Genomic DNA, 72089 nt, shown 5'->3' on the forward strand with positions numbered 1-72089 from the left:
TATCATTATGAATATACAAACCAAAACTGTGAAAGCCTATAAATATACATGCCCAGTTGATGTGATATGATTGCATCGCGATGCCTAAGAACACGATCTAATAGATCGTTGTATCGAGTAGTTGGATCATAGTCTCTTACCATAAAAATGGTTGCATGCGCACCAACACCAACTATGAGAAATCCACCAATCCACATATGATGTGTGAACAATGACAGTTGTGTACCATAGTTAGTAGCTAGATATGGATAAGGGGACATGACATACATATGGTGAGTTGTTGAAGATATAAAAAATTAAACAACCGATACACCAAATCTTGGGAAAATGACATAAAAGCCCTTAAGTTTTCACAAAAATGTCGGTTTTACCCTTGGACGTGTTTTATGTCCATCAAAGCCCGAAGTTTTGTTTAATTTGTTCATTTTTACCCTTGTAGCCGGTTTCCAGGTAACTTACCAGTTACCTAATGCCATTAAAGCCCTTGAATTTTCAAAAATGTTTGGATTTACCCTTAAGTTTTTCAAAAATGTTCGGATTTATCCTTACATTGATTGTTGTTGTTGTTATTATTATTATTACCTTTTTAATTGTATAAAAATATTTTATACATACATTTTTAAATGTATAAAAATATTTTATACGTTTTTAATACATTTTTAAATGTATAAAAATATTTTATACACACATTTTTAAATGTATAAAAATATTTTTACTAATATAAATATATTTTTAAAAATATATGTACTTGTATTTGGTATTTGTATACATTTAAAAACCCTAAATCTTCATCTATAATTGTTGAATCGAACAGAAAAAGCTTGATAAAGTAAAAAATGTCGTCAATGACTGATTTTGCAAAAACAAATGCTTCAGATCAATATAAAAATTGATGCATTTCGTGATCTTTTTGTGAACTTACAACAATCATAAATGAAGTTTACACTCGTATTTGACATTTCGTTATCAATTTTTGAGATAAAAATAGTTAATGAATGATTTTAAGTTGATAATATTTAATTGTTACAGTGATCAAGTCTTTTTGTCGAGGTTTTTTTGAATTATATTCTGTATATTTTTCATTTACGAGTGTTATTTGTTGATCATTTATTGTTATCTACTCACTATTAACCTAATATAGTTGAATAATAGAGGTTTTTTCAAATTTTATACTAAATCTTATCTGTAATCGAGTGTTTTTATTGAGGTTTTCTAATTAGGAGGGTTTTATAATTGTTACGCTATGTTTTTAATTAATGAATATATATTTTGCTTATCTATGTAGTATGATGTTTGATAATAAATACATATTTATACTTGGTAATATATACAAATACATATAATTATATCTTTTATATAATATAAACCATATAAATACATATTTTTATATTTATATGTATATAATATACTTTTATATAAAATAAATATATATTTTTACTTATACCAACTAAATACAAATAAATACATTTTAAATATATAAATACCTTTCTATAGGAATACATGGGCTTTCAAATGTATATATAAATATTAAATACAAGTATATATATTTTTAAAAATATATTTATATTAGTAAAAATATTTTTATACATTTAAAAATATGTGTATAAAATATTTTTATACATTTAAAAATATATTAAGAACCATAATAATAATAATAATAATAATAATAATAATAATAATATGTATTAAAATGTATTAAAAACGTATGAAATATTTATATATATTTAAAAATGTATGTATAAAATATTTTTATACAATTAATAATAATAATAATAATAATAATAATAATAATAATAATAATAATAATAATAATCAAGGTAAGGGTAAATTCGAATATTTTTGAAAAACTTAAGGGTAAATCCGAACATTTTTGAAAATTCAAGGGCTTTACTGGCATTAGGTAACCTAGGTAACCAATAGGTTACCTGGAAACCGGCTACAAGGGTAACAATGAACAAATTAAACAAAACTTCGGGCTTTACTGGACATAAAACACGTCCAAGGGTAAAACCGACATTTTTGTGAAAACTTAAAGGCTTTTATGTCATTTTCCCCAAATCTTTCCAAAATTAAATAACAATGCATCAAACTTTTTTTTGGAACAAAACCTTATATTTTTTAACAACCACTTTTTTAAATTTATGCAATGTTTTAAAAACCGGTTTGAACCGGCTAGTCGAACCGGGGGATAGAGCGGTTCAATTATCACCGATTGTACGTCGATTTCTGAACCGGATTGAACCACCCGGTTTTTAGAAGAACCCGATTAAACCAGTCAACATAAACCGGTTGAACCGGCGAATAAAAACACATGGAAAATAACCATTTGTATAATAATTTTTAGTGAATTTTTTCAAATCTATGTAGTTTTCTCTAAATAAAAACAATTGATAAATATTATAGAGTTTTTTTGATTTATTTGTATTCATCTAAAATTATATTTTGTTTCGGTATTATATTTTATTTTCTTTTTGATATATATGGATTGATATAAAACATTAAAACTTATGATTATGTGTTGTTTTAATGTATTTGGAGTGATCTACAACTTATTTTTATGTATATTTTTAATGTTTGAACTATAAAAATCAAATTCATAATATATATATATATATATATATATATATATATATATATAATTAAGTTCATTTGAGAACAGTATTTATTGTGAGAACGTGTGTAACATCCAAAATTTCAAAACAATTAAAACTTTTCAAAATCACCCATTTTATTAACGTTGTTACAAAAAGGTTTTCAATACATTATTAAACAGAGTAATTTCCCAGGTTCATATCATAAAACACCAATGCGAGGAACGGTACGATCACGCCTTTGCCTTGCCACAGACTCTTGAGAACCTGAAACATAAAACCACAACTGTAAGCCCGAAAGCTTAGTGAGATACCCCCAGAATACCAACCACATATACGCCTTTCCAGGCCCTGACCTTCCGGTCCATGTGTCTCAGGGGACTTCCGTCCCTGCTGGGTAAACCTTCCGGTCCTACCCACGCCGACCTTCCGGTCCATCACACAACATAATCGCCTTCCGGCCCATAACATATTGCCTTCCGGCCCATAACATATCGCCTTCCGGCCCATAAGCATATAATGCATATATAACATAACAACAATCATATAGCAGTTCATAGACAACAATCGATCAACAGATCACATATCATAGCATTACTCTAACAAGATACCGGTCTAGCCGGTCACTATCATAACATTACCCTATGAATCAGTCAACATACTAAATGCATACATACGCCTTTCCAGGCCATGACCTTCCGGTCCACATAGTAATGCCTTCCGGCCCATAACATATAACAACTGACAACTACCCGGATTTCCATCCGATAAAAGGGTTGGCATTGGTGCCATAAACCCTAGCGATATAGTGAGGATAACTCACCTCGAAACTGCCGACTGAACAGATAGCTCAAGCTGCTCCGATCACTGATACGATCTCCACCTCTGGATAGTCACCAATGCACTGAACTCAAACAATAACAACAATTACCAAAATACCCCTGGAACCACTGGTCAATCCTTGGTCAAAGACAAGGTCAAAGTCAACCCCTGACTGACCCTACTCGCCGAGTCAACCCTATGACTCGCCGAGTCCCCATACTCAGAACTTCACTTAACCCGCGACCTAACTCGCCGAGTCACCCCAAGACTCGCCGAGTTCAACGACTCTGAGTCCACTCGCCCTTGACTCACCGATTCCTTAAGATTCCTTTTCTACACGTCGAGTATCCCCTTTTTGCTCGACGAGTTCCTCCTGGAAGAATCGCGGGGCCACCCCGCCTCAACTCGCCGAGTCTGAAGAACAACTCGACGAGTCCCAGTTATTCTTCAAGCTACTCGCCGAGTCTGCTCATCGGACTCGTCGAGTCCATGCCATGCAGTCGATCAAACTGCTTCCTGAGATAAGTATTGTCCCGAAATACACAAGCATGGGACCTTCTGGACCTCTAAGGTCCTAATACAGGGTTATAGTCGTTTGGGGGACTAGGGTAACATTTAATCTAATCACAAAGGGGTTCCATAAACCCTAATTCCATGACACATCAACATAGCAGAGCATAATTCGAATTCTTACCTGAATAATGTGCCCTCTATGTCCCCAAATCCTCAGAACGTGACTCCCTTGCTGTTCCTTTAGCCAAGCCCTTCTCTTCCTTGCACCACAACCCTTCCAAGATCAACAATGGCCCTTAAACTTTGCTCCAGATGCACCCAATCGATTTAGGGTTCTTCTCAGAAGGCTAAAATGAACAATGACGGCCAATAAGTGCCTCTTATACGTCCCAAACCTAAACGGTTAGGGTTTTCGCCAAACAGCGCAGACTCGCCGAGTCCATATCTGGACTCGTCGAGTCCAGTCGCGAACCCGCGACCCGGTCTGCGATCCTACTCGGCGAGTCTAGGCGCCAACTCGCCGAGTCCCCTCTTAAAACACCCCCAAAATCATAATTATATCAACATTTGAAATTCCGGGCTGTTACAACTCTCCCCCACTAGAACTAGACTTCGCCCTCGAAGTCTCACTCTGAAAATAGCTCCGGATGCTGCCACCGAACTAACACTAGAGGTATCTCCTTATACCTCATAGCCTCGATCTTCCGATTTCTGATGACCACTGATCTCTCAGCATAATTCAGGCCCGCATCCACCTGAATGTCTTCTAATGGGACCACTGCCGACTCATCAGCTAAGCACTTCCTCAATTGCGACACATGAAAGGTGTCGTGGATCTGTCCCCACTCCGCTGGCAACTCCAATCGATAGGCTACCCGGCCTATCCTTGCAATCACCCGAAATGGCCCAATGTACCGGGGGCCCAACTTGCCCCTCTTCTTGAATCGAATCACTCCTCTCCAAAGAGAGGCCTTCGGGAGTACGAAGTCGCCGACCTGAAACTCAAGCTCGGATCGGTGGCTGTCTGCATAACTTTTCCTGTCGGCTCTGGGCGGTCAATAACCTCTGTCTCATCTGCTGAATCTGCTCTGTCGACTGAAGCCCGATCTCTGTACTGTCCATCGCTCTCTGTAACCGAAAATTACCCAAGATGTAACTCTGCTCTAAATCTCAACAATCACTCGACCCATAAGGGTTAGGAAACCATGAACCACCGGATCCCCAATCCAAAGCCCACTTTGTCCATCCCGGACCGACTGAGAGATCCATTCTCACTCTCAGAGCAACTCTCACAAGTTCTCCTCTTGCCATCACATACACCTACTGAACTAGTCCCAACACCCGCAGGTTGGAAGACCCGATACACTGATGATATCCTCGAACATCTCCCAAGATGAACCATTACATCCATCCTACACTCTGATCAGAATCACACAGAGAATTTAAGATTCTCTCTCCCCCTGCATCCCTTCTGAGCCTCAACAGACATCTCCAACCCGGATGGGTTCCTACTTCGCTGCCGCGAACACGATGCTCAAAGCCATACTCGACATACTCTAACCATAACTCTGCTCTGCAGCTTTCATTCTTGTGAACTTGCACTCCCCTTCGGAGTTACACACCTTTCCCTTTTCCTTCCAAGGGACCCTCTTGGCCATAATGCCACTCCAACCGGCGCCACGGTGCTTGCCCCAAGCGACACCACCCTTTTGCGTAACCGCTATTCACATACTCTGGTTCTCATTGCAGGGGCTCTCAATCCCATGCACTCTCTCCACTCATCAAAATCACTGCCTCAGCTAAACAAGATCACTAACCCGGGGCCAGACCTTCCAATGCAATCACATTGCAACATACACAATCCGCAATCTCAAACTGATCCATCACTACCAACAGAGTCTCCAGCATGACTGGACCGACTCTCATAACACATATTAGCCACTCGAGGCTATATCTCTGTGGGTCCGTACACCCAAACTCTACGAACCCTCAGGTTCTAACTCTGGGAACCTTCCGGTTCCAGCTCTAGAAACATGCACAACATAACCCCGTGGGATTAATGCAGTACAACCCATCACGTACCTCAAACATACAAATGCTCTGATCGCATAACCCCGGTTACTTACTCAAGCTTGATCCCGGCCTTCTCTCAGGCCTCCACAATCAAATGCCCTAGGTCTGTATCCCGCCCCGCATACCCGACACTCGCTCTCGTCGGCCTATACTCTGAGCTGACAAACACTGCTGAATCCCAACAGCTAAGCACCCTCACATACTCATCGATCCCCCCGGAGAATTCTCCAATTCTCCCCCACTAAAGCACTGACTAACTGCCACCGATCGTCATTAACGACCTCTCAGAACAATCCTGCACAAAGAGAACATTTACACACTGACTGCTTCCCACAAGCATAAGCAACCCTCAGCAAAACACATCTCCTCCCTGATCAACCCACTCAAAAGAATCCGGTCTTTCAATCACCCACTCTACGACTGCAGATGCTACCCGACATTCAACCCAGTGCCGCATCTCCACTAACAACCCTCACGAACGATAACCAACGGAATTTCCAACAACAACCCGCAACCAAACTCACAGCCTGCCAAAGGATGAATACCGCATCGAAAACCGCACAAGGCTACCGGCACCAAAACACCAAACTATAACCATACCAAATCATCAGGGAACAACGAATGCCAAAGCGAAAACCTGAAGCACCAATCCATAACCATGCCCAACCCGCGAAACAACGAATACAGCATCGAAATCCTCACAAGATATCAGCAAGAACAACACGCCACAATCAACGCAAGCCAATCAAGACATCAAGAAAGCCTCATACCCGCAACTGCCTCCGACACTGCTCCGTCTCCCTCTGCCGCAAGCCGATAAGCACGACCCTGAGCCCTTGGGGCTCCGCTCCATTTTGTCCTCCTCCTGAACTCCTCGAGGTGGCCGGTGCTAGAGCCTGCACCGGTCCTGCAGAAAGCTGTGGACAGTTGACCCTCAAATGTCCAACCTGCCGACACTGATAACAAATTCTCAAATCCCGAATTGGCACTGATTGCTGACAATCCCGTGCACCGTGCCCCTCCTTTCCGCACTTGCGGCATGCACCACCGGACCAACAAGCTCCGGTGCCATCCCTCCCACACTTCCCACAAGTGTGGCCGCTCCGATCCCCCCATTCCAACATCTACGGTCCTGGACCGTTTCGGCGCCGACTGCGACTGCATCGGGGCCTGCCTCCGCTCACGCAACTGTAACTCAACCCCTAACTCACGCCGCATGGCGGCCTCCTGCAACACCAACAAGGTCTCGCACCTCTGCGCAGACACGAACTGTCTGATATCCCCCTTGAGCATTCTCAGATATCGGGACATCTGAGCCTGCTCCGAAGCGAACTTAGGGCAAAACATCGCCCTCTCAATAAACATCCTGGTGATCTCAGTCACCGGCTCCAAACCCTGCTTCAGCTCAAGGAACTTCCGAGCCAATCTCTCCTTTTCATCCCGCGGAACATAGCGAGTACTGAACATATCTCTGAATTGATCTCATGAAACCGCAGCCCTCTGCGCATCGGAAAATGACCTCGTGGTCAATCTCCACCAATCCTTCACCCCGAGCCTCAATCGGTTCAGAGCACACCTCACCCTCTGGTCAGCAGGGCATAAACTCGTGGAGAAATACCCCTCCACGTCTGATAACCATCTCATAGCAACAATCAGGTCCTGAACCCTATCGAATGTGGGAGGCTTCTTATAATAGAAGTCCCGATACTGAAAACCCCGACTAGCTCCTCCCCTTGCCGCTGCTACAGCCGTTGTAGCCGCCGCGGCAACCGTCTCTGCGAGAGCCGCATATTGCTCATCGAAATACTCAATCATGGCGGTCTTGATCGACCCAAACAACTCCGGCAACTCAGCCCGGAACAATGCAGCAACCCCATCACGTAGGATCTCATGAATCCTCGCATCCCGCTCGCTCGTGCTCGTCCGATCGATAACCTTCGACGGCACTGATCCACCCGGAACTCGCTCTCCATCTCCCGATCCTGATCCGGATCCGCTATCATCATGCCTCGAGATCTCCATAATGAAGACACCTTACCAATCCCAGGCACTTCCCAAAATCCTGGGATCCAACTCTCGCAACCCTACCCTAGAGACCATGGTTTCCCTGATACGCGTATGGGTCCTGTGCTTTCAGTAGTACGGGCCCATACTACCTTCGACGAGTTCCTCCTGGAAGAATCGCGGGGCCACCCCGCCTCAACTCGCCGAGTCTGAAGAACAACTCGACGAGTCCCAGTTATTCTTCAAGCTACTCGCCGAGTCTGCTCATCGGACTCGTCGAGTCCATGCCATGCAGTCGATCAAACTGCTTCCTGAGATAAGTATTGTCCCGAAATACACAAGCATGGGACCTTCTGGACCTCTAAGGTCCTAATACAGGGTTATAGTCGTTTGGGGGACTAGGGTAACATTTAATCTAATCACAAAGGGGTTCCATAAACCCTAATTCCATGACACATCAACATAGCAGAGCATAATTCGAATTCTTACCTGAATAATGTGCCCTCTGTGTCCCCAAATCCTCAGAACGTGACTCCCTTGCTGTTCCTTTAGCCAAGCCCTTCTCTTCCTTGCACCACAACCCTTCCAAGATCAACAATGGCCCTTAAACTTTGCTCCAGATGCACCCAATCGATTTAGGGTTCTTCTCAGAAGGCTAAAATGAACAATGACGGCCAATAAGTGCCTCTTATACGTCCCAAACCTGAACGGTTAGGGTTTTCGCCAAACAGCGCAGACTCGCCGAGTCCATATCTGGACTCGTCGAGTCCAGTCGCGAACCCGCGACCCGGTCTACGATCCTACTCGGCGAGTCTAGGCGCCAACTCGCCGAGTCCCCTCTTAAAACACCCCCAAAATCATAATTATATCAACATTTGAAATTCCGGGCTGTTACAACGTGAGAACACCATTTGTTTGCTATTATTCTTGTTTGAATTTAATATGTATAGTATTGTAGTAATTACAATATGATTATATTCAATTTTATATTGCCATTCTACTATAAAATTTATATATATATATATATATATATATATATATATATATATATATATATATATATATATATATATGTAGTAATTTTAGTAAATTTTAATGTGAATGTTAAATATGTGACTCTTCATATATTCGATGATGAATAATGTCATAAAGTTGTACATACTAAATTTTAATGTGAATATTTATGTGTGATTGTTCATATATTTGTTGATGAATAATGTCATAACGTTGTATATACAAAATTAATAGCAGAATAGTAACATAAAGTAGTGTTCTCACGTTCTCACAATAAATACTGTTCTCACATGAACCTAACCCTATATATATATATATATATATATATATATATATATATAGATATATATATATATATATATATATATATATATATATATATGGTTAGGTTCATTTGAGACCACCTATATTTTGTGAGACCGTGAGACGTATTTTTTTATTTTTTTTAGTTAATTCAAGTTCAGAAAATAATATTTAAAAAAAGAATTTTTTGATTTTTCCATTTATTTTGCATTTTAAAATTATTTTTATAATATGTACAGTGTAATATTCTATTTAGAATATTTCATGTATTTTAAAAAAAAATAGAATTTTTTTTATTATTTTTATTTTTTTTAGTTAATTCAAGTTCCGAAAATAATATTTAAAAAAAGAATTTTTAGATTTTTCCATTTATTCTGCATTTTAAAATTATTTTTTAGAATATGTCAGTGTAATATTCTATTTAGAATATTTCACGTATTTTTCAAAAAAAAAAAAACGGAATTTTTATTTATTTATTTATATTTATATTTTATTTTTTTTAGTTAATTCAAGTTCCGAAAATAATATTTAAATTTTTTTTTTTTGGATTTTTCCATTTATTTTGCATTTTAAAATTATTTTTAGATTTGGTATCACGGTCTCACAAAATTAGAATGAGTCTTAAATGAACCTGAATATATATATATATATATATATATATATATATATATATATATATATATATATATATATATATATATATATATATATATATATATAGGAAAAATATGAAAATTATAGAAACCGGTTGATCCGGTGGTCGAACTGGAAACCGATCTCCATACCGGTTCAATTAAAAAACCGGTTTTTAAAATATTGATTTGATGTTATTATTATTATTATTATTATTATTATTATTATTATTTGACTATTTTTAGTTGACCAATACAATTTTTGGAGTTTTGGGAACAATAATAAACAAGATTCCAATTTAAAACCCCAAAAGAGGGGTGAGGAATCCTGTTAAACGTTGAGGCGATCGATCGATCCAGGAGGAAAGAAAGGGGGAGAAATGGCTTCCGTGGTGAGGAACGTTCTGAAGAGCATCAGAGAGAAGGGTCTTGTAAGCTTCGCAAGAGAGCTTCGTGAAGAAGGATTTCTGTTCGTTCTTTTCCCCTTCCATCTATCTATATTTATTTTCCTTTCTCTAAAATTAATCGAATTAAAGATCTATCTCGAAAATGAGCTATTGTTCGTTCAATTTGATATTGACCTACTTCTTCTAGTGTGTATTGAGTGTGGTATGTAATAATTTCATGATGCGTATCTGTAGATGAAGAGATGAAGAAAGAGGGGTGGGGATTAGATGATTGTTAGATTTTTGGAAATAGGCTTTTACAGTGTCGTAGATGCATTTCGCTCAAGTTGAGGGTAGTGTTTGTATATGGGATTAGGTTATTTTTGTTGGTATTTCATCTTTTAGGGTTCTCTATTTCGAAATTAGAATGAATTCTCTAATATTATTATAGATTGATGATATTGCGTAGATTAGATTAATTATAGGCATTCGCTTTAGGGTTTGCTAGTGTGGAAGTCATGAAATTGATGGCATTTTTGAAAGAACAAAAGGGTAAGAAGACTGTTTATACGATTCAGATTCAGAAAAACCAAAAGGACTGTTTTTTTGATTATTTGCAAGCAAAATTACCCATGTTGGTTATTAGAAATTTATTGTAATAAAGAGATGATATTGATATTTCATGTGGCAATGTCACTATTGTTTCTTCCAGTTCTAAATTAATCAATAGTAGAATATACATAATACATGCAGATTTATAGACTGTTTTTTTCCTAATATTGATACCAGACACGAGTGATGATGATATTTGTGTAATAATGAAAATGTTGAAAGCCATATCATTTCTATAGTCATAGAAGAAATGGGTTAGTGTAGTTATTGATGTATATATAATCAGATGGATAATTGATAATCCACTTGTTTTTCTGTCAAAAAGTTATAGTGGAGTGGACATATGATATGAAAATAAAAGAATGTTTTTATCTTTTACATGAATCTCATTCTTATCATGTTCCATTCATGCAACTGCATTTAACCTTTTTTTTTTGTGTGTGCTTGTTTCAGGAATTGTCTAAGTGATGGAAATCTTTTGTAAGTAAAGCCCCTTGACTTATTAATTACTAATTATTAATTATTATATATATATATATATATATATATTTATGGTTCAGCTATCAGCTACTAATTTATTAGTGTAGGGAATTAACTCAATCAATTCTTTTTTCTTCTTGCTCAAGTGAACTGCACATAACGTCTAAATTGTTTCTTATGAAAAGTATTCAATCTAACCTTGCATGATATGCTCTTTATTTGCCCGTTTCAAAATCATTTTTGCAATGGAAACCGGAAAGAAACCAAGGCTAAAATACGTGGCAACATTCTTTATGGTTAAGCATGTTGAGTTTGAGGTATTAGAATGAATTATTTGGGAGTTATAATTAATTTTGGAATCTGAATGATTGGATTTAGGCAAACGAAGATTCACAACATTGGTGCTACGCTAGTGGGTGTTGACAAAGTTGGCAATAAATACTATGAGAAGCTTCATCAGACACAATATGGTGACTTTCTACTTTCTATTAAACCTGAAAGAAACATCACCATGGTTTCAATTGTTTTATCAAATTATATATCTGATTACTTTTTATTTATGAATAATAAAAAAAAAGCAAACTGTTTGGGTAATGTTTGTAGGAAGACACAGGTGGGTGGAATATGCTTCCAAGGATCGTTACAATGCTTCTCAGGTCCCACCTGAATGGCATGGTTGGCTGCACTTTATAACTGATCACACTGGAGATGAGGTAACCCCTCCTCCCTTCTACTTACTCCACCATCATGTACTATGTACTATGTACTATGTAGTATCTTATTATTATAGCAAAACATTTGTTTGTTTGTTGCAGCTTCTAATGCTTAAGCCAAAGAGGTATGGATTGGATCACAAGGAGAACTTCTCTGGAGAAGGGGATGAATACATCTACCATTCCAAGGGCCACACACTCAACCCTGGTCAAAGAGATTGGACCAGGTATCAGTCATGGCAACCCACCAAGACCCAATAAATCTATCAATCTGCTTTCCCATAAATCATAATCCATCAATAAGCACTCTTGAATTTTGCAAAATTCATCCATCAATCTATCGTTCTGTATCTGTATCAGTAACTTGAGTTTGGCTTTTCGTTTTTCATCTATCTTCTTTCTTCAAACAATATCAAAATGCCTCTCTACTGTTTCTTATTCATGTTTAATGTTTTATGAATCCTATATTATGGGAAGTAGGAGTGTTCATTTGGATGGATCGGTTTAATCCGATCCGATCAAGTGAATCCAAATTAATTTCGGTTTTCAAAACATAGATCCAAATAGTCCAAACTAAATTCAAATCCAATCCGATCCAACCAAATTATAATTCGGTTGGATCGGTTTTTTACAATTCGGTTTTCAAGAATCAAGACATTTCAACAAATATATAACTTTAGTATTAACTTACTCTATAATATAAACTAAAAAATATTGGTTGATTAGTTCTGAACTAAAACTTATAAATAACTATCAAGAAAAATATATTATAGTTTACTATTTTATTGACAATTTTTTTTTTTTATAAGTACATATTAAAGTATTATAATAGATGAAAAATTTTAATATATTAAAATAATAATTTAGTAAATTTATAATTTATTAAAGATATATATTAAAAAGAACAAAATAATAAATTGTAATTCGGTTTTTTTGGACTATTCGGTTTTTATTTTATAAACCAAAACCAATCCGAAATCCAAAATAATAATTCGGTTTTGTTAAAAACCAATCCAAAAATCCGAATATTCGAACCAAATAGTCCGATCCAAATTGTCCAATTGGACAATTCGGTTTATAGATGATGATTTTGACTTATTTACCGGTGGTGTTGTGTTGTGGCACTTCACAACTTTTTCAAAATGTGTTTTATCATCTTTAGGAATTGTTCTCTTGAAAAACATGGATTCTTATGCCAACCGAATAATTTTTCTAATTATGTGAAATGTTAAATAGTTATGAAATTATGAAGACCAATGGAAAAATATTAAAGGTATTAACGCAGACCGACATGTTTTGATTTACATTAAGAATAACGTGAAAGGAATATAAGCTGAATCAACGAAGGAAGATAATGTGAAGTATCCATTATAATCTATTAATTTGGATTTAGTCAACATGTTAATTGCGATACAAAAAATGATTTAAAAGGGTAAACATTGTTTTTGTTTTGTATGCATTTAGTTATAAGTGTCATTTTTATTTTGAAAATATACGGGTTAACTTATTGGTTTTGTCTGCACTTACAAACATGTCTTGATGTAGTTTTTTTGATATAATATTGTTTTCGTTTTGTACATATTTAGTTACTACATAGAGATATATTTCTAACTATTTATTTTGGAGATAAAAAAATATTTTTAAAATGTAAAATAATTGAAATGTTTTGATTTTTTTTTAAATATTATTTTTGTCATTTATATTTTTCAAAATATAAAAAATAAATAAATATAAGAAAAATAATAAAAATAAATAAATTACTGTTTTTTTTAAATATCTATGAAATATTCTAATAGAATATTTTAGTATAAAAATTACAACACGACTTTTAAAATATTTATATATTCTACTATAATATTAGACTACAAATATTCAAACAGTTTTAATAGAATATTAGAATATTCTTCAAAATCTAACAATTTTAGTAGAATATTAGAATATTTTAACATATGTAACAGTTCTAATAAAATACTAGAATATTCTAACATTTTAAAAATTTCATTTGAAAAAGGAATTATTTTTTTAATAGCAAAAATATTCTAACATTCTAACATTCTAATTATTTTTCACGTATATTTAAAAAATGTTATTTATTTATTTATTTATTATTTTTAGGTAAATAAAATAACAAAAACAATAATTGAAAAATGATTTTTTTTTATTTTTCCTTGTATTTTGCATTTTAGATATTTTGAAATTTTTTTGATTTCCACGATGAGGCTAGGATCGCGTCTCCATGTCTCACAAAATTAATATGGTCTCAAATAAATCTCTCTCTCTCTCTCTCTCTCTATATATATATATATATATATATATATATATATATATATATATATATATATATATATATATATATATATATATATATATATATATATATATATATATATATATATATAGCTAACATTTTTTCTTGAATCTCATACATTTGAAACCTCCTTTTTTAACTTCCTTTCACCACATTTATTTGAAACTCCCATGACTTTTCAATTTCTTTACAATAATATTATAAATAAGTTAAATAATGTTTTATAAACAAGAAAATGTGTTTTATTACAATGTCTTCATCCCACATCGATGGTGAGAGTAAACAAGAGAATGTTTCCTCTTCTACAAATAGGAAATGTTGTGAAATGTTTCAAAGGGACCAAACCATGAGAACTTCCTCATGCCTACCTTTGTAGGATTTTGAAGGTATTATTTGGTGAGATTGTCTATATTGGCAATTGTCCAGTTAACTTTCAGAATTCCAAAAATGGTTTTGAACCGATTTTTTTTCAAGTTTAAACCGTGTTTTAGTTAGAAAAAAAAATTATGTAGTTGGGTATATTGAGTTGAACCGGAGCTGGATCAATTTGGACCGATAAAGGAATCATTTTCCTTTCACAAAAAACATTTGAAACTCCCATGATTTTTCAAATTATTTCTAATAATATTATAAATAAGTTACTTAATTTTATATAAATATAAAAAAGCATCTACATAAACCTAAAATTATAACTGTTTGAAAAATCACTTTGATTGAAAAGCATGAAATATATACAAACCGAGTTTCACTAGAAAAAAAATATGTAGTTTGGTATATTTAGTTGAATCGGTCCGAGTTTGATTTATTTGGACCATAAAAGAAGCATTTTCCTTTCACTACATACATCTGAAACTCCCATGATTTTTCAAATTGTTTCCAATGATATTTTAAAAAAGTTACATAATGTTATATAAATATAAAAAAACATCTACCTAAAAATAAAATTATAAATATAAAAAAGCATCAAAAGCATGAAATATATGCGCATATTAAGTACCTAACTGAATTTATGATTTTAGAATTGAACAAAAAGTTATTCAATAAGAACTTACTTTTTTGGATAGCAACTTACGAGATTATGGAAAAAATAAAACTACTGAACAATAAAGAAAGGGTAAACAAGAGAAAGGGTGTTTTACTAAATAAGTTCAATAATGTTTTATTAACAAGAAAGCGTGTTTTATTACAATGTCTTCATCCTACATCGATGGTGAGAGTAAACAAGAGAACGTTTCCTCTTTTATAAATAGGAAAGGTTGTGAATTGTTTCAAAGGGATCAAACCAAAAGAACTTCCTTATGCCTACCTTTTTTAGGATGTTGAGAGTATTTTTTGGTGAGATTGTATTTATTGACAACTGTCCATTTAAGTTTTAGAATCCCGAAAATAGTTTTGAACCAATTTTTTTTAGGTTCAAACAGAGTTTCAGTTGAAAAACCGTTATGTAGTTTGGTATATTGAGTTGAATCGGTCTGAGTTTGATCAATTTGGACCGATAAAGGAAGCATTTTCCTTTCAGCACATACATTTGAAACTCCCATGATTTTTCAAATTGTTTCTAATAATATTATAAATAAGTTACCTAAACATAAAATTATAATTGTTTGAAAAATAAATTTGATTCAAAAACACAAAGTATATACAAACCGGATTTCAATAGAAAAAACGTTATGTAGTTTGGTATATTAAACTGAATCGATCCAAGTTTGATCAATTTGGACCGATAAATGAAACATTTTCCTTTCACCACATACATTTGAAACTCCCATGATTATTCAAATTGTTTATAATAATATTATAAGTTACATAATGTTATATAAATATAAAAAAAATCTACCTAAACATAAAATTATAATTTTTTGAAAAATCACTTTGATTCAAAAGCACGAAATATAATAATATATACTCGATTATATTTTATAAATGAATTCATTTTATAATGATATTTTGAATCATGAAAACACATATACACAAACTTTCTATATTAAGTACCTAACTGAATTTATGATTTTAGGATATAACAAAAAGTTATTCAATAAAAACTTGATTTTTTATAGCAACTTACGAGATTACTGAAAAATGGAACTATTGAACAATATTTCTGGATAATGTTTTATTTTTATTATTTAATATTTTATTTAACAAAATGAAATTATTGGCAAATAAAGAAATAAGTTTAATTAAAATGTCTTCATCCCACATTGATCGTGAGCGTAAACAAAAGAATGTATTCTCCTCTATAAATATGAAAGATTGTGTAACAACCCAAAATCACGACTAAAAATTTCTTTTAAAACATTACTAAAACCATATTTATAAAAACCGTATGATAAGTCATAACATAGTTTCCGAGTATCAATTCAAAACATAATCTTATTATCAGAATAAAACATTCCCAGGCTAACTGACTATGGTGTATGTACTACAACCTCTCCGAGCTCCTCTTTTGAAAACTGAGTACCTGAAACCAAAAACCGAAAACCGTAAGCACGAAGCTTAGTGAGCTCCCCCAAACTACCACATACCATACAAACATATAAAGCACATATTGGGCCTTGCTCACTGCATCGGACCGAGGTCCGGACTAACTGGGGCCTTTCCCCCTGCATCAGACCGAAGTCTGGAAACTGACTAGGACCTTGTCCCCTGCATCGGACTGAAGTCTGGACAAACTGGGGCCTTGCCCCCTGCATCTGTGACAACTTGACACTTTTACACTAAGCAATCGATCCATATATCAATATTTCACTTGAATTTAGCATCTTTTAACAGTATATTGAGTCCGCACTAGTGTTTTAGGCTTATTATATCATAGATATGGACCTTAGGAAGGATTAGGAAGGGTGTTGCATCATAAAATCCAGCCACACACACCAAGAGAGGTGTGTGTGGCCGCACACTAGTGTGTGCGGCCAAGCCAGCCGCACACCTGGCAGCAAACCCCTGCAGCCTCACACTCAACCCTATATAAAGTGGAGGACCCCCTTACATTCACTTTTGGCTGCATCCTTTCTCTCTCTAGAAAACCACCCAAAAACACCTAGAAGGCTCCCAAAACGTGAAGAACACCATCATTTAGCTTGTTATAGAGGTAAAACACTTGAATCCAAGCCTCAAACTCATAATGTTCTTCATCCTATGAAGGAGTGCGGCCGCACACCTTCATCAGGTGGCCGCACACACTCATAATACCCTCCAAAGTGAGAGTAAGGCCACAAAATCGACACATGGGATTCAAGCAAGGAGTGTACGGCCGCACACACACCCTGTACGGCCGCACACTCTAGTGTGCAGCCTCACTCACAAGCCTGGCCGCATACCCAGCCGCACACTCACCTTTATGGCCATACACACACCCTAATACTCATATTTGGCCTTAAACTTGCATAGACCATTAGATATAGAACATGGGACACTTAGTCTTAGTGATCCTAAGCCCTTAGGAGGGATTTCCCATCGTGTTTGGTCATAAAACACCTTAGCTCTAACTTATATATGTGTCACCATATAATTAATAGGGGCTACGTACGTTCAGAGCATCCGTTGACACTCGACACTCATACGAATCGCATACTCGAACCCTACAATAAACTGTGAGATCATACCCCTTAATGAACCTTTTTAAATGTTTTTTTACATGTTTTGAGGGGAGATACAAGTAAAATTTTACAAGTTTTTATTATCAAATCATATGTGATTTACCAATTATCATCAAAAATGGATTTTCTATACTTTTAGCTGCTTACCAATAAAACTGTTTTAGTTACTATCAAATACATTTTTGGATTTAAATTCTTGTTAAACTATTTTCAAAACTATGTTTAAACTACTTTTCTTTTCTTTTAAAATATATCTACATTAATATATTTATATAAGTAAGACTTGAAGGACTTAGGACCGATAGCTCGCCTTATTTCCTGTTCTTGTTTGATGTGGTCTTAGGGTATCTGTTGTCCGTCCAACTGTCGTTGAATTCTTAGTTATATATCATATATATTTGTGATAGATATGAAAGTATTCATCTTACTCGCTACCTTTACTATTCAAAGGCATGAAATCATACACTCTAGTTAACTATAATAGGTATAGTTAAGACTACTGCTCGTTACCTCTACTACTACTATACTCACTATAACTGCTATTATTACAAGTTAATATACGTATAAGAGAACACTCTATGAACTATACCAGAAGACTACTATACTATAATACAAGAGAATACACTAATTCAGAGTATAACACACTAACCCTCTATAAGACACTCTACTGCGCTTACACCATGTGACCAGGGCTTTCCGGAAGGAAGGCAACACTACACGTATAGATCTATACGGGGCAGACACTATTACATCCCGACTGTTAACTACAGTCCGAGCCGACTAGGCCAAGGGTGGCACTACATCACTACACTACGCATGACCGGGAAGGTCGTCGGGTTCTCTATTATCATCCGGCCTGGTTACATGAGAGTTACACCTTTATTTAAATTAATACACTAAGACTAAAGCCTAAGCTAACATCCCGAAGTAAGTAAGTATCTATTACTAATGGAAGTTTGCACCACTACTACTGTCAACAGGCATAACTTTTCTTCATCTATGTTACTCACACGAGATTTATTACCATACTTTTACAACTGAAGGTTTTAAATGATAATACATACACACAACTCAAAGGATTTAACTTACATTGTACTTTTCTGGAAAATATAGGATTTTCTAGGGATTTCTACTACATATAAACATAAATTTCAGTTTTTTATACTATAAGTTTGTAAACAATTTTATACAACAACGACACTAAATTCTTATGAACTCACCAGCTTTATGCTGATACTCGTTTTCAAAATAACTTGTATCCTCAGGTCAAAGATAGACAGGTACAGGTGCAGCTTTTGGAGAAGATGGAGCACATACAAGACCCATCTTTTATTTTGGTTATACTTTTGGTGTCTATAAACTTTAAAAAACACGTTTGTAATTAAATTCTATATATATATATATATATATATATATATATATATATATATATATATATGCAGTGGTTGTTGTCACTTGTTTTTTACTATTATGCAATTGTTATGATACTGTACATGCCGTCCTCCACCCCAGAACGTATTCCGCCATTTTCGGTTTTGGGGTGTGACAGATTGGTATCAGAGCGTTGTTTATAGTGAATCAAGTATATCAACCTATAAAAGATATACGAACTATAAACACTTCGGGACTAAAACACTCTGACCAAGAATATATACTTATAAATACTAAAATATTTAATTAAGTATATATATATACACACACTCACCACTACGAAAGGGTCAGTATCATACTAGAACAAAACAAAAGTATTAAGATTGTTGAACAACACAATTAAGCTTAGAGACATATAGTCACATCTGGGTGGATGTAGCCTGATCAACTACATTTTTCTAGGAGTGACTAGCATGTGCCTAAGAGTGATTGTGGTGTTGCAACAAGTCTAAAAACTTACCAACACTAACACAAGAACGTTAGAACAAGAATACTATAGGAGTATTCTGCATTCTACTAACTATGTATGTGATAACTAAAAGGGGTCGTTACTGGTAGAACAATGGTTGCTAAGTGGATACACCACGGTTACATGTAACTAGGGCATTATAGACTCAGAATCTGTGGCCTTTGCTTCATTTCCTGTTCTTGTTTGATTGGGGATCTGAAGTTAGGGTTGCTTATTCGAAGGACTATCCTGCTCCGGTTACATGTAATTGGTATGCACTACGCAAGTATTGGGTCGACCAATAACGATCCATCTCATAAGTATCCTAGATAAGTACGTCTATTAACCTTTCTCTCCCCATTCTCGCGTAGATAACATGGCTGGCTTCCACTACCCCGACGACCCGTATTATCCAAACCAAGGCAATGGAGGATGGCTCGATGAGGAGCCAGAAAATGATCACCTGATTCCTTTGGATGATCATCGTGCAGAGGGCTTTTCGGATAGCTCCAACTCCGAGCCAGAAGTTAACAACCTACCCCCTGTAGCTCTAAACCCCAAACCCCGTTCGACATTTCAAGGTCCCACTCCCATGTGGGCAATAACCTTGAACCGATGGAGTGAGGAACAGGGTCAGCCTTTACCTTACAATGGAGACCGAAGCTTCTACGACATAAGCGAGGGAGGATCAGCAGACCGAGTTCTGCCTATCATGGTCCGAAGGATTTCCAAGAACATCAAACAAGGTCAAGCAACCATTGGCCGAGTTGTAGAAGTGGATGCCAACTCTAACCTCAACACTGTTCGCATTCGTCAACTGGAAGAAGCCATGGATAGTACGAAGAGGACCAATGAGGCTCTGCAGCAACAGCTAGCTGCATCCCGAGCCGAAGTTAGGGAACTCCGAGCACATCAGAGGGCTCATGAACGACATCTTCAGGAAGTTATGCGTCAACTAGCAGACCTGAGGGTTCGCCCAATGGGGACCCGTCGCCAGTAGAAGACGTCGAAACACCTCACTCTTTTGTTCAAGGACTAGCCTTTTCTTTTCTGTGCTCAGTAGAGCACTTGTTTGTAAACATTTCCTAACTATGAAAATACCCTAACTGAACTCTTAGGCTGCCAACGTTTTCCCTTATGGTTTGATGTAAGACCTACTACTAGGTCATTTTTCCTGAACTCATTTTACATCATGAATACCAGTAATATTGGCAGTTAACTATTCTGTTGCTATGAATCTCTCTCTATTGGTTTATGTTGATTTAGTCCATAAAACCCTCTTATCATACTTGCAATAGACTCTTACTATTGCCATCATCCCTATTAACTTTCAGTGAAAGATGCCTCTTCGAAAGCGCCCAAACAGAGGCAGACCAGCGACTCAAACTCCACCTCCACCACCTCCTCCTTCGCAGTTCGATCCAGTGTTGTTCCAAACAGCTGTGACCGCAGCTGTGACGGCAGCCATGGCCCAAATGAATTCTGGCGATGCTAGTGGAGCCGGAATGGGCACCAACTCCAGACATGGTGAAATTCCCTCTCGTACACCAGGGTGTACTTATAAAGATTTCATGAACTGTAAGCCCACATTTTTCAATGGGACCGGAGGAATCCTTGCTCTGTCCCGATGGATCGAAAGAGCCGAAGCTGTTTTCGAAATGTGCTCATGCCCCGAAGAAAGCAAAATCAAGTTCACTGCTGCCACCTTCACCAAAAGGGCCCTGACATGATGGAATGGCCATGTCAACTCACTCTCTTTAGTGACAGCTAATGCCATGGGCTGGGATACACTGAAGGACCTGCTGAGAAAGGAGTACTGCCCTAGAGGGGAGGTTCAGAAGCTTGAAGAGGAACTTTGGAACCTCAAGATGAAGGGAACAAACATAGTGGCTTATACGGCCAGGTTCTGCGACCTGGTGGCTATGTGCCCTAACATGATCCCTTCTGAGAGCAAGAAAATCGAGCGATACATCTGGGGTTTAGTGCCCCCGTATCAAGGAAATGTTCTATCCTCCCATCCTGCAACCTTTGATAGCGCCAAGGAGTTGGCCCACAGGTTAATTGATCATGAAACTTCTTCCACTCCAGCAACAGCAACCACAATTGCCACTACACCACCCAAATCAACTGACAAAAAGAGAAAGTGTTGGGATCAGAAGAAGGGCAAGAAAACTCAAACCTCCTCCAAAGACCAACAAATCGTGGCTATCCATGCTGCCACCACTCCTGCTACCCCTGCACTAGCAAAAACTTATGTTGGGAACCTGCCCAAGTGTCCCAAGTGCCCCTTTCACCACAACAACCCCTGCCGTGAATTGCAATGCACCAACTGCGGCCGGAAGGGCCATACTGTCCGGTTTTGCAGATCCCAACCCAAACCTATCTCGCAAGTCCCCAGTTCAGGAGTGACCCAGACCTGTTATGGCTGCGGTGAAGCTGACCATTTCAAGAAAAACTGTCCGAAGGCTGGGAATGCGGGAGGAACAGGAAGACTACTCGCTATTGGCCACAACGAAGCAGTAGCGGATCCCGCAGTAGTCACGGGTATGTTCCTTCTCAACAACTCTTATGCCTGTGTCTTATTTGATAGTGGTGCAGAAAGAAGCTTCATAAACCAAAACTTTAAACACTTACTTAAACAATCCCCACAACCACTAAAAGAAACATTCGTCGTGGAAATGGCTAACGGAGAGACAGAAAGCTCTAACGAAATTTACATAGGTTGTACCCTCACATTAGAAGATCATTCGTTCCCTATCGACCTCATAACAGTCTCGATCAAGAGTTTCGATGTCATTGTTGGCATGGACTAGTTGAGTCTTCATCGCGCTGATATTCTATGTTTCGACAAAGCCGTCCGCCTAAATCCACCGAATCATGAAACTCTGTTAATCTACGGAGACAAACCCGGTACGAGCCTTCGTATCATCTCAAGTATTCAAGCCCAGAAATACTTGCGTATGGAATATCGCGCCTTCCTGGCACACGTCGTCGACACAAGCCAGAAAGCGAGAGATCCAAAAGACATCCTTGTCGTATGTGATTTCGCTGACGTCTTTCCAGAGGACCTCCCAGGTTTACCTCCCAAACGTCAGGTTGAATTCAGAATAGACCTAGTCCCAGGAGCTACCCCCATAGCTAAGTCGCTCTATCGTTTAGCGCCTGCAGAGATGCAAGAACTATCTGGCCAACTTAACGAGCTGCTCAGCAAAGGCTTTATAAGACCAAGCTTCTCACCCTGGGGAGCTCCGGTCTTGTTTGTAAAGAAGAAGGATGGATCGTTCCGTATGTGCATCGATTATAGGGAACTCAACAAACTCACGGTTAAAAATCGCTACCCTCTTCCCCGTATAGACGACCTATTCGACCAACTGCAAGGGGGTGAGTTACTTTTCCAAGATTGATCTTAGGTCCGGGTATCACCAGTTACGAGTGCTTGAGGAGGATGTTCCGAAGACAGCCTTCCGAACTCGTTACGGACACTACGAGTTTGTAGTGATGCCCTTTGGACTGACTAACGCACCCGCAGTGTTCATGAAATTTATGAATAGGGTGTGTCGTCCATACTTAGATCAGTTTGTCATCGTCTTTATTGATGATATACTCGTCTACTCTCGGAGTGAGGAAGAACACAGGAATCATCAACGACAAGTCCTAGAAACCCTACGATCGGAGAAGTTATACGCAAAGTTCTCTAAGTGTGAATTTTGGATCCGAAGAGTTGAATTCTTAGGACACATGGTTAGTGAGGAAGGAATCCACGTGGACCCATCCAAAATTAAAGCTATCGAGAACTGGTCAGCACCAAAGACGCCCACAAAAATTCGTCAATTTTTGGGCCTCGCTGGCTACTACCGCAGATTCATTCAGAACTTCTCTCGGATTGCGGAACCTGTTACCACATTGACCCAGAAAGGAGTAACATTTGAATGGGAAGAGAAACAGGAGAAGGCATTCCAGACCCTGAAGCGAGCTCTATGCACCGCACCGATATTATCCCTTCCCGAAGGGACATAAGATTTTGTGGTATACTGTGATGCATCTAACCAAGGGCTCAGTTGTGTCTTGATGCAACGGGGTAAGGTCATCGCATATGCCTCAAGACAGCTGAAGACACATGAGGTTAATTACACCACTGATCACAACCTCGAGTTAGGGGCGGTTGTATTCGCTCTAAAGATCTGGAGACATTACCTGTATGGGACGAAAAGCATAATATACACTGACCATAAAAGCCTCCAACACATACTGAACCAAAAGGAGCTCAATATGAGACAACGAAGGCGGGTCGAGCTGCTAAATGATTACGGCTGCGAGATTTGTTATCACCCGGGGAAAGCCAATGTAGTAGTAGACGCCCTAAGTAGAAAAGAGTATTCCGGTCGAATAGTCAAGTCATTAACAATGACTATCCATTCGCACCTAGGCGCACAGATTAAGGAGGCTCAACTCGAAGCCTTAAAGCCTGAGAATGTGGCGGGAGAATCCCTACGTGGAATAGATAAGAACTTGGAGGTCAGGGGTGACGGAGCCTATTATCTCATGGACTGAATCTGGACCCCACGCCACGGAGGTTTCAGAGACTTGGTCATGAAGGAAGCACACAACACTCGGTACTCTGTTCACCCATGTTCAGATAAGATGTATCTGGATCTCAAAAAGCTATACTGGTGGCCTAACATGAAAGCAGAGATTGCTACTTTCGTGAGTAAGTGCCTTACTTGCGCAAAGGTCAAGGTCGAATACCAAAAGCCATCAGGCCTCCTCCAACAACTGGAGATACCGGAATGGAAGTGGGAGCGGATCACCATGGATTTTATAACTAAGCTACCCAAGACAACGGGTGGGCTGGATACTATATGGGTCATCGTCGACAGACTGACCAAGTCCGCACACTTCCTACCCATCAAAGAAACAAACAAGATGGAGAAACTCACAAGAACCTACATTAAGCAAATAGTACGACTGCATGGCGTCCCTGTATCTCTTATCTCTGATAGAGATAGTAGGTTCACTTCGAGATTTTGGCAATCACTGCAAAAAGCATTAGGGACGAGGCTGGACATGAGTACAGCCTACCACTCGCAGACTGACGGACAAAGTGAGAGGACGATCCAAACCTTAAAGGATATGCTGCTAGCCTGTGTGATTGACTTTGGTAAAGCGTGGGATACACACTTACCCCTTGTAGAGTTTTCCTACAACAATAGTTATCATACGAGCATCAAGGCAGCTCCATTTGAAGCCCTCTACGGCCGGAAGTGTAGATCCCCTCTGTGCTGGGCTGAGGTGGGTGACACTCAGTTAGCCAAAGGACGAGTTCCTGATAGCGCCCTCACGGGTCCGGAGATCATTCGAGAAACGACCGAGAAGAGTGTACAGATTTGCGAACGATTAAAAGCCGCTAGGGATCAACAGAAAAGCTACGCAGACAAACAAAGAAAACCTTTGGAATTCCAGGTGGGAGACCGAATCCTTTTGAAAGTCTCACCCTGGAAGGGCGTGGTACGCTTTGGGAAGCGAGGAAAGCTGAACCCAAGGTACATAGGGCCTTTCGAGATTCTCGCCAGAATAGGCCCCATAGCTTACAAACTCAACCTACCCCACGAGCTCAGTAACATACATCCTACCTTCCACGTATCGAACTTAAAAAAGGGCCTATCCGACGAGACTCTTGTATTTCCACTCGACGAGATCGAAATCAACGAGAGCCTCAACTTCGTGGAAGAACCTGTGCAAATTATGGATCGAGAAGTCAAGTGAACGAAGCAAAGTCGCATCCCAATTGTAAAGGTTCGCTGGAATGCCAAGCGAAGACCGGAGTTCACTTGGGAGCGCGAGGATCAAATGAAACATAAATATCCTCATCTTTTTACTTAGTTATTATGTAATAACTTAGTTGCTTAAACTATAATTTCGGGATGAAATTCCCCTAACGGGGGGAGGGATGTGACAACTTGACACTTTTACACTAAGCAATCGATCCATATATCTATATTTCACTTGAATTTAGCATCTTTTAACAGTATATTGAGTCCGCACTAGTGTTTTAGGCTTATTATATCATAGATATGGACCTTAGGAAGGATTAGGAAGGGTGTTGCATCACAAAATCCAGCCACACACACCAAGAGAGGTGTGTGCGGCCAAGCCAGCCGCACACCTGGAAGCAAACCCCTCCAGCCTCACACTCAACCCTATATAAAGTGGAGGACCCCCTTCCATTCACTTTTGGCTGCATCCTTTCTCTCTCTATACTTTCTCTCTCTATAAAACCACCCAAAAACACCTAGAAGGCTCCCAAAACGTGAAGAACACCATCATTTATCTTGTTATAAAGGTAAAACACTTGAATCCAAGCCTCAAACTCATAATGTTCTTCATGTTCTTCATCCTATGAAGGAGTACGGCCGCACACCTTCATCAGGTGGTCGCACACACTCATAATACCCTCCAAAGTGAGAGTAAGGCCACAAAATCGACACATGGGATTCAAGCAAGGAGTGTACGGCCGCACACCCCTGTGTACGGCCACACACATACCCTGTACGGCCGCACACTCTAGTGTGCAGCCTCACTCACAAGCCTGGCCGCATACCCAGCCGCACACTTACCTTTATGGCCATACACACACCCTAATACTCATATTTGGCCTTAAACTTGCATAGACCATTAGATATAGAACATGGGACACTTAGTCTTAGTGATCCTAAGCCCTTAGGAGGGATTTCCCATCGTGTTTGGTCATAAAACACCTTAGCTCTAACTTATATATGTGTCACCATATAATTAATAGGGGCTACGTACGTTCAGAGCATCCGTTGACACTCGACACTCATACGAATCGCATACTCGAACCCTACAATAAACTGTGAGATCATACCCCTTAATGAACCTTTTTAAATGTTTTTTTACATGTTTTAGGGGGGATACAAGTAAAATTTTACAAGTTTTTATTATCAAATCATATGTGATTTACCAATTATCATCAAAAATGGATTTTCTATACTTTTAGTTGCTTACCAATAAAACTGTTTTAGTTGACTATCAAATACATTTTTGGATTTAAATTGTTGTTAAACTTTTTTCAAAACTATGTTTAAACTACTTTTCTTTTCTTTTAAAATATATCTACATTAATATATTTATATAAGTAAGACTTGAAGGACTTAGGACCGATAGCTCGCCTTATTTCCTGTTCTTGTTTGATGTGGTCTTAGGGTATCTGTTGTCCTTCCAACTGTCCTTGAATTCTTAGTTATATATCATATATATTTGTGATAGATATGAAAGTATTCATCTTACTCGCTACCTTTACTATTCAAAGGCATGAAATCATACACTCTAGTTAACTATAATAGGTATAGTTAAGACTACTGCTCGTTACCTCTACTACTACTATACTCACTATAACTGCTATTATTACAAGTTAATATATGTATAAGAGAACACTCTATGAACTATACAAAAAGACTACTATACTATAATACAAGAGAATACACTAATTCAGAGTATAACACACTATCCCTCTATAAGACACTCTACTACGCTTACACCATGTGACCAGGGCTTTCCGGAAGGAAGACAACACTACACGTATAGACCTATACGGCGCAGACACTATTACATCCCGATTGTTAACTACAGTCCGAGCCGACTAGGCCCTGGGGTGGCACTACATCACTACACTACGCATGACCGGGAAGGTTGTCGGGTTCTCTATTATCATCCAGCCTGGTTACATGAGAGTTACACCTTTATTTAAATTAATACACTAAGACTAAAGCCTAAGCTAACATCCCGAAGTAAGTAAGTATCTATTACTAATGGAAGTTTGCACCATTACTACTGTCAACAGGCATAACTTTTCTTCATCTATGTTACTCACACGAGATTTATTACCGTACTTTTACAACTGAAGGTTTTCAATGATTATACATACACACAACTCAAACGATTTAACTTACATTGTACTTTTCTGGAAAATATAGGATTTTATAGGGATTTCTACTACATATAAACATAAATTTCAGTTTTTTATACTATAAGTTTGTAAACACTTTTATACAACAACGACACTAAATTCTTATGAACTCACTAGCTTTATGCTGATACTCGTTTTCAAAATAACTTGTATCCTTAGGTCAAAGATAGACAGGTACATGTGCAGCTTTTGGAGAAGATGGAGCACATACAAGACCCATCTTTTATTTTGGTTATACTTTTGGTGTCTATAAACTTTACAGAACATGTTTGTAATTAAATTCTATATATATATATATATATATATATATATATATATATATATATATATATATATGCAGTGGTTGTTGTCACTAGTTTATACTATTATGCAATTGTTATGATACTGTACATGACGTCCTCTACCCCAAAACGTATGCCGCCATTTTCGGTTTTATGGTGTGACAGCATTGGACCGAAGTCCGGAAACTAACTGGGACCTTGTCCCCTGCATTGGACCGAAGTCTGGACTAACTGGGGCCTTGCCCCCTGCATCGGACCAAAATCCGGAAACTGACTGAACATAGCATAGCATAAACATATCCACTAGCATGAACACATAAACTGCATACTGCATCGGGCCGTAGCCCGGAACACATAACACATAAATCCTGTCTGAGCCACGAAGGCATCAAACATACTAACTACTGCATCGGACCGAAGTCCGGAAACTACTGCTAGCTAGACAGGCCGGCATTGTGGCCTTAGACCCGTTCCTACTTGAAGGAAACTCACCTGAACTGCTGAGCTCTGCTAATAACCCTCTGGATACTAATCGACAACCTTCTGAGTCGCTGCTCCTCTAGCTCTCCGAGCTACCAATATCAATATGATACTTAGTCTGACAATCCTCTAAAAGTCAACTAAGTGAACTCTAGTCAAAGTCAAAGTCCTGGTCACATTCAACCTTCCAGGTTGACCCTACTCGCCGAGTCAGCCTACTGACTCGTCGAGTTCATAAGCTCAGAAACTCCTTTCATTCGCGACTCGACTCGCCGAGTCAGACCATGACTCGTCGAGTCTACTGATTCCCGAGTTCGGTCCTGTCCAACTCACTGAGTCTTCACTCAACTCACTGATCCGAGTCTTAACTAGAAGGGTTTGGGGTTTCGCGACTTGACTCGCCGAGTCCAAGAATAGGCTCGCCGAGTCCAAGGCAATCTTCAACAGACTCGCCGAGTTGTTCTTCCAACTCGTCGAGTTCCTGCCTATCTTCATCCAACTCGCCGAGTCCACCCATGTGACTCACCGAGTTGCTACGCGATTTAAGTATGGTATCTAGCCCGACTCGCCGAGTCATCTCCCAGACTCGCCGAGTCCTTTCGTGTATTCTCATGATCTCCAGTCACAGAGCTACTCCTTTGCTCCAAACAATAGATCTGGGATCCTATAGTCCATTAGCAATAGAAAGTTGTTACCTTTACGTGCTCCTTGTCTCATAATACCAAAACCAAGCTAGAAAGGAACTTAACTCATGGGGAATGGCTTTTGCATAGCAACTAACAGGGCTTTCTGCATCTTTGGTCCAAATAGAGCTCAGATCTGGAGTTTCAACTCTAGATCTAACTTGTGCACCCACTTCTCATCACATACTCCCAAAAAAAACCCTAAAACTCCATGAAAGATGGATCTAGAAAGGAGAAAGCCAAGGATAATGATTCATTACCTCCAAATGCTCTAAAAAGTTCCACCAACTTTGGATCCAAGGCCTCCTCTTGCATCACTATGAATCTCTTATCTTCTAAGCTCCAAATTACTTCACCAAGGGTAGATCTTGCTCCAAAAACGGTTATGGTGGCTAGGGTTTGGGGTTCTGGACTATAGGGGCCGCAAATGAGCCCTAGGGAAAAGAACAAGATGCTTAAATAGGGTACGAAGTCCCGGAATTAGGGTTTCCCAACCCAAACCAGACTCGCCGAGTCGGTCACTTACTTTACACCCGGATCCCGCTCCGACTCGCCGAGCTCCTCCCTAGACTCGACGAGTCGACCCTCTTTAACTTATGGTTTTCCTTTCCTTTCATGACCTTTCTGATTTCGGGTGTTACAGATTGTGAAATATTGTAAAGGGACTAAGCCATGAGATCTTCCTTGCATCTAACTTTGTAGGACGTTGAGTGTATTCTTTGGTGAAATTGTCTTTGTCGACAAGTGACCAATTAAATTTCAGAATTTCGAAAATGATTTTGGATCGTATCTTTTATATTTGGATCGAGTTTAATAAGTATCCGAGTGTCTTCTGGCTGAGTTAGGCAAACTCGCTTCCATTGGAGGCCGAGTTAAGTAACATGTCGAGTATTTGGTTGTGTTAGCTAAGTTTACAACCCTGTATGTAATAAAATTTAAAGTTTTAACCATATAAAAGATATCACTATTATCATATGTTCTACATAATTATGGTAATATTTATGATAGAAAACATTTTTTTTACTATTTAAGATAAAAAGTTGTCTCTATTATCATATGTTGTACACAATGATAAAATTTAAGATAGACAAAAAGATATCCTTGTTATCGTATTTTCTACATAATGATAATATTTAATATAAACGTTTTAATTTAATATGAAATTATTGTTTAATAGATAACAATAATGATTTATTTATTTTTAAAAATTAATTTTTTTTTCTATTTTAATCATATAACTTTGTATATGCAAAACAACTTCAAGTTCCAACCTTATCTCTTATAATATAGTTCAACATAATAACAATACTAAAAATCATTTTTTATATTTTTTATGAAACTATTATTTAATTGTTAATAACAATGATTTAGTTATTTTTAAGATAAAATATATTTTTTTAAATCCCACGCAACGCGCGGGCGTTCACCTAGTATATATATATACATATATATATATATATATATATATATATATATATAGAGAGAGAGAGAGAGAGAGGTTCAAATGTTTCTAGCAACTATTGTGTGCATATATGCACCAATGAGAATTTAGGAAATAATTAATTATTAAATAAATTAAAAAAGGGTATAATGGTAAACTTAGTATATATAATTATGGTAAAAAAATAATTCATTTAATCTCTCCTTAATTAGTTAAACCCTACAAAACCAACATCCCTTTATCAGTCAGTCGTCGATCATAAAATCATATCGTCAACCCTAAGGCCCTCCATTGAATGTCTGAAATTACAGAGATCTATGGTTGAAGTTTGGCGGATTTTACCGATCTTGGTCGAAATGGGTAAGCATTGTTGATTGTCTTTTCCATCTCCTCGAGTATCGTTGGTCACCGATTTGTTCTGTTGGTGGTGAAGCACGACGACATGTAGGCATCCGACGGGAGCAGTAGTGCTCTGATTCCATCGAATTGGATTGATCTGATTCATGTTTCTGGTGCTCCGATTCCTGTATACTAGGTACGATTCACCTTATTAATTCAGACCCCTTATTAATTCTTCAATTACATGATTCTTGTAGTAATCAATATTCTAATTTCTACCTATTTCCATCGACTTCCACTTACAGTAATCAATTTCAAATTTTTACTACTGCTTCTCTTCTACTCTTATACTTCTATTCTGTTAGTAATTGAGAATGGTTTTTTGGCACTAGCATTCATCTATCCTGATGCGCCTACTGCTTCCTGATGTGCCTACTGGAATTGAGTTTGTAAACATACTCTTGTTGGAATTCTGCTTCTAAATCAAATATGTTGCTGGAAATTATGTTTATAGGTAAACTATTGCAAGTAAATACAATATTTTTGAACCTTGTGGTATGCATTCTAAATCAAATATGTTGCTGGGAATTATGTTTATAGGTAAACTATTGCAAGTAAATCAAATATGCTTTTTGACTTGTTTGATGATAATGCCTAACAAGTGCTTGTTGAAATGCCTGAAAGAGAATCTAAAGAATTTAACCTTGTGGTATGCATTCTGTCAGAATTACTAGCAACACATTTGTTATGTAATTGTTTAAAAAGATAATTAATTTGTCTGTGTATTATTTTGGTTCAATTTGTGATTTTGAATTCCAATTTCTATTGTCCTTTGTTATTGTATATTTGGAATATAAAATTATATTAGCAGTAAATACAACACTTTTGAATGTATTTTATGTATTCTGTCAGAATGTATTCTGTCATATTCTATGTATTCTACCAGAGTATATTAAGTGAATGTTAACTGCAAGCAACATGTTTTTAACCATTATTAGTTTTTGTTGTATTTGTGAAAGGAATGGCTGGAAGAATGCGTTGAAGACCTAATAGGAATAACTTGAAGAATGAATAAAGTTTGATCATACTCACAATTTAAGAATGTTGTTATTTTTAAGAATTTTATTCATTTTTGTCGATATTCTTTTAGAATATGTATAATTATATTAAAATGTATAAGACTTGTAGTCTGTAAGAATATGTATGAATTTATATTTAAGTTCGGATGTATAAAAATATATTAGAAAATTGTTATTTTTCAATCTCGGATTCAAGAATTTTATTATTCTTCATTAATATTCTAATAGAATAAAATTTTGTAAGAACATCATTCTAGCAAAAAAATATTCTGATAGAATAAAACCGGTTATGTTTACAAATTACGTTAGAATTAAAATTGAATTAATTAAAAAAATCAGATTTTTAAAATTAGGAGAATTAAAAATCCATAAAAATTCGAAAATTTCCTTTTATAAATGTAGTTAATTGTCCAAAATATCATTTTGCTAAAATTTGTGTGATTATATGGTACATGTTATTCCATTGTAATATCATACACTCTCAAATCATGTTCATTGATTAATTTCATCCGCTGGTCCAGATCTGTGCATCTTGGCACACAATAGTTAGTAAAAAACAAAATAATTTAAGCCTATATATATATACACACACACACACACACACACAAGTTAACTTCCGCCCAATCTCCGACTATCTGTTTTCTAGGCCAATCTTCGGTGGCGGTGGTCTGCATCTCTGTTGTTTTTGCTGCTGCTTTGGGCTAGGTTCTAAAAGGCTCCTATGCCGCGCCATGACTCCAAAGCTTGTACTTTCCGTCACAACTTTAACAAAATGCCGCCTTAAGCCATATATGTATATAAAAACCAATAATAGTAGAAAATATATATAGAATTATGAATTATATACAAATTGCCACCATAAGTTATGCCTTACAAACAAAATGGCTCGCCATGGCTTGTCAAAGTTTGATGCTTGACATTGCTGCTGGTTTGACGCCTAACATTATTTAGAACCTTGGCTGTGGGACTCCGATTATGAAGCTCTGACAGGTTGTTGATGGTTGACGAGGTTATACTTCGACGATTCTGTTTTTCTGGCCAATCTTTGACGACTTTTGATGGTGGCAAAACTCCAACATAGCATAGTTTAGAAGGATTGACGAAGTTTGATGGTGACAAATAATGGAGTTTGAGCATTTATAGGCGAGGCTAACAGCAAAGAAACGACGGGTTTGTAGGCGGACTAGCTAGCAGCGGCTGTAAGAGGTTTTCTGGCGATGACCGGAAAAACCGGAGGCTCGCCGGAAAAATCATGTTGCTGGAGAAGATAACCGAAGGCTTGCCGGAGATATCAAAATCACCAGAAAATCCATCTTTTGGAGGCCATCAACAAGTTATAAGAATGTAATGTGAACAAAACTAACAAGTTAACTTGTGTATTTTGTAAAAAAACATTAGTGACTAAATTCGTACAAAACGAAAACAATATTACCATTTGAAGTCATTTTCCTCATTTCCTGCCATATATACAATATTTTTTTCCCTTTTCAAAAAAGAAATACAAAACTAAAATTTGTTTTGTTAAAAAATCAAATATTGATCAACCATTTCGATTTGGTCCTTCTAGAAGTTAACATGTTTTCATATGTTCACATGTCAACTTTTATTATGGGCTTGTCAGAGATATCAAAATCACCAGAAAATCCATCTTTTGGAGGCCATCAACAAGTCATAAGAATGTAATGTGGACAAAACTAACAAGTTAACTTGTGTACTTTGTAAAAAAAACATTAGTAACTAAATTTGTACAAAACGAAAACAATATTATATATACAATATTTTGTCCCTTTTCAAAAAAGAAATAAAAACTAACATTTGTAAAGTTAAAAAAACCAAATGTCGATCAACGTTTTCGATTTGGTCCTTCTAGAAGTTAACATGTTTTCAACCGGAGGGCCCAACCCACATATTGGTCCCCACCCATAGTAACAGGCCCAACCCAACATACAATCGGGCCCAAACCTACATACATATGGGCCCATCCTAACATACATATGGGCCAACTAATCATACAAACGGGCCCAACCCTGCATACATACGGGCCTAACCTAACATACAAATGCAAGAGTCACAAAGACAATTAGCATCCTACTCAATATAGTGAGAAGTCTTAGCCCCGCAAACGTAGTCAAAATCCAACAGCTCTCATGTAGTTGAGGAACATGTGCTAAACACCACCTAATGAACCATACAAGATGAAACCTTAGTTCATCTACCAAACTAGCAATTTGACCAAAAGTCAACCTAGGTCTAAGTCAACACCCAAAGTCAACGATCAACTTCGAAGTCAAAATTCACTAACTTACATCAGCAAGCCTCCACGTCGTGGCCTTCCTTTGGTCACATTGTGGTTGCAAAATGACAAAACAGTCAGACTGCCCCCAATGGCAACGTCGTGGTAGCCTAAGGCAACATCATGGAAACTGGGTCTAAACAACTTAACGAGTGGAGCTATTTTTTCCCAATTCCAAGAGCTCTAAAGCTCAAATATGATATTTCCCAAGGTATTGATGGATAAAGTTTCCCACTTTATCCATTAAGACATTCTAATAAGACAAAGATCTCTAAACTTAGGTTCTTAAGGACATCAAAAGGAATGACTTATCCATTAAGCTCTTAATCAACAAAGACATTTATCCAGGTTTTCCAGAAAGCTTTTTGGCACCAAATGGATCATAAAAGTTGGTGCTTTATGGACATACATGTCCAATGCATGTCTCTTCTATTTTTAGGTCAAAACAAGGGAGAAATGAACTTATACTTTTGCATGGGATCAAATACTCTAAGAAACTCCAGATCTATAACATATGACCTTATAGCGACCTCAAGGATCCATAAAGTTGCCAACTTTATGGTATCCATTCCTCTAAACTTCCACTACATGAAGAAAAGGGACAAAGAACTTAGATCTAGAAACATGCAACTAGAAATATTGAATCTTCGACACTTATAAGGGTCTAGAATATGCACAAGAGGATGAAGGTTTATATCGATCAGATACACTTCAAGTATAAAGAACAAAAGCAAAATAATCTAAGCAAATAAAGAACACAAGGAATTCTCCAAATTGCCTTTCACCAAGAAAGGGGTTGTCACAAAGACGATTACGATATCAAGCTGTAGGTTACATTAGGGTTTCACCTTAATGTTGAATATATACTAATCTATACAAATATATGCCTTGATTTAAGGGATTGTATCTAATCTATACTAAGAACCAATCCTTATCATAAAGATATTAGATTTGCTATGTATTCTATACTTATCAGCATCATTACCTAATATACAAAAGGTTACATAGAATAAATATCTCCATGATGACGCTGATAGACTTGATTTGCTGACGCTGATAATGGTGTATACGCTGGCGTTGATAGATAGTGTGTAGAGTATTTGACTCATCAGATCATAGGGTGTGACCTTACAAGCTCTCCCTATCTGATGATGTCAAAAATAATCTTTAATGAATCCTTCAGCTTGTGCTCCCCCCTGAGAGTAAGATTGGAATTTCAAGTTCTTTAGCTTTAATGATGCTCCCCCTGAAAATGAATCACAACGGACGAACAATGCAGATTGAAATTTCAAGTTCTTAAGCTTGAACTAATGCCCCCCCCTGAAACATGAATTGCAACGGACGAACATTGCCTCCCCCCCTTAGATTTTTCTTTTCTTTAGATCAAGAACATTTAGTAGTTTCTTCAGCTCCTATAGTAAGATTCTCCCCTTTTTGACATCAGCAGCAAAAATAGTTTTGAACTTGCAATTTAGTAAGATTGTGATGTCTCCCGATATTATATGTTTAAACTACCATTCGCTGACATAATATTGCGAGATCTCATCAACGTCTGGTTTCATACACTGACTTATTAATCACTTTTATTAGAAGAAAAGGGTAAGAGTGGTATGATGCGTGTAATACATTCTGATATGAAATGTACCCATCGACAAAGAGTGCCAAAGTTTTATCAATGTATGGCTAATACAGTGAATCGTTAACTTCTTAATAGAAGCATTGTTAGAAAAGAGTGGGTAGGTGCATGTAATATATCACGGATAATGATATGCCCATCAACACATATTTTTTGAATTCTCATCAGCGTTTTGTATCATACGCTAAATCATAAAATTATAACGAAGAAAGTAAGGAGAGAATGGATTGCTTCAGTCATGCTGAGTTGGAATCAACATGAATCCTCAACAATAATAACCCATCAATAAGAGATGGTTCAATCCTTGCATCATAGAGTTAGTTGCATTCTAGAATCAAAGATTCACCATCAATTCACTATGGTACTATGTCATACCTCAGACTAAGAGGTCAGAGACATGAATAACCCTTTTTCATTTAAGGATCAGATAAGTAACTCTGACGCTGATGACTATGCAATCAGGGTAAGCCATTGGGTTATGGTCAATGTTTCAGCAGAACATGAAACTTGATGCATACGACAAGCATGCTTCTAGGGACGAAGTCAAGTAAGAGATAAATGAATAAGAGTGGACACTTAGGACTTACTATATATTTTTTATTTGGACCTGGCAATCTCACTTTGAAAGCTTAGAGTATGCTAGACAGTCATCATGAGTGGGTGACTCAATGTTCTCATCAGATGGTCTCACTAAGGAGATACTTAGAGATATTTAGTCACATACAACAACATGCTTCTAAGGATGATAAATTATCAATGGTTACATACTTGGCTTGAGAAGTGCCACTGTCAACCTTAATATGAATGGTATACAATAGTAAATAACAGAATACAAAGAAAAGAGTTAGTCAAACGAGGAAATATTCTAAAAGCAAAATATGTGCAACTTTTTCAGAAAGATGATAAAGACTTGATCCATCAAATCTTTTGAATTGAATGGCCATAAATGAACTTCCATTTTCCGGGATATCTACCACTTGATCCTGTCTATAAAAGAAAACACAAGAAAATATAAACACATCAATATACAAAACTTCTCACTATAAACCAAGAGTGATGAAGCCATTTATCATTGAAACATTACAGATGGACGCCAAGCTTCATATTCATCAGGAGCAAGAGAAGAGTAGAAAACAGTCTTTCTAACCAACGAGTTAACTGGCTCAAATCCATGAAACCATCATGTTTTCAAGATCAACATGAGGGAATTTGAAGTTTTATCGAATTATGAGTCAATAGATGAAAACAAGACTTACTGCATTGATGGTTGCTCCTTGCACTTTGGAGGTAAAACCTTTCTGCAAAATAGCTGAAAGCTTTCCACCATATTTTAATGTTTCGTTAGTTTTAAAATTATTTTTTGAAATACATGATTCCTGTAAAATTTTGGCATAACAATGGATGTGTTTGATAACATCTAAAAGTGGAAGATTTACCTCAACCTTACGAAAGATTTCCATAATATGCTCGTCCTCTCACTTGCGATTCGTGCTTCTCAGTTGTGATGGAAATGGTACAAATGGACTGTACTCCTTTAGATTCGGATTTACTGGTTTTGGGGTTTCTGTTCTTTCATCTTTTTCAGCTTCTTCATCAACCAAAACTTCTTCATATTCTTTTTCAGCTTCTTTTTCTAGTTCAGATACGCTTGGGCCTTCATATCTTTTCCCAATTTTTAAGGAAATAACACTCACATTGTGATTTGGATTATTTTCATTGTGTCCTGGTAACTTTCCTTGAGATTTTAGTCGACCCACAGAAGTGGCAAATTGAGACACCTGCTGTTCCAGATTCTTGATACTACCTCGGGTTTTGTTTTGGAATACTTAGGTGCTTGTCGCAAGACTTTTTACAATATCTTCTAAGGTCACATTGGAACTACTAGCTTGCTGATTTGAAGGGTGGTTCTGAAATTGTTGCTGCTGGTAACTTTGCTGGTTCAGATTCTGATAATCGGGTTGATTCTGAAAATTCAACTGCTACAAAAACTCGGAGGATGTTGAAATTGCTATCATTGCTGATAATTATTCTGATAAAAATTTAGAGGTTGATTAAAGTTTTTCTGTTGCTGGTATCCTCTAATAGCTTTTACTGCAGCTGTATCCTCTTGCAGTAACGGACACATATCTGTTGGATGTCCAGTCTTCAAGAAGATTCCACATGGTTTCTTTGCAACCACTTTTTATTTCGTTAATAATAAAATAACTTTTGTTAGCTCAAAAATTTAGGACTCTAGATGAGCATTGATGTCTTCTTTTACTCCTTTTTCTTGATCAATGTGTTAGTTTCTGAATGCTTTGACTCTATCTCCATCTTCTCGATCAACTCTTAGATTTCTGTCGGTGTCATATCGTCTAAGGAACCTCTACTAAAATCATTTATAATACGTCGCTCCTTGGGTGTCAAACCTTCACAGAAATAGTTGTACAACTGATAATCGATGATCCCATGTTGGAGGCAATGAACCAACAACCTTTTAAATCTCTCCTAGGAAGTGTGTAAGGCTTCTCTTATGTCTTGTTTGATACCAAGGATTTATCTTCCGAGACTCAAAAATTGCGTTTCTAGAAAATCTTTTCTAAAAATAACTTTGCAAGTTCTGTCCAAGTGGTAATGGAACCCGATGGGAGCTCGTACAACAATTCCCTTGCTGAATCTTGCATTGAAAAAGGGAATGACCTTAACTTTATCTGGTATTTCGTGACAACATGCGACTTCATTCCTGAACAAACTACATGAAATTCCTTAAGGAATTTACGTGGGTCTTCTTTTTCCATACCACAAAATGTAGGAATATGATGTATCAATCCAAAATTGAGTTCAAAGTTCTGGGCTTCTGGAAAAGTAATGCAAAGAGGTTGTCGACTGACCTCTTTCCAGGTTGGAGAGTGAAACCTTTCCCGGTATAAAGGTGACTTAGTAGGAACGACTCGCATCTTATGGCCTTTTCTGATACTCACACTCCTACCTTGATTACCAGGACTACATCATAGGGATGTAGGTCGACACTCAGACAACCAGTACCCGAGGCACAGGAAAATTTATACCTAATACAGTCATGACAGATATGTCCAGGGTTAGCCATCGTCTCTCATTACCTTGTATTCCTTTCCGTGTAGGAGAAACCATGCCACCGAAGAAGCGTAACCAGTTCACAAGCAAGAAACCTACTCTCTTATTCGATGAAGCTACGTTCCAAGCTGCAGTCTCAGCAGCCGTAGCAGCTGTCATGGCTCACCTGAATGCTAACAATGCCAATGTTAGTAAGAGCCCTATCGGGAATTCCGATCCTAGCAATGGACAGCAGCAACCAACACCTTTATACCCAGCCACCCAAGAACCTCAACTGAACTCACTGAAGAGAAAGATCGAGGAGGGAAGTACCTCGGCTCAAGGACTTTCCGAAAGGCAACGAGCTGAGACAGTCAGTATCCTTGCCAACCCTCCCATCCCTACGCCTAGGAGACCATACCTAGGAGACCTCCCCTACTGCAGTAAGTGCATCTACCATCATCATGGTGTCTGCCGGGAGCTCTATTGTGCTAGGTGCCACATGTTGGGGCATACTGCTCGCGTCTGCAGAACCCCGGTTGAGTTCATTACATCAACCACCAATGTGGCGACCCGTACAGTTTGCTACCTATGTGGTGAAGTGGGACACTTCAAGAAGGACTGCCTAACCGAAGGGAAAGACAAGGACACAGGAGGAGTCTAAATCTAATGCTTAGGGAGAAGCATCAAGGAACCTGGTAGATTTTTGGTACGTCTCTCGATCCCAGATAACTAACCGAGAACATTAAAAGACTAATTCAAAATGTAAATACTTCCCCATTAAGGCGAAAGTCGCAGCACTGTTATAAAATTTAAATTCATTAGGTAAAAATATAATGGCTAAACGTATGCATTACGGCCATGTATAGTTAAGATGGATAGACCTAGAGTGAGTGAATGTCGCCTCATTTCCCGTTCCTCGTTTGGTTGTGGATTTAGGGCGGAGTCGCTCAGTCAACAGTCCTCCCCACCTTAAATATACATGACTAGTATATGTTAGGCGGTTATAGAAATGCCTCGTGAGAATCCATTCGTGAAAAGATACTCTACTCGGAAACACTTAGGACTCTCTATAGTTCCGTGTCTATTCTATCGGTCCAAATATCCGCGGCGGTGATACATAGGACGAAACCTTAGACGCCTAGAACTCGTGTTCCTGTTCGGCGCATGACTCTATCGATCTTCACTTTATATCATGTCGAGGTATGCCAACTTCGACGACCCTATCGATCATGGTTTGACTTCGTTCAGCCATGTGTAAATCCTTAGTGCTGTGTAAAAAGAACTTTCTCCATAGCCCTTTCGGCAAATAAAGGTTCTTCCGAACCTAAACCTAACACAAATAATCAAACCTAATGTGATCCGTCAATCGTCCCTCTTATCTCAAACCTTCCGAAGTACCCAAGAGAGGGTACCGTACACTGTTGACCGACCCCTCGTAGTCAGATTGACACCGAAGCGAAAGGCCCTGCATGCATTCCAGAAGACGATAACCACCTGAAGCATACCTAGTAGATTCCCTAGAAAGACCCATCATCCTATCCCATGGAACGGGAGCTAGAGTCAAGAGAACCCTACGGATTAAGCTACTATAATGACCACGAATCCGAAATTTGTTGTCATCCCGGTTAAGCCAACATAGTAGCTAACACCCTCGGTTGATAAAGAAACCTGAGTCGTAAGAGTCAAGGACATTGACTATGACCATCCATTCACGCTTAATTCCCCGAATTAAGCATCGCAACGAATATCCTGGAAATCCGAGAACTGCGATAAAGTAAACTCTAAAGAAGAATGGATGAAAAGATTAAAGTTCCGAGTGAAGGGAACCTATACTCACTAGATTCGACCTAGACCGAGAAAACTCAGAACCTTCAGAAGAGTCGTTGCAGTAGATGCTCGCACTACTCAGGCACTCCGTCTATCCTGTTATAGACAAGTAGTGCCTATCATCCTCCACCCTCTTGCATGGAGGAAATCGTCGTCGCCCTGTAGACGATAGACTTCATTCTCCAAAGTGAACACTAGAATACCGAGAACCACAGGATAACCTCCGTAGCCAACAATCCTTGATCAAAGTGCGAAAGTAGTTGCGTTAAGCCTCATGACCCAGATCCCGAAGAGATTAGAGAATTGACACCAGCCATGGTGTTAGTCGAAGGGTTATGCAGGAGCATGCGCTTTCCACGCTAGAATAAACCAAAGTCTTAGAGATTCATTGGACTATTAGGTATTCCACGGATACTTTCTCACACAAAAATAGTAGAACCACCTCCTGAGATAGTCCAACACTCGTCTGGTGAAACCCTATCTCCCGACCTTCAAGGTTTCCGTATCTCAAGATTCTTTAGTGCAAGTTCGTTTTGCACAAGCTTAAGATAGACACTCTATAGCAAACAGATAACCATAGTCACACAACCCATCCGATGACCTAGAAAGCCTCTAAAAGCCAGTTGGCAGGAAACGCGAAACAAAGGACAACCTGAGATTCCTAAGAACCAACCTGAAGGACTACACTACCAGTACGGGAGAGAACATTAGGAACTTCGGAATGGCGATCGCGCCAGTGATGATCTTGCCATAGAAGTACACTATGTTCTAAGTACTGAAAGGCTCTACCCTTCCGAGAGCCTAGGACCATCTGAGAATCCTCAGAGATTTAGTCCAACCCTCGTCAGACCACTACTACCTTCGGATATTCCACCAGATTCACACCTGATCGATCCACTTCTGAGAGTAGATATGCGATTACCCGATGTCACTCTTCGTATTCCACTCATCTTGATAGAGACCATTGAGAACCCTAACCTCGTGGATACACCAGTTGGAACCCACTAAGCTACACGAGACGAAATCCGCATCCCGTACGTGAAGGTTTGTTGAGATGACAAACACAGACCAAAGATTCACAGGGGAATGCGAGGACAAACAGAATAGGAAGTATCCTCCTGCCTCTACGCGGTCATTCATACCTACTTCCTTGCCTAGACCTGAATTTCGGGACGAAATTCCCTCTAACGGGGGGATGATGTGACAACCCAAGTTTGTTCTGTTATATTTTCCCGTTACTGTTAACGGAATATTCCACTGTATAAAAGTTCCGTTAATTAGAGGTCGTCAAATAAATAAATGTTTCATTTATTTATATATCTCTATGTCGTTAAGTCATGATAAGAGAAATAAAAACTCGTAATACACATTTCCATTTAATTGGAAAAGTTAGTTTTTATTATTATTACGACCACTAAATCGGGTGCGACCAAAAGCCCCGTATAACGATAGTATCGGGTAGAATTCCACTGAGCCCCAACTCGAACCCCTATATAAAGGTGAGTGGAGTCCATTGGAGACTTTTACACTCCCTAAACTCTCTCTCTCTCTCTCTCTATACTCTCTTACTAGACCCGTTTTCGAATCCAAATCCGCAACCAAACACTTCCAAATCGTAAGTCCGCTTATCCTAGCTTGTTCTAAACATTATGATTCGTGTTTATAGCTTAAAAATCGGACTTAGAAGCTGTGAAAGAGGAGTTTACGGCCTAAGATCCTCCTTAGGCCGTAAACCCCTTAAATGAGGCCAAAATGACCCTAAAATGTCCCTAATAGCTTGGAAATAAATTGAGGATTTAGCCTAGGAGTGTTTGATCATTTAAAACCATCAAAATGAGGCATAAAAGAGAGTTTACGGCCCAAGCACATGCTTAGGCCGTAAACACCTCTAAACCATGTCAAAATGCCCCAAAAACACTCCCAAACCACCCTTAGGATTAATACATAATTTAGGGTCTTGCTAATTCGGGTTTAGATCATTTAAACACAAGGAAATAGGGGGTAACATGGAGTTTATGGCCCAAGCAAATGCCTAGGCCGTAAACACCCCTAAACATGCTAAAATGATAGTAAATGTCCCCTGGGCCGTAAACTAAGTATTGAGAGTTTATTCTTGGAGAGTAAACTCCATTCCTAAGCCATTTGAGCCCTTAGTTGTTACCCGGGACACCCCAAACACTTAACCAAGGTGTTTTCTGCTCTTTAGGGTGCGTATACTTGTTTAATTGGTATTATATGTACTAATTGTATGTAAACATATGTTATCATATGTTTAATAGGTCATTAAGTGTGTCCAAGTCTTTACTTGACACCGAGCACCCAACCGGCGCCTTTGTCGGATCCACTTACGCCAGGTCAGTTCATACCCCTGAATGAACCTTTTAAATGTTTTTATACGTTTTATAGGGGGGGGGGAATACGAGTTAAACATGCCAGTTATCATGTCAATCATATGTGATTGATAACCCGCATGCACAAGATTTTACCACACTATACACTGTTTTACCGAGTAGGATACTATGATGGTTTCAAAAAGGTTTTCATTTGTTTCAAAACTCTTACTTATACTGTTTTATCTAAATTCATTTTAAACTGGTTTATAAAGGTTCCAAGGATTTATAAAGTTTTTCAAACTTATTTTACCAAAGAATACCAAATGTGATTTTCCCGGAATATAAAGGTTTGTCCAAGGTTTTCATCAAAGTTCCCTTTCACGACGTATACTTTTACTTGTTAGTTACTGCTGCTTCGCTTTTACTTATTTAAAACTCCTACTTGATAACGCATTTCCTTTGTGATACGCTTATACCGGTTATTGTCTCTATATCGCTTATACTTGTAGCCACTTATACTTGATAGACGCTTTTACTTCACCAGTTGTCGTTTCCACTTCGTGATACACTTATACTTGGTACACTTATACTTCATGATTCGATTATCCCACACTGTACGCTTATACTTCACGACTCGGATATTCCACTATACACTTATACTTCACAAGTCGGTTATTCCACACTGTACACTTATACTTCACGATATGATTCCACTTGATACACACTCAAGCGTAGTTAGATGTATGTTTGTGCTTGTATAGTTGCATATAAATAATGATTGAAGGACTTAGGAAGGCTTGTCCGCCCTATTTCCTTTTCTTCATTGAGATGTGGTCTGGTGGGATCGGATGTCCATCCGAAGGTCGTTTGATTCATTAGTTATATATTATGTACACAAGCATAGACATATGGGTTTACTTCAGTCAGTTAAGTTATGAGTCTCTACCTCTAGTTCAACACTTACATTAGAAACCCACTACCCACTATTTGGGATGCATCTTCAGGACACGGCCTTCTCCGTCGTCTAGTTGGTAACCAGAGTCTCCTGTAGGGAGAGCGGACATTGTGTGTATAGATCTATACGGGATTGACACCCCCGCACCCTGACTGCTAGCTACAGTCCACGACCTACCAAGCCAAGGGGTGACAAATGTCATATTCTCTAGACGCTTGTAGGGCGTCTGGTACTCTAGAAAATGGCCTTATACATTAGAATCCCACTACCCACTATTTGGGATGCATCTTCAGGACACGGCCTTCTCCGTCGTCTAGTTGGTAACCAGAGTCTCCTGTAGGGAGAGCAGACATTGTGTGTATAGATCTATACGGGATTGACACCCCCGCACCCTGACTGCTAGCTACAGTCCACAGCCTACCAAGCCAAGGGGTGACAAATGTCATATTCTCTAGACGCTTGTAGGGCGTCTGGTACTCTAGTGTCGGTTAGTATGGTTACGAGTATCCCGGGTTACCTTATAATTCATGGTCTTAAGGTAATGGTATTTCACCGGCAATTTACACTGTATGCTGGTAACTCATTTTCAGAGTCACACTGTTTTGACCTTGCGAGATGTATCTTTCATTTGATACTGTCTGCGGTCTGTATTCACTGTTTTGACCTTGCGAGATGTATCTTTCATTTGATACTGTCTGCGGTCTGTATTCACTGTTTTGACCTTGCGAGATGTATCTTTCATTTGATACTGTCTGCGGTCTGTACTCACTGTTTTAGACCTTACCAGCTGTACCTTTCATTTGGTACCTTCTGGGGTCCGTGTCTCCATTTGTTAGACGGAACCAGGCAATACTCTCCTGGAGTCTATGATTCCTCTGCCTTAGTCAGCAGTCCTCACTGCTGAGGCATATGTTATTTCCCTGACTTATCTTGCTTTCTTTAATAATCAAATTCTGTATTTTGATAATGATAACGATTAAGGGAAAAACTACTTTTTACCACATACCTCTGTCCAGTCTTGGTAGAAGGATGTTGTTATTAAAGAAAATATAGGATTTTCTGGAAAGAACTCTAATACACTGAAATCTCTTAAACTACTTCATTATAAGGTTATTTGAATAAAATGTCACTAAATACTTATGAACTCACCAACATTTGTAAAAATGCTGATACTCGCTTTTCAAATAACTTGTATTCTCAGGTCAGCATTAGACAGGTACATCCCCGGTGCTGTTGATGAAGATAGCTTAGTACCATGCTGTACTTATTATATTTACTTGTAATACCTTGTTGTATTGTAAAGTAAACCATGTAAAACTATTACTATTAATGCAATGTTTTGTTGTACTTTGATTACTATAATGCATGTGTTGTGATACTTGACATGACGTCATCCACCCCAGAATGTTTCCGCCGTTCCGGTTTTGGGGTGTGGCAGATTAGTATCAGAGCCTTGTTTATAGTGAGCTAAGTATATCAATTCATAAAAGATATACAACCTATAAATACAAAGGGATAAAACACTCTGACCAAGAATTATACTTTAAAATATAACCATATTTTACCAAAGTATAATAACATCCATAATCTAAATACCCGAACAAAAGTATCACAAGAAGAACAATGATAAAAGTCTTCGGATGTTGAGCATTACCGTCAAACCTGGGCAGTTATGTAATCGTAAGCTGGAATAAATGTAACCTGATCAACTACATTTATTAGAGATGCGATGAACGTGTGCTTGGGAGTGATAGTGGTGTTGCAACAGGTCTGAAACTTACCAACTAGGAATGTTAGAGCCAAACATAAAGTTAAAATACTATAGGAGTATTTTGGAACACTAAAAGATTCACACTAATCCCAGAATCATAACCCGAAGATAAGAATCAAACAAGAATTAAAATACCATAGGGGTATTTTAGGATCCATAACTAACCTTGTGTGAAGAACTAAAAAGATCCTTATTGATATACCTACAACTACAGAGGGTGTACTCCCAAGGTTATATATAATAAGGATCCCATAGGCTAAGAATGTGTGGTTTCGCTCTACTTCCTTTTCCTCGTTGGGATGTGGATATAGAGTAGTATCACATATTCGAAGGCCTATCGGATCTAAGCTATATATGATTTGTATACCCTGTGTAATCGTAGCAGGACTCGATATGGATCATCCAGTGAAATGTTAATAATCTCTTAGGACTCTTTAGACATTTCCATTCTCGCACGAACCCCGTAGAAAACCCTATCCACTCCAGTGCTTGACAGAAGAGTTGAGTCCGACCTCGAAGAAGTTCATTGAGAAGATTTCCAGCTCGGAAACGAATGAACTAGGTCGAGACTATTGAATTCACCAAGTGCCTATATCTTTTAGGGACTATTTGATATTACACTTGAGGAGTTAAAGTCTTTTGGTCTTGAAATTTATGATATGCATGATCAAGACTATGATAATGAAGCAAACATGAAAAGAAAACACCAAGGAGCGCAAAAGAGATTTTTAGATATAAATCCTAGTGCATTTGACACTCCTTGTGGTTGCCATTCTCTTAATCTAACATTATGTGATATGGATAACAAGTGTGTTAAAGGAAAGAACTTTTTTGATTCATCCAACGCATTTATACTATGTTTGCAAATTCTACTAAGAGGTGGGAAATCCTAAAAGATAATGTAAAAGCTTGGAGTCTTAAGTCATTGTGTCAAACTCGTTGGGAAAGTCGAGTTGAGAGTGTAAAAGCTATTAAAATGCAACTTGTTGACGTACGAGAAACTTTACTTCAAGTTGGAGAAAAAGATAATGATGCTGCAATTGCAAGTGAAGCAACTTCACTAGCAGAAAAAAGAACCTGGTGACTTTGAATTTTTAGTATTAACTGTTATTTGGCATGAAGTGCTAAACCATGTGAATATTGTGAGTAAAAAGTTACAGTCAAAGGATATGCATCTTGATAATGCTATTACAGAAATAAACAAATTGATTGAGTACTTCAAGGATTATAGAGAAACTGGTTTTTTAAAAGCGATTGATGAAGCTAAGGACATTGCTATTGAAATGGGTATTGATCCAATATTTCCACAAAAACGTTTGATTGAAAGGAAAAAAAGGTTTGATGAGAGTTCAAGTAGAGAAGAAGTTTCATTTACACCTGAAGAGAATTTCAGTGTTAACTATTTCTTATACATTGTTGATCAAGCTATTTCTTCTCTTGAGACAAGATTTGAACAATTCAAAGAGTATGACAAAGTATTTGGTTTTTTATTTCCACATAATTTGAAGGGAATTGAAGATACAAATCTTAGGTCGTCTTGTCATCGTCTTGAAAAAGCACTCAAGTTTGAAGAAAGATCGGATATTGATGCCGATGACCTTTATACGGAGTTGAAATTATTTGAGACATTGAAAACTAATGAATTTAGCAACCCTATAGATGTTTTGAAGTTTTTGAAAGAACTTGATTATTTCCCAAATGTAAGCATTGCATATAGAATATTGTTGACTATTTCAGTAACGGTGGCATCCACAGAAAGAAGTTTTTCTAAGTTGAAGTTATTGAAGTCCTACTTACGCTCCACAATGTCCCAAAAAAGACTTAGTGGTTTGGCGATGATATCTATCAAGAACGAAATCTTAGAGAATATTGACTACGAAGAGTTGCTCAACCAATTTTCTATTAAGAATGCGAGGAGAGCTCCACGGATCGTCGGTTAACTGTTAAGATATGTAACTATTCATTAAAATACTATGATTTTGTTATGTTTATTGCTATAAAGTTTATTGTCGTTTTAAAAAAAATATTAGTTTATGTAATTTTAATTCGTTACACTTTAAGCTTAAGGACCTTTTTTTTGGCTCGTCCTGGACATTTGAATTCTCGGGACCGGCCCTGATAACGGATGAAATGATTTCCCAAACGTATGTACGGTTGAAATATAGAATTTCTAATATAAAATTAAGGTGGCTAGATTGGAGTAAATCTCCATTTTGTTAAACTGTTGTATCTGTCATTAATTCCTTGTATTTGCTCATGTTTTAGCTACTTACTAATCCTGTAGCATTTTTTAATGAATCTATTTGCCATTTAAAAAAAATATTTTTTAAAACTAAAAAAAAAACAGTTTGTTACTTATTTATCATATTAAACTTTTTTTTAAGTCAATTTGAGAGCTTGTAGTAAGACTTACCGTCACAAGGTCGATATCATTGGAAGGGGTATTTTGTGCAACACATGAATCTATATTCTATAATAATAATAATAATAATAGTATTTCTCATCATTAAGTTTAGCTGTTTAGTCCATGTCAACGCTTTCTGTAAAATGACTTAAAATAGAAAGTATAATATTTTGAAATGATTTAAGTTCTAAACTTTTTAGGTTATACTTTTCTAGCATTTATTCATTTCCAGTTATTTAATACATGTGGTTACTGGTTAAAGAAAAACTACTATTCAACAAATACGTCAGCATACCAACAATGTGCATTAACTACATGTTGAAAATTGAAATCTTAAAATCGACACTGTTTTTTCTTTTTTTAATTTTGTTCACGATTTTGTTTTCCTTAAAATGGTTTACATGTTTTACAAAATGAAAGTATGTAGCGGCTGTTGCACTAAAAAACACACCCTTCTTTTATAAAACTCAATGAAACCAAAAATCTTCAATTCACCACTACGTTTTCAAAACCGTTGATCAAGTTACTAATATTAGAAGGGTATTATGGTCCATACGAAATTTATCGACAATATTTGTTGTGTATTTATAATAAAAGATTCAAGTTCTCGGTGATGCCCCCTTGCACAAAAAGAGTCCAATACCACCAAGGGCCAATGCTATTACTATTGAAACCGCAACAACATCAAACTCAGGTCCATTTCTTTTCTTGATGATCCGGTCTTTACGTACTCTTTCTCCTATTTCTTCATACAAATGCTTGCTAATGTTGTCCAATTGATGCATGATTTTACGTTGGCTTTGGACTATTCCCGATATCTGTTCCAAATGAAGATGTACTTAGGGTCTGTTTGGTACCAAGGAATGGAAACACAAAAATGTAATGGAAAGAACAAGGTAATGCAATGGATCATTACATTCCATTGTTATGTTTGGTTGGCTCAAATTTAAACATCTTGTTTGTTATGTATAATTAGAAAACTCAATAAAATTAAATTGAAAAATTAAGTTTAATTAAATAGAGGCATTTTGTTAAATAAACTGAATATAAACGTATTTCATTTCCTTTAAAATATAAACTGTATGTATTTTAAATAAATAAAAATCAGATTAAATTACAGGAATGGTCCCTATGGTTTAGGGTAATTTGCGCGTTTGGTCCCTAACTTATTCTTTTAATTTGGAAGGTACCTACTGTTTGTTTTTGTTACACGCTTGATCCCTGCCTTACCTAAAAATACTATTTGCCATTGATTTTTTAATTTATTTAAATAAACACACCCCCAACCCCATCCCCTTTACCTTATCTTACATACTCCATCATTTTTTTTTCTATTTAAATAATAGTCTTTTTAGGTAAGACAGAAACCAAACGCATAACAATAACAAATAATATGGACAAATCGCGTAACAAAAACAAATAATAAGGACCTTCCGAGTTAAAAAAATAAGTTAGGGATCAAACGTGCAAATTACCCTAACTATAGGGACCATTCGTGTAATTTACTCTTAAAGAAAAAGAATAAATTAACCACTTATAAAAAAATTGTTGACAAATAAATTTTTTTAAATACCATGAATCATAAAATGGAAATATAACAAAAAATATTTTTGGTTATTTTGGGGAAATGATTTAATTGAAGTTTTGAAACTTTTTAAAAAGAATAATATTATTGATGATTATAAGAATAAATGCCATTTTTAATTATAGCTTATCATTCCGTTCCATGAAGGAATGAAAAACACCTCTCCCCCATGGAATGAATCAGCTTGTGAGAAGAAATCACATGACGTAAGGAATGGTCCATTCCATTCCTTTGTGGCAAACAAACATGAAGTTGAAGGTGGAACTATGATACGTACCTCTTCGATGAGGGGAGAATCCTTTGCCAAGTGAGTGGATGAAGTAGAATGACAAACCTTAGATTCGTTTGGGGAACCATTTGTAAAAATGGAGGTGAAGCATGAAGTTGAAGCAACTCCATTACACGACTCGGTGTTTTGTAAGTTTCCAGAAAATGTTCTAAAAAACTGTGAGCTTTGAGCATCAATCCGAGATGTGAACTCATCCATACGATCATTTAAGTTAAAAATCTGCTCTGAGAGATGGCTAATTGCTCCCTTGAGAAGATGAAAAAGCACCATATAGTCAAACAATTTTACTTTTAGAAGATATTTATACTACCCCACTTATAAAATGCCCTAATTAGTGATTACCTGGATCGTCGTTGTGTCTGTTGACTCTGTGCTCTTGTCGTCAAACCTTGGGCTTTCGATTGCGTACCTAGAAAGAAATAACGACACAACATATATAGCTTTATATAAAATTGCCATCGTTTACTTTTTCTTGGCCTAAAAGCCGAAAGAAGTGTGGCACCTCTTATTGAAGTTATTCGTTGTTGCGATTGTTTCTTTAGGACTTGACAAAATTTCATCATCTATGCTTAATTTCGTTTTCAATTCCTCCGGGAGTACCTACAAGAACTCTTGAACATGATGAAACTGTATAAAAATCACATCATCCAAAGTTTTAAAAGTTAAATAATTATACCGTGACCTCATTTACAAGCTTTTCAAGTTGCATTAACTCGACATATGTACGTGGAATATATGAACCTTCCAATCCCAATTGCTCAGCAACGCATCTTACAGTTATTCGGTCTCTTCCTTGCACCTGTTAATCAAAAAAATTGTTTTGGTATAGTTGAATAACATAACTTTATGGATATTATAATTAGTTTAAGTTTGTTCTAATTACAAGTTAATAAAAAATAAATAATAGCAAAAAGAAAAAGAGATGGGTTACCTGAACATAGTGACGATTAATTTGTTGGAGCCAATCTATTTTGACACAAACTCTATCATCAGAAAACACATGGCTACTTCTTTTCAAGATAGATGCTATTGTGTATCCCAAGGCCATTAAACCACCAAGAAGCCGCACACTAACTTCAAAAGTTATCCTTGGAGAGATTACAAAGGGGGAATCTGTGACCCATTCCTAAAATTATTTGTGTCATGTTACTCAAGTTTTTAAATTTGTAGCAAGTGTAATCAATGTACACATGAAAAAGATTATAACAAGAAGAGAGTAGAGGTGGCAAAATGGGTGGATTGGTCAAAGTAGATTTGGGGCGATTTTTAAATTGATATTATCTAAAAAGTTTAAATGCAAGAAGTAGCAATGTGTGATCCTTTTAAACTATAAAAGTGGATTGCTATTTCTTGCATTTAACCCTATTTAAAATAATAATCTAATTTTTTTCAACAAAAAAATTCAGGAAGCTTTAACACTTTCAACTAGTATGATCCTTTTAAACTATTTGACTGGAACTCAAATCGACCCATTTAGGGAAAAAAACGATAAAATTGTTAAATCCACTAAATAGCAATGTACTTTCATTGATTTGTTTATTATTGCATTTTACTTTCATATTTTCCTATTACAACATTGTACACTGAAAATTCTACCCAGTTATAGCAAATTCATAGAAATACAATTAGTTTTTACTGTTATAATTGGGAAGATTTTTAAAGTTTGATGTCCTAATAAGAAAAGATAAATTTAAAGTCCGATATTATAATTGGGTAGATTTTTCAAAGCACAATACATTAACGACAAAAAAAAAAAAATCAAGTGTTTATATTTTATAATATAAAGAAATGAAACTATGTTGCTATAATACATCATGGAATAAAAATACGCTGTTATTTCTTTCATTTAGCCCTACAAAAATATAATCTATGTTTTTGTCTAATAAATGGTTTAGCAGGCTGTGAGATTTTCAACTCATTATCTTCTTTTAACTCATTTGAGCAGTTTCAACTTTTAGTAAGTTTTACTTTTATCCATATTTGACCCACTACAGATAAACCCACCAACCTATTTTGGAAAAAAAAAATGAGTCGAAATTGCCAGCTCTAGTAGAAAGATTCAAAAGCAAACCTCAAACATCAGACTATATCTTCCTTCTCTATTTCGCATCCTCAAATACGATTGGCATGTTTCTGGATCTTCTCCAGGTGGTAGAAGATATATATCATAAGTCTCCTCCAAAGTGTCTGTTTGTTCATCTGACATTATAGACTTCACTTTATCCACACTTACATTTCTTGATGACTGTGAAAAGATATCAAGAAAAAATTGAGAAGATCGACATCAAAACTGTTTAAAATTTGAACTTCATAGGAAAAAAGTTGGGATAAATTCAAGAAACAACAATGTACAACATCCTAGCTTTCATTTCTTTATAGCACAATATTGTACTTACAATATTTTCTTATTAAGGCATTGTACATTGAAAAACTATTCAGATATAAAATTGTACTTTTATCTTATTTTTCTTATTAGGGCATTGAACTTTGAAAATTCCACCAATCATTGCTATAATTTGGTGGATTATTCAAAGTACAACGTTGTAATAAGAAAAAAAATATAAGTATAATGTTATAATAATCAAATAAATGAAAGTATAATGTTATTCTTGCATTTAACCCAAGCAAGTTTCTGCCAAAAAAAAAAAAGAAAAAAAAATCTTATCCTTCTAGCAACCATTACTGTTCTGCTTCAAGAGCATCATGTGAGATATAAATTAGATACAGAGCTGCCAATGGCCCACTGTGTGATTGACATAAGAGCGGAGTATAGGGAGAAAGCTAAAACCTTCAAAATATAAGTTGGACTCTGGAATCCCGTAAAGGGGTTAAACTTATTCACAATTTTAATATGAGCCATCTTGAGATCCGGTTCTATAAATGCCTTGTACATTGGATAAACCTGCATGAAAAAAAAAGCAGCTTAGAATTCTAGAAAATATGTTTGTAACTGAAAGTAGAATGCTATAATAGGTGAGCAAGAAGAGACCGTTTCAGATATCTGGTAGATTATTTCTTTGGGTTCCTGCCCAGCACGTTGTATGTCCCTTAAAACCCGTTTTACAAGATCAAAATGAACCCCACCTGTAACAGATACTCGAAGATCCAGTAAAGGACGCAACTTCTCGCTTAAAGCATAAATGCCCTCAATTATCACAATACGAGAGCTCGGGACTTCTAGTGTCCTGTTATCATACATCAAGATCATCAGTTCCAATTTACTGATGTCAATATTTACTTTACAGGGACTGAGACTGATGTCAATGCGATGAAAAAAGAAGGTGAGACAAAATTAGCTCTCGATCTCTTGTTTGTGCAAAAGACGTGAATGTCATCCTCTTCCTCGTCACGGGATGCGTTTTTACACTCTATAAGCTTTTTATGGATATTTTTTAATGATGAGGATGAGACACGCATTCACGTCTTTTGCAAAGACAAGAGATCTAGGGCTAGTTCTGCACCACCTTTTTGTACGTTCATTCCTAAAGCACGCCAAACGCTATACAACATGTTTTATCGTGTGGAACAAACGGAGCTGGAAGGTTTGGTTTTACTTATAATATTCACATATTTTAGACTTTAAAATGATGCATTTAAACTTCAACCGACTGAAAAGAAGAAATAGAAACCTGTAACCCTTTCGGGAACTAGACTTGAAATCATATACTGGAACTTCAACCGATTTCCCATCCTTCAAATCATAAATGTTTTTTAGCAACGTGTCATAGTCAGTCAAACGAGGATCTGTTGCAAAAATACATTATAATAAAAAAATTTCATCCTTCCACTTATAGTATATGTGTTTATAAATAAGGTACACGTGGGCCCACAATCCACAGTGATTGTAAAGTCTTACTTACCATCAAAGTTATCATCAATCACACGGGTTCCATCATTGTAATTGTCCATTGAAATGACAGCGACATTTGGCATAAAGTTTAGTATTTTCTCACTAAACGCGGTTTTTCCAGCACCAGAAGGACCAGCTAATCCAACAAGTACAATCCCATCGGTATTTTGGACTAATAATTGACAAGCACGAATTACAACAAAGAAACCCTTTTCAAATGATAGAGCATCTTCAATGTTGCCAATCTCATAGCGACTACAATCTTTTCTCTTAACTAAACGAACTTGATCTTTCAAGAGACCTTGCTTTCTTGTTGTCAATCCACCGATGGAAATTTCTTGAGTCATTATAGAAACTGCTAAAATGAATTAAAGAAACAAAAAACGTGAATAATTTATGAAAATATGTACAACACTATTGGATTTTTTTTTTTTTTTTTTTTTTTTTTTTTTTTTTTTTTTTGAATTACATTGAAATATAATGAGCTGGAAATAATTGAAATGTACACAAGATACGTAGTCAAATTACATTAATAGTAGTGAAAAACATGACACAAGTTGCATTTGGAAGAATTTAAACTCATTCACTTCATCATTTAAGAGTTTAAGGTCTAATATCGAAATGGGGAGTTCACCATTTCAAAATTGATTTGGTTTGAACTTTGAGAGAGATAGAAATTGCTAATTATGTTAATTTCTTGACAATTACTGAAAATCTAAACGTTTATTTTAAATTCGTAAATAAATTTACATCAATGTTGCAATTAAAGCATAATATTTTGAACTCACAAATCAAAATCTCGAAAGTACTAACAAAATGTTGCTTTGTTAAATAGCAAAAAATCATACAAACAAACGTTTTACGGATTCAATCAAAATAAAAAAAAATAAATAAATAAGAACACCCCCACATCAACACCAATATTTTTTTTCCGGAATCAAAAAATAAAAAAAACAGTCATACGTTTCTAAAACTTAGAATTGGATTTTAAAAACCACAAACAATCGACTTATTCAAAACTACAAAGAACATCAATAGAAAACTTTACCAATGAGAATTCCCTTTTGGTACAGTATAACTGATCAAAAGGGAGACCAATGAGAGAGCTTTACACAATGGCGTTGAGCTCTGATGCAGCAGAAAGTGTACAAGGGTAGTCAGCAGACAAGCATGCTTACATCCATATTCATATATATAAAACGCATTTTCTTTCTGTTATTAAACTTTCTTCCTTGAAAAGGAAAAGGGGTTACGATTTTTCGAAATTTTTTATTGGAATCGGGAATTATACAGGATTGCGAGCTCGCTTGCAGAAACTCTTGGGAGAGAAGGAGAATATATATACACACACATAAATATATAAACCCTTCGAAGCAAGGGAAATATCGGAGTAATTTGATATAATTGTTGTTTACCCTTTCTTTATTTTAGGCTATTGGGGCCATCATACTATTTATTTATTTATTTTTTATTATTTCTTTTTTCAATTCATATTTTTGAGATTTTATTTATTGAAAAACAAAAAACACGCATTAGTTTGTAGTTTATTTCTATTTTGGACTAATTTTGATTTGAATTACTAAGATATTTTCCATATTGTTATAAGGTACAATATAATAATTTTGCACAAAATCTTTTTTAATATCTTAAGTTTAGAACCAGTGATCCAGAACAAAATATAACAGGGCCCATCTTATAAAAAAAAAATTAACAAAATTTTGAAAGTAGAAAGTTTTGAGATTTTTTAGGAAATATTACAAAAGTTTTTTTTTTTTCAGCATGGGTGCAAAACAGATAATTTCATCAAAGGTGGTATTTTTGAGGGTTGCTTAGTAAAATAGGGGTTAGGATCAACAGGGTCCATGCCCCTTTATACTACATTAGATCCGTCACTATTTAGGACCCTATGCTTATCAATTTTGTTCACTTTAATCTCTTAATTTTCGTTTTTAGTTTTCAAGTCTTTATTTGTTGCCTAACATACTAGACTCTCTGAACTTAATTATTAAAACCTATTATTCATACCGTGTAATATCACATCATTAAATTATTATCAGAAACTAAGTTTATGATATTTCTGTCTATCATATGTAACTCATAAGTTGCTAGAATGATCATGATCTCTTTCTATCCCATGTAACTCATAAACATCGGTTGTTGTATTTGCATATACGGAACACATGTGAACTCAATAAAGACTAGCGTCGACATGTGTCATAGCTTATGTATTTATTTTCACTCGCAAACCGTTACCGACTAATCGTAAAGGCTATATCTCCAATGTCAACTTCGTGTACATCACTATAAAACCTTTGTCCAATTTATGACGTTTAATACTACGTCATGGATGATTTCTCCGTCCTTTTTTAGACTATTACATAATATAAACATTGGCTATTGCTTTGTTTTCACCACTATTTACATAAAAGGTTCTTTTTTGACATCATATAGATATGTAACAAATTGTATATGTTCCTTATCTGTAACGTTCCAAAAATACCGAGTAAAATTTTCATTTTTACTAAGTCAAAACCATTCTTTCATTATTCCAAAAGACGATCAGAGTAAAAGTATTTTCAAAACATGAGAGTAAAAATCATAAACAATCATTGCATAATAATCTTCAGGAGATGCAGTGTGATCAAAGCGGACCCTTCCTTTTTGAAACCAGATGTACATGAAAACATTTTTAAACATAAAACGTAAGCACAAAACTAAGTGAGTTCCCCAAATACCACATACAACATGTATACGAATATAACAACATGTGGCTGTCTCGGGTTGTAGGCTCCGATGCTTGAAGCATTTGATTGATGATCTCGGAGGTGAGCAGTAATGACAAGATTGTCATTTGGATTTATCGAAGGAAAGTCTGCATCAGTGATTATGATGATAGATTCTTTGTTCTGAGAAATATAGTATCTGTACAGGAGAAAATCAAGATCAAACTTGCTCTGGACTTTTCTACCATGACCAACTATCTTGGTGATTCTTTTTTCAAGAGCACACTTCCTTTTGAGGGTCGTGCATTGGTAGAATAAAAAGTGCTCAATCTCTCACGCTCAGTTCATATGATAGTTTGAGGATCATCATTTGGATGCAGAGGTGTGGGCTTGATGTAGAAGCGTCCATGTGGAGAGATTGATAAGTCCAGTTGACTAGCATCTTGAAATGGAATATCAAAATACATGAAGGGCATGTAATGTATGTCATGAATGATTCCTTCTTGGAAGAGAGGATAAATGCCCAACATCGGATTTGGGTTATCTTTGAGAGCTTGAATCTGAATGCTTTCTTCCAAAGGTTGATCAATTTGTTACTCAGACTAGCCCTCAAACTTTTCAAACGACTTCATTAGGCTGTCCGAACTTGTGTCAATCTTTTTGCCTTTGTCTTTGAATTTGTCACATTTGTCAAAAATAGAGGAGATGATTTGACGACCATATTTCATGATGAATGGTTCGGATGGAGGAGGAATCGGAGGATCTTTAGGGATTTCATCAGGTTTCCGGGTGGGAGAACCTTCATCAATATGAGCGATCCTCGGAGCAGGAATTGGAGGAATGTAACATACACGTTCAGTTATCATGTTTTGTAACTTTTAAAAATGAATAATATTATGTGATTTTGAGCGTTGACTTCTAACAAATAGTTTTTACTAGAATTGAAGTAAAACCATGTTTAGAATCATTCAGAAAGTATTGGAAGTCTTATGAGATTCCAATCAAATGTCAGCTATTGAAATTAACGAAAATATAAAGTTGCAAATAAGTAAAAATTATATTATGGAAAGTTGTAAAGAATCTTGTTTGAAACATTTGGGTGAAAACCTCATCGAAATCCGAGTTATAACGAAGAACTTATGACTATTTGAAGTTTCGCGACAGAACCGGCACGACATCGTATGACGTAAAAAGTGAGTTTTCGATAAACTACTTTTTAGCCTTAGTGATCTAAACGAAAGTCGTAGTATTCGTTAAACCGAGAATTTTCATAAAAAGAACGTCCAAATCTGACTTCGTATGATGACGTTATGATTTTTCTAGATTTCAGTATAGCAGTATACAGCTAAAAACTCGAAATAAAGATCGGGTGATTTTTAGTCGATACCACATAAACAAGAATTGAAGATCTTGTTAATAGTAGCGCAACGGTAAAAAGACTGACGAAAACGGACGTCGGATGAAGAAGTTATAAAATTTTAACAGACTTTTCCTGTCCCGGCCTATTAAAAATATAACTTTAAAAATGAAGTCAAAATTAGCCGACGAAGTCTAAACGAAAGTTGTAGAGTATAATCTCACCTACGCGTGGATAAAAAGAATGTCAAAAATGGAGCTCGTACACGAAAGTTACGAATTTTTGAAGTTTGGAAATTCGGAGTACGCCCAACGTACAGGAGTACACCCAAGATTGGCCAGCGTACTTGTGTTCACGGCCCAAGATTGGCCAACGTACTTGTGTTCACGGCCCAAGATTGGCCACGTCGCCCAAACTCTCGCATACGACACGTGTCATATGGACTCGACACGTCTGATGCCACGCATCACACTACACGCAACATACATGGTGTACGCCCAACGTATTGAGTCAAAATTCATTACCCCCCACATAATAGAGTGTACGCCCAGCGAAGAGGTTATCAGGGCAGTACACCCCGCGTACTTGAAGATTATACCCAGCGTAACTCGGGTTTCAGCCCCTATAAATAGTGAGCAAGACCTCCGGGTTTTTGTTTACAAAATCTATTCTCTCTCACTCTCTACTTCTTCTCTAGCTACTTTTAACCCCCCGAAGTCCCGATATCATTCCCGACACCCGAAGCAAGTCCCCACGCTCCGAAGTTCCCGAGAAAATCATCTTATTAGTCGAAACTCTACCCGAGTAAGGCCCAGTTTTCAACTAAAATCCCCGGTTTCGTCACAGAAAGTCATATTTAAAGTCGAAGTGTTGCCCAAATTAATACTTTAATCCCCGATTATTTCACGGTGAGTTCAATATATAGGAACAATTGTATGTTATGTGTTATATGTGCTATGTGCTTTTCCATGTTATTATCCCTTGTTATTGTTTCTTGCTATTATGGTAGCAAAGCGATACCTTTGACCATGTGATTAGTGAAAGGACTTAGATTCACAGTGGTATTGGTATGTAGCCTCTAGCCATGTAGAGCATGTCTCGTAAGAGAATGACTTCTACCCCTATGGCATTAGCAGAAGGTTAGATAGGGTTGAAAGCCTGAAATCTACCAAAATGTTTAATTAGAAATTGTATGTCATCTGTGCCATTTGGGCCGAAGCGTTATTGATGTATATCAAGTATTGAAATTGTTATGTCTCATTGATTGTTATGGAAAGCCTGTCGCATGATTCACATATGCCTTTGTTATTCCTTGTTCCCTTTGTTTCTGCCATATTGAAGTATATATATGGCATAATGTTATATAGTATCTATTGTTGAACTCAATAAGCGTCACCGCTTACCCCTCTCAGTGTTTAACAATTGCAGGTGATAAGCATCCAGTATAGTTATATACTGTTAGAAGATTTTGAATAGTTAAAAACTATTACTTTTGTATTTAGTACTCATGTATGTATAGAACTTTATTATCCTGGGTAGTTATGTAATATATAACACTTTGTAATAGTCTAAATAGTCGGTTTGTATCCAGTATTTTGTAATCAAATTATCAATGTAAAATATTATTTATGAATATACATGTAGCATGTTTTGAAGTGACTTGGAGTAACAATGTCTTTATCATGAAAGTTTAGGTCTTTCAAGGAAGCATGGATTGAGTGGCTCATAATGCATCAATTGTCAGCTTGGTTTTAAGCTTCGCCATGTCTTGACTCCGTTTGAACACTTCTTCTAAAAGATGATGGCAAGAAACCAAGGACTATTTCATATTCTCTGCTTCCTAAAGGACTTTGACAGGTTGTTCCCTGATGGCTTAAAGTCCTAAAATCACCTTTTCAGCCAAATCTTCCTCATCTTCAACCTCTTTAGTTTCCATATCTTCCATTTCCATAACTTCTTTGTTAGTAGATTCATCTCGGAGCACATAGTCAGAGATGGGTTTCCATTGAATTATTCTTCTTTCTCCCCCTCTTGCATAGGAAGGCCCTTTCTCCGATGCAAGTATTGATTCAGACTTGATTTCTTCCAATCTTTCAAACACTCATTAAAAACTTGTATTGAGTTTCTTAGTGAGTGCTGTTAGATAAGGTGTCTAAGTCCATAACTATTTCTGGTATGTACTTGACCCGATTGGCATGGTCCATTTGGGTTGCATGACATCATGATAATTGGATAGACAAAATGAGAAGAAGGACACTTATGATTTGTTAATATATTATAAGTTATAATATATTAATATGAAATCATATTATTTAATTAGTATTGATCAAGAATTAATTTTAAATTAATTTTGTGATCAAAATGAGACTAATTAAATATATGGGGTTGATTGTGTAAATCATCCATTCTTATATAGTGGGCTAAGATCCATGGTTATTAGATTGGGCTAAAACATATAGGGTGCTCCATGGAGGTTAAAACCTATGGATCATGGAGGAAATGAAAAGTCATGTCAATTAGGGTTTACATGGTGTAACCCTACTTGTGACACACTATATAAAGACCCCATAGGCTAGCAAAATCGACACTAAGTGAAGAACAAGGAGGGCTAGCCAATTTTGAGTGATAGTGTACTTCTCTCAAACTTATTCCAAGAGTTGTGGTGTTGTGTGAAACATTTGAGGCATCACATTTAGGGTGCTAGGCTCACAAAGTTCTTAAGGAATTCAAGCAACAACAAAGGTATGTTATTCTACTCGCTTTTATGTTTCAAGTTCCCCATGCCATGCTAGTTAGGATAAGAACCTTGGAAAAATCAAATTTGCATATATCTTAGTAAAACATAGATCCAAGGTTTCTAGGGTTGCATGTACACATAGGAGTGTTAGAATGCTCAAAACCCATCAGTGGTATCAGAGCCTAGGCTTGTTTTCTTGATACTTGATGCAAAATGCTTGAAAAATTCAATTTTTCTGTTCACTGTGCAGTGAACTCACCGAGTCCATGGGGGGACTCGCCGAGTCCAAGTGTAAATGCATCCTACTCGTCGAGTAGTTTCTTGCACTCGACAAGTAGTCTCCTTTTCCTCAAGATGCAAGTGTCCCTCCAACGCCAATTCCTATACAGACTACTGCTACCTTTCAGGGGGAGTACAATTCCATCTACCAAAAGACTATGCTCTCCCTATTTGCTTAGATAACTCAGTCTCTTGGTGAAAGACTAACCAAAGTGGAGAAGGGTGTCGCTAACATCAAACGCATAATGACATTGGTTGATGAAGATGATGTGATGATTTAAGACACCCCTCCTAGCTCTCTAGTTGATGATCAACCACTTCCACCACAACCTATAATTAATCCACCTCCATAACCATCTTTCAATGATAAATATCCACCACCACCTAAAAACAATCATTCTCCGCCATCAACACATCCCCCTCCTCGCACTCCCTCTCCACCTCGTAGCTTTCTTCCCCAAGCTAATGATGCCAAAAAGGGGGAGAATAATCAAGAACTAATGATAACAACTGCAACTCCATTACATCATGATCAACCTGAATCAGAAAAGGAAGATAATCAAGGAAAAATGGTTGTCTTTCAGTCTAAAGCAATGAATGATGACTAGCCTTTTACAAACACTGATGACCATTCTGAGACTCATTATGATAAGTATGAAGGATTTCTTGATTTGGATTTTATGGCAGAAAACTGCTATTCCACTAAGTGTCGTTTATCCTGATGCATATTCTGACGGGGAGATTCCTCAAGGAACTTATATTAACATTGAGACAGATGATGATCAACTCAATCCTAGAAAAAAAGATAGGTTTTCTTCGTAGTGGGAGCAAATGATGTTGAGGCTGGAAGTTCCTCAGCCGTTGGTGGTTCTTCAGCCCCTCCTCATTCCAAGAAAAGCAAGTTAACAATTGATTTGGAAGATTTGGCTAAGAACTGGCAAATAACACTGAGGAGGTCAGAGAAATCATGTTGTAGCATAATGCTTCAGTTCGAAAAATAAGAGATGAACATCAATCAGTCAAACTGGCTCAGATGCTTGTATCAGCTAATGCTCAAGAAACAAATATTTCAACGCTTCAATATTGATGTGGCCAAACGAGACAGATTCTCTGAGCTAAATGATCGAATCAATCGGAAGAAATTTGGAGATGTTCTAGGTCGAAGATATTAACTTCATCCCATCATCAAAGTCAGATGCTCCAAACCCAAATTAAAAAAAAAAACATGTAGTTACTTTATATTTCTTATTATACTTTTAATGAGAGGATGAGGTTGCCCTATCCTACCTGTTCGGCTAACGACCCTCCACCGATCAAGCAAGCGGTGGGTGTGAGTGTACACCCATTAAGCGCCATTTTATAGGCTGCAACCTTATACCCACCTTATAGATCGGCTTCGTGAATGAGGCCTACTAACGGTAAGACTAACATTTAGTTATACATATATATTAATCTTGTAATATTATATTAGTATAGGGTTGTATTTTAAACTTTTAAAAATTTAGGGTTTGAAATTTAAATTGTTTAAATTAAAACTTTTAATCACAAAACATAAATTTCAAAACTTGAGGACAAGTTTTAAACATTTAAAACACGGAGGATCAAATAACAAATAATCTCAATTAACAATTAATTCCATAATTATCCATATTTGATTTATTTAATTATTTCTTGCAAGATAATTACCAATTTAATCAAAATAATTAATTAACTATCACAAAAGGAAATTAAATATTTTATTAGTTGATAAATATCTTTAATTAGATCAAGATTATAGTCATATATATATATATCAGAAAATCGGATTAAGATTGATCTAATATGATAAAGGCAAGTTTCTATAAGATAAGTATGAAAAAATCCCGAATCTGGCCTTTCCTGACGCTTGAACTCGTCGAGTTAGGCCAACTCGTCGAGTCCACCATGGGACTCGTCGAGTTTACGACTCAAAAACACAAAATTCGAATTTTGCACACAAGTTTCAAACAAACAAGCAACAATTTAATAGAAACCAATCTAGGCTCTGATACCACTGATGGGTTTTAGCCATAAGAACTTTCCTATGTGCGCATGCAAAACCCTAATGCTTGGATCTAGGTTTTCTAATTAAACATGCTTTGAATCCAAGACTTCTAATGACTAATTAGGTATAAAACAATACAAAATCAGATCTAGAAGTTTACCTTTGAATCTCTTGTTTTGATCTTGTTGTCTTGGAGCTCTAGAGTCACAATTGTCACTCTTCTAATGGCTTACAAACACCAAATAGCAAAGAAGATGATTTGAGAGAGAGGAGAGGGAAGAAATTCGGCCAGGGTTTTCTTACTTGAGAAGAGATGCCGATTTCCCTTTGCCATAGGGTCTATTTATACTTGTAGACTCCTTAAGGGTTTCACCTTAACCCCTAATTGGATAATCCTTTCCTTAAAGCAATCCAAATCCTTATCATAGATAAGCCTTGGACGATTTTGAGCTATCCCAAGCTCTAGAATCCGTCCAATCCCTATCCCTTAAGGATTTACAGTCTAAAGTGTAACTATCAAACAATTGACAGTTTATACCCTCTTATTTAATTAATCTCTTTAAGTCACCAAATTAATACTAATTAATTTATGACTTATATTAATCAAATAACAATATTATTATTCCTTATATTATTCTCATTATATATTAATAATATTTATTCTCTCATAATAAATCATCCTACCAAGTTGCTATGGTGAAGGCAACCCAAAAGGACCATGCACAATCGGGTCAAATACTTGCCTAATATAGTTGCAGCCTTAGACACTATTCCAACAGTCTCCCACTTGGATAAGTCTAGTAACTATATGTATAAGTACAATTCGATTTGCAATCATAGCTCTCAAAGACGCTGTCAAACTCTGATCTAATCAATCTTTTCCTTTAGATAAGGGATCGTATAGTCCTCTGTTAGATATCATGCTGACAATTCTATGGAATGATTAGTCAAGCATTTAGGTTTCTCGATCTCTGATTTATTCGACATAGAACTCAATCGAACACATCAATTTAGTTCTGACCGGGCTTGGCACATAAGTCAAATCAAATCATCGAGTGGCCAAGATATAGCTTTTACCTACTTAGGATAAAAGTTACAGATAAACTTCGACTTATATGCATTTACTTATTCATTAATCAACTATACACAACAATGTGTTTTATAACATCGAGTTACCAATGCATTTTCGCATTATCAATGTACAATCAATTAACAAATACAAGCCATATATCTAGGTTTTAAGACTATATGATATTATCGTCTTGCGATTACCCTTTTATATCATATTCCATAAGGTGATTCCAGCAAGCACGGGTTTGTTCCAATGCTCAAAACCAGTTCATAAGCACTCATGAACGTCGCAGCAACCCTTTGCTATGTCTAATACCATTTAGACAATCTACGCACCAATTCATGACAATCTTCATTCATATCTACTTCCAACATATGAACGATTGTGGGCAATTTGAATAATTCGATTATTCTTAACAAATTCAATTATTCTGGAAGTCAAAACATGCAAAATGAAACAATAGTTAAACAATTAACATAAGACAGTAACATTACTCATAAATAAAACTCCTTTATTTAATCATCAAATGTTAATTACATTTATCTATTACACGTTTCTAATACTATCTAATCTATGCTAATATCATCCTTCAGCCCAATACTCCTTGCATGCTGCAAGTGCTTAACCCTACTCAGTCCCTTCGGAAGCGGATCTACTGGGTTATCTTCTGATGATATCCTCTTCACTACGAGTTGTCCTTCTTCTACACGATGTCTAATAAAGTGATATTTTATGTCGATATGTCTAGATCTACCATGATCCCTCGGTTCCTTGGTCAAGGCAACCACTCCTTCATTATCACAGAAAATCTCCATGGGCTCCTTTATGGCAGGTACGACTCCAAGATCACCGATGAAGTTTTTCAGCCATATTGCCTCCTTCGACGCTTCGCTTGCTGCAATGTACTCTGATTCGCACGTTGAATCAGCTACGGTTTCCTGTTTGGAACTTTTCCATGTCACTGCTCCTCCATTCAAGGTAAAGACCCAGCCCGACTGCGAACGGTAGTTGTCCATGTCGGTCTGAAAGCTGGCGTCACTATACCCTCGCACCTTCAAGTCATCACTCCCTCCGAGGACTAAGAACCATTCCTTCGTCCTCTGAAGGTACTTAAGGATATTCTTCACCGCAATCCAATGAGCTCTGCCAGGGTTCCCTTGATATCTACTAACCATGCTCAAAGCAAAGGCTACATCAGGGCGAGTACAAGTCATAGCGTACATGATTGAGCCATCTGCGGAAGCGTATGGTACTCGGCTCATTTCTGCTATTTCAGCTTCGGTACTCGGACTTTGAGTCTTACTCAACTTGGCATTACTTTGTATCGGTAATTCTCCCTTCTTCGAGTTTTCCATACTAAAACGTTTTATTACCTTCTCTAAGTAAGTGTTCTGACTAAGTCCTATTAGTCTCGTACTTCTTTCTCTTACTATCCTTATTCCCAAAATGTAAGAAGCCTCTCTGAGGTTCTTCATAGCGAAGCACTTCCCGAGCCAGGACTTAACCTCCTGCAGAGTCGGGATGTCGTTTCCTATGAGCAATATGTCATCGACATATAGAACGAGGAAGCTTACTATACTCCCACTGGCTTTGACATATACACACGATTCATCTTTGCTTCGTACAAATCCAAACTCTTTGACTTTCTCATCGAAGCAAAGATTCCATCTGCGAGACACTTGCTTAAGTCCATAAATGGACTTCTCAAGCTTACACACTCTATTCGGATGCTTCGGATCCACAAACCCCTCTGGCTGAGCCATGTAAACATCCTTAGCCAACTTTCCATTAAGGAAAGCGGTCTTGACATCCATTTTCCAAATCTCATAATCATGAAATGCAGCAATCTCTAGCATCACTCTAATAGATTTTATCTTCGCAATTGGTGAGAAGGTCTCATCATAGTCAACTCCGGGAGTTTGAGTAAAGCCCTTAGCGACCAATCGCGCTTTATATGTGTGTACGTTTCAATCCACGTCGGTCTTCTTCTTGAAGATCCATTTGCACCCAACGGTCTTACGTCCGGGCACATAATCAACCAAATTCCAAACTTGGTTATCATACATGGATTGGATCTCGCTATCCATTGCCTTTTTCCATTTCGCAGACTCCGGGCCTGCCATGGCTTCCTTATAGCTATTAGGTTCATCAAGATTTATTAGTGTACCATCACTAATATACGTGTCCCCTTCGGTAGTAATATGAAAACCATAAAACTGGGGTTGAACTCTAACTCTATCGGAACGTCTAAGAGGTAAGGACTCGTCAATCGGTTCAACCGGAGTTTCCTCCTCGGGTTGAGTGCCAGTGGTAGAGGTTCCTTCATCTATCGACTCTTGAATCTCTTCAAGCTCGATTTGCCTCCCACTGTCTCCTTGGCGTATGAGTTCTCGCTCTCGGAAAACTCCTCTTCTCGCAACAAAGACAATATTGTCCTTCGGTCTATAGAAGAGATATCCAAAGGATTTCTGCGGGTAGCCGATGAAAATACATCGCTCACTTCGAGGTTCGAGCTTGTCGTAAGTATCTCGTCTTACGAAAGCCTCGCAACCCCAAACCTTGATATGTGCCAACGAGGGAGCTTTCCCTGTCCACATCTCGTGAGGTGTTTTGGCAACCTTCTTAGTAGGGACTCGGTTAAGGATATGGGTGGCAGTCTCTAAGGCATATCCCGAAAAAGAGATAGGTAGTGAAGCACGACTCATCATAGAGAGAACCATATCCAATAAGGTTCGATTACGCCTTTCTGCCACACCATTCAATTGTGGTGTCCTAGGTGGCGTCAATTGTGAAACTATTCCACACTCCTTGAGATAATCATGGAATTCAAGACTTAGGTACTCTCCTCCTCGATCGGATCGAAGCATCTTGATTTTCCTACCCAATTGATTCTCCACTTCATTCTTGAACTCTTTGAACTTTTTAAAAGTTTCTGACTTTTGCTTGATCAAATAGATATACCCATATCTACTATAGTCATCGGTAAAAGTCACGTAGAAGCGGTTCCCATCCTTCGTGGTTGATCTAAACGGTCCACATACATCGGTATGTATTAGGTCCAATAGACCCTCACCCCTTTCGTAAGTACTTGTGAAGGGTGACTTAGTCATCTTTCCAAGTAAACAAGACTCGCACGTGTCATCTTCCCTAAGGTCGAATGACTCCAACACTCCATCCTTTTGGAGTTGGGCTATGCATTTCTTGTTGACATGTCCAAGACGACAATGCCACAAGGATGCTCTATCCATACTATTGGAAGAATCTATGTTCAAAACATCATTTCCTAAGTTATCGACAATCATAACAGTTTCATATATTCCATTACATGGTATAGCTTCAAAATAAAAGACACCATTTAGATAAGCTAAAATAGAACCATTCTCATTATTAAAAAACAAATCTAAAACCTTGTCTAAACAAGCCATGAAATGAAATGATGTTTCAAGCCATTTCTGGCAAATAGCAACAATTGTTCAAATCTAAACATAAACTATTCCGAAGCACTTAAGAATACAGTCCAATCTTGGTCACAGGCAACGATCTTCTGTTCCCCATGATTAGATTGATCCTTCCTTGCTCCACATCCCTACTTCTTCTAAGTCCCTACGAAAGATGGCTTGATCTTTCCTTCCTTGATGGCTTGCAGGTACTCTGGGCAGCTTCTCTTCCAATGTCCTATCTTGTGGCAGTGGTGGCACTCTGACTCCTTTGGGTTAGGGCAGGGCTTAGCAGGATCAACTTTGGTCCCACTAGAAGAGGCACCATCTTGGGCTTTAACCTTACGATAGTTCTTAGACGAAGCCTTCCTCTTCTTTCCCTTTCCTTGTCCAATAGCCAAGACAGGAGCAGCGGGCGGATTGGGAGTTGGTGCAACAGACTTGTCCTTGAAGTTGCTTTCAGCAACCCTCAAAAGACCTTGGAGTTTGCTTAGGGTGACCTCCTCTTTGTTCATGTGGTAGGTCATCCTAAATTGATTGTAGCTCGGAGGCAAAGAGTGAAGCACCATGTCGATCGCCAAGTCTTCCCCAAAGTCAACATTTAACTTGCGAAGGCGGTCGACATACCTTTGCATCTTTTGCAGGTGCACGGTAAGAGACTCTCCATGACCCATCTTAGCGGAAATCATGTTAGTGAAAATCTCATAACGCTCTCGCGTTTTGGTGGTATCTCTCCAATAAGTCTTGATGCATCTCGTACGGGTACATGTCCTCATAGGACTTTTGGAATTCGGAGTTCATGGTGGCTATCATGATGCAATGTACCTTCGTTGCATCTCGCTCATGAGTTTCAAAAGCGGTCATTTCAGCCGGAGTAGCGATTTCAGGGTTGATTTTCTCGAGCTTCTCATCGAGGACATACTCCTTATCCTCATAGCGAGCAATGGTGCGAATGTATCTTATCCATTCGCTAAAGTTCGTCCCATCGAAAGTGACCTTTTGACAAAGGCTCATCAATGTGAAAGAACTAGCAACAGCGTTGTTTGCGTTCGACATCTTTAATAGAAAGGACAAAGATAGATTAGAATATGAATCCCTAATTATCACCCAATAAGAAAAATTAGGGCTAGGATCCAACAACAATATTTACATATTAGAAAAGGGATGCCGTAATCCAACATGCAAATAATATGAAGGTAAGTGAATGACGATTCACTAATTCTCCACCATAACTTTAAGACCTAAATGTATTGAGAATTCCTAGGTTCGGATGAGATTCATTGAAACTATTCAATGGCATGTTTAAATCTCGATATGCCCCTCTTGTTTGTGACTGGGATACCGAGGATCACAAAGCGGGTGTGAATTACCATGCAAATTCACATGGTGCCTTTATTGTAACGATCACCTATTCAATGTGCCGGTAAACCACACACGCTCCATCGAACTATGATAAACAATGAATCACCCTTTGCCACCTTTGCTTAGAACCAATTAGTGTGCCGGTAAACCACACACGCTCCACTAACTTCTTAGCAAGGATGCAAAGTGTAATTTCATGTGATTGCATCAATTCACTTTTCCTAAAGTAACTATGATTGGGAAATTTAAAAAAAAACATGTAGTTACTTTATATTTCTTATTATACTTTTAATGAGAGGATGAGGTTGCCCTATCCTACCCGTTCGGCTAACGACCCTCCACCGATCAAGCAAGCGGTGGGTGTGAGTGTACACCCATTAAGCGCCATTTTATAGGCCGCAACCTTATACCCACCTTATAGATCGGCTTCGTGAATGAGGCCTACTAACGGTAAGACTAACATTTAGTTATACATATATATATATATATTAATCTTGTAATATTATATTAGTATAAGGTTGTATTTTAAACTTTTAAAAATTTAGGGTTTGAAATTTAAATTGTTTAAATTAAAACTTTTAATCACAAAACATAAATTTCAAAACTTGAGGACAAGTTTTAAACATTTAAAACATGGAAGATCAAATAACAAATAATCTCAATTAACAATTGATTCCATAATTATCCATATTTGATTTATTTAATTACTTCTTGCAAGATAATTACCAATTTAATCAAAATAATTAATTAACTATCACAAAAGGAAATTAAATATTTTATTAGTTGATAAATATCTTTAATTAGATCAAGATTATAGTCATATATATCAGAAAATCGGATTAAGATTGATCTAATATGATAAAGGCAAGTTTCTATAAGATAAGTATGAAAAAATCCCGAATCTGGCCTTTCCTGACGCTTGAACTCGTCGAGTTCCCAACTGGACTCGTCGAGTTAGGCCAACTCGTCGAGTCCACCATGGGACTCGTCGAGTTTACGACTCAGAAACACAAAATTTAAATTTTGCACACAAGTTTCAAACAAACAAGCAACAATTTAATAGAAACCAATCTAGGCTCTGATACCACTGATGGGTTTTAGCCATAAGAACTTTCCTATGTGCGCATGCAAAACCCTAATGCTTGGATCTAGGTTTTCTAATTAAACATGCTTTGAATGCAAGACTTCTAATGACTAATTAGGTATAAAACAATACAAAATCAGATCTAGAAGTTTACCTTTGAATCTCTTTTTTTGATCTTGTTGTCTTGGAGCTCTAGAGTCACAATTGTCACTCCTCTAATGGCTTACAAACACCAAATAGCAAAGAAGATGATTTGAGAGAGAGGAGAGGGAAGAAATTCGGCCAGGGTTTTCTTACTTGAGAAGAGATGCCGATTTCCCTTTGCCATAGGGTCTATTTATACTTGTAGACTCCTTAAGGGTTTCACCTTAACCCCTAATTGGATAATCCTTTCCTTAAAGCAATCCAAATCCTTACCATAGATAAGCCTTGGACGATTTTGAGCTATCCCAAGCTCTAGAATCCGTCCAATCCCTATCCCTTAAGGATTTACAGTCTAAAGTGTAACTATCAAACAATTGACAATTTATACCCTCTTATTTAATTAATCTCTTTAAGTCACCAAATTAATACTAATTAATTTATGACTTATATTAATCAAATAGCAATATTATTATTCCTTATATTATTCTCATAATATATTAATAATATTTATTCTCTCATAATAAATCATCCTACCAAGTTGCTATGGTGAAGGCAACCCAAAAGGATCATGCACAATCGGGTCAAATACTTGCCTAATATTGTTGCAGCCTTAGCCATTATTCCAAAAACAAATTCATGAGATAATTTCTAAACATAAAGTTGTTCATGCTCAGGAAATAAAATTGTCAATTCAACACTAGATCAACAAAGTCAAGAAACTGAACTTAATGCCTTCAACTGGTCCATCTCAACCATCTAACTCAGAAAGAAATAGCAAGCCCAGAATGTCCAAATATAATATGTTCCTTCTTCTAGATGTCACCCCTTACATAAACAACAAGCTGCCAGTGGGCATTGATCCAGTTCAACACATGTTCATTTGGGAACCAGAACATTGTATCTTCTACCTTGATAGGTAGAACCAAATGTGCTTTCAACGCACTTAAGATCTTCATGTTGCTCCCACTGAGCATCTGTTCAATCTTCGTTTAGAGGGAATGAGACATAATGAACTGGAGTGAAGCTACCGTGTGCTGATCTCTCTTGAACTCAATAAGCATCTAGCTGATCTTCATCTTGATGACTTTAGATGGTTGAAACCTGAGATCTTGATTGAAGCTGAAAAATTCTCTATTGATAATTTTTATGACTCCCTTATAGATTAGTTTGACATCATTAGATAGGGGAGATTGTAAGGGCGCACCTTATGATCTGATGAGTCACACACCACACGTTGTCCACCAATGCTATCGCTAGCATCAGCATGATCAATGACAACATGAACTCAATGATCTTAGTGATCATTTTTATATTAGGAATTTATTCTTTATATATATAATAAACGCCTGATCTCCTTTTCATAGATTTTTATATATATCCCCAAAATCGTGGGATCTCCTTTTCTATAATAGTATATAGTATACTATTAGGGTCAAACCCTAATAGAGCTTAGGTGTTGTCTTTGTGACATGTTCTCTTTTTGAGAACCATAAAGTTGATCCGCCAACTTTATGGTGATGGCAAAAAGTGCAGACCACCTTCATGCTGAAGGCTAGGGGTGAACCAGCTTTATGATGAAGGCCATTATCTGTATGCCTTGTATATGTATTGTGGCATATGGTATTTTGGAGAACTCACTAAGCTTCGTGCTTACCCAG

At 37.0% G+C, this 72089-nt stretch overlaps 3 protein-coding genes across 3 annotated transcripts; 2 read left to right on the forward strand and 1 right to left on the reverse strand.

Moving 5' to 3' along the window:
- The first annotated feature begins 10246 nt into the window (after positions 1-10246).
- Positions 10247-12585, forward strand: LOC145093559 (NADH:ubiquinone oxidoreductase, 17.2kDa subunit). Its single transcript, XM_079031710.1, has 5 exons — positions 10247-10421; positions 11404-11430; positions 11809-11900; positions 12034-12143; positions 12246-12585. The coding sequence occupies exons 1-5, from the start codon at positions 10333-10335 to the stop codon at positions 12402-12404; spliced, it is 477 nt and encodes a 158-aa protein (XP_078887836.1). The 5' UTR covers positions 10247-10332; the 3' UTR covers positions 12405-12585.
- A 34356-nt stretch (positions 12586-46941) lies between these two features.
- On the forward strand, positions 46942-48025 carry LOC145095998 (uncharacterized). Its single transcript, XM_079033790.1, has 2 exons — positions 46942-47131; positions 47208-48025. The coding sequence occupies exons 1-2, from the start codon at positions 46942-46944 to the stop codon at positions 48023-48025; spliced, it is 1008 nt and encodes a 335-aa protein (XP_078889916.1).
- Positions 48026-48930: 905 nt separating this feature from the next.
- LOC145094791 (inorganic pyrophosphatase TTM1-like) lies at positions 48931-54560 on the reverse strand. The gene is given in 10 exon segments (XM_079032832.1): positions 48931-49307; positions 50352-50609; positions 50706-50963; positions 51040-51162; positions 51295-51489; positions 52435-52608; positions 53152-53265; positions 53353-53548; positions 53993-54107; positions 54224-54560. Coding segments are annotated over 10 exon segments (1989 nt in total). The 3' UTR covers positions 48931-49088.
- Between the last annotated feature and the right edge of the window lie 17529 nt (positions 54561-72089).

This window comes from Lactuca serriola, chromosome 3 (genome assembly GCF_051521515.1).
Source record: "Lactuca serriola cultivar US96UC23 chromosome 3, Lser_US96UC23_V15, whole genome shotgun sequence".
Taxonomy (NCBI): domain Eukaryota; kingdom Viridiplantae; phylum Streptophyta; class Magnoliopsida; order Asterales; family Asteraceae; genus Lactuca; species Lactuca serriola.

What these genes read in the sequence shown, in the direction of transcription:
- LOC145093559 (XM_079031710.1), top strand. Translation starts at nt 10,333, where the DNA reads ATGGCTTCCGTGGTGAGGAACGTTCTGAAGAGCATCAGAGAGAAGGGT. An exon ending in CTAAGTGATGGAAATCTTTT is followed by an intron (nt 11,431 to 11,808) that starts GTAAGTAAAGCC and finishes GATTGGATTTAG; the next exon opens with GCAAACGAAGATTCACAACA. An exon ending in CTGATCACACTGGAGATGAG is followed by an intron (nt 12,144 to 12,245) that starts GTAACCCCTCCT and finishes TGTTTGTTGCAG; the next exon opens with CTTCTAATGCTTAAGCCAAA.
- LOC145095998 (XM_079033790.1), top strand. Translation starts at nt 46,942, where the DNA reads ATGTTTGCAAATTCTACTAAGAGGTGGGAAATCCTAAAAGATAATGTA. An exon ending in TAATGATGCTGCAATTGCAA is followed by an intron (nt 47,132 to 47,207) that starts GTGAAGCAACTT and finishes TTTGGCATGAAG; the next exon opens with TGCTAAACCATGTGAATATT.